The following is a 54997-nucleotide window of genomic DNA, read 5'->3' on the forward strand; positions in this document are numbered from 1 at the left end:
CTATATATGTTTTACTGGTTTTGCTTCTCTAGAGAATGCAGCCTAATCCAGCACTGGACTATCAAGGCCCACAGGCAGACCACTGTGCCCAGTGGCAAGACAAAAACCAAAACCAAACCCACCATCATGCAATCAATTCAAATCCATAGCAACTCCCAAAGAGTTTCCAAGGCTGTAAATCTTTATGGAAGCAGACTGCCTCATCTTTCCTCTGCAGAGTGGCTGGTAGATTCCAAGGACTGACTTTTTGGTTAGCAATCACATAACTTAACCACTACACCACCAGTGGGCAAGGCAATGCTGCTGAAAGACAGCTACAACTCTCACTGCAGGGCGTTTCCTTAGAACTAGACAACAACCCAGGCATTTCATACACATGCTCTTGTGTTACAGGAAACGTAGGCTTAAGGCAGGATGATCAGCTTGGCCTGATTTGCTGAGACTTTCCCAGTTTTAGCATTGAAAACTCCAGGACCTCTTCGTTCCTGGGAAAAGTAGGATGGTTGGTCACCCTCCTTTAGGGGGGTTGATTGACATGTCCTTTCTTAAGTGGGTTAGGAAGGAGCAATGGCTGAGGCCATTCTTTTAAGTTACATGTGTTAAACCAAAAAAAGAAAGAAAAAAATCAAACCCACTGCTGTTAAGTCCATTCTGAGTCATAGTGACCCTATAGGGCAGAGTAGAACTTGCTGTATGCCAGGTAAGGGGCTCTGGTGGTGCAACAAAAAGGCTGCTGGCTCAAACCCACCCAGTTGTTCCACAAGAAAAGATCTGGTGATCTGCTCCCATAAAGATGACAGCCTAGGAAACCCTATGGGGAAGTCCCACTCTGTCACACTGGGGTTACAATGAGTCAGAAGCAACAGCAACAATGCTGCTCTGGGTGTTACTCTACGTAGTACAGGAGTCGTGGTGGCACAGTGGTTAAGCACTCAACGAGAGGTCAGTGGTTGGAACTCATAAGCTGCTCCACAGAAGAAAGATGAGTCAGTCTGTTTCCGTAAAGACTTCAGCCCTGGAAACCCTATGGGGCAGCTCTACTCTGTCTCATAAGCTTGTTATGAGTTGGAATGGACTCAAGAGCAATGGGTGTATTTTAAGTACTGTGGATACAAAAGCAAATAAAACAAAGGCCCTGTCCTCACAGGGCTCTCATTCTTATGCGAAAATGTGACCAGACAACAAACAAATGGGTCATGTATCATGCAGTGAGAAAAAGGAAATTGGAAAAACCACAGCAGGGCAAGGAGGTGAGGGATCGCGGGGGATTGGTGTGGTATTTTAAAGGTGGTTGAGGAAGCCTCTGGGTATGAACAGAGACCTACAGGAAATGAAGGAACAAGCCCTGCATGCATCTTGGGGCTGAGCAGTCAACACCCATGGGGCAAGTGCAAAGGCCTTGCGGTAACATGCTTAGTCCCCGAGGAAGAGCAGCAGCTCAGGCAGGGGCAGGGCAGGGCAGGGGAGGGGATGGAGGGGCTAGAGAAGGAGCTGGCGGCCAGATCAAGGAGGGCTTCTAGGCTCCACAGGACTTTGGCTCTTGTTCTGCGATGAAGAGTCGCTGAGGAATTTGGGTAGAGGAGCGACGTGATCTGACTTACAAGATTCACTGTGGCGTGAGTGGCCACCTAGATGCAATGATGGGTCTCTCCTCATCCGTAGCAGAGAAAAATGAAGAAAACCAAAGACGCATGGAAACAATTAGTCCAAGGGACTGGTACACCATGCGATGCTCATCCTATATGACCATAAGACCAGAAGAACTAGATGGTGCCCAGCTACCACCGTCAACCACTCGGAAAGGGATCAGTGCAGCAGATCCTGGATAGAGTGGGAGGACAATGTGGAACAAAACTCAAAATCATAAAAAGACCAGGTTTACTGGTTTGACACTCCCTTAGTTACCCTTCAGGTCTGGAATTGAGCTCACTCCCATGGCTTCCAGCCAAACAACAGACAGGCATATAAGGTGAACATTTACATCAGGCAGATACACACCTTAGAACGATCAATCGTGGGAGAACAGAAGGGCAGTATTTGCACAGGGAGATAGTTTGGGGGCAGGAATGCACAGGAAAGAAGGACACGGGAGGAGGTAACTACAGGGAGGAAGTGGGAAGTGGGAAGAAATTGAATTGCAGTCAATGTCATGAAACAAAATGTGTATGAACTACCATATGGAAAACGTGCTCTGTAAACTTTCACCCAAATCACAATAAAAACTGGGGAGAAAAAAAGAAGAATCACTGTGGCTTTGCAGGAAAAAGAGACAGCAGAGGGGACAAAATGGGAGCAGGGACAGGAAAAACAAACCTCTGCAAGAGCACAGCCAAGGACGGCACGGAGAAAGTGATGAAGAGGGTCCGATTCCAGCTAAGCTTGCAGGCAGCGCAGCTTACATGCCGGCCTGGACACTGGGGGTGCGGGTGAGGCATCCAGGAGGACACCACTGTCAGCAGATCATACAAAGGGCCCTTGAAGCTACGTGAGGTCCCTGGGTGGCACAGATGGTTTGCGCTCGGCTACTAAACAAAAGTGGGAAACCGGGACCCATCCAGCAGTGCCACGGAAGAAAGGCCTGGTGATGTGATTCCATGAAGATTACGGGCAAGAAACCCTATGGAGCATTCTCCTCTGTGACACACAGGGTCGCTACGAGTCAGAATCAACTCCGTAACGGAACTGGTTTTGTTGTTTTTTGAAGCTACGTTAAGGTGTTAGCATTGAATCTGTAGGCAATGGAGGATCTGCTGCTCACCTGGGTGCTCAGGAAGAACTTTGGCCACGAGGCCGAGAAACATCGAGAGAGCGGAAGTGGCCTTCTCAAAGTCAGATGCTATGAGTGGCCTTCACCCCACTGAGGTCAAGGGCACTGTCTCTCCCCACAGCTCACCAGGGAGAGCTTCGCCCACAATAAGGTAACTCAAGCAACAGGCTTTTCAAACTAAAAAGTGCTGTCTGTCACCGTGGAGTCGATTCTGACTCAGTGATCCTACAGAGAGAGCTCTGATGGTTCAGCGCTTAAGGCATTGGACAGCTCAACAGCAGGGTATGATTCAAACCCACCAGCCGCTCTGCGGAAGACAGGGCAATCTACTTTCCTAAAGATTTGCCGCCTCGGAAACCCAACAGGGGTCACTATGAGTTGGAACCAACTCCATGGCAGAGTTTGGTTCGGGGTTTAGTGACCCCGTTGGGCAGATAACTGCTCCGTAGGGTTTCCAAGGCTATCATCTTGGGGAAGGTGGACTGCCACATACATTGTTTATTCTGATTGTTTAATTTAGGTGGCATGTCCATGGGTGTTCTTGTCACTGTCCTTTACACTTTGTGTTTGAACCTTTTATCATTTAAAACATTTTTTTTTTTTAAATTAGTTTGTTCTACAAATATTTATAAGGACTGCATGTGTGGCTCAAACAGGACATTGTACTGCACTGGGCAAATCTGCTGCAAAAGACCTGTTTAACGTGTTAAGAAGCAAAGATGTCACTTTGAAGACTAAGGTGCGCCTGACCCAAGCCGCGGTATTTTCAAGTACCTCATACGCATGTGGAAGCTGGACAATGAATGAAGAAGACGGACAGAGTTGATGCCTTCGAACCGTGCTGCTGGCGAAGAATACTGAGAGTACCAAGGACTGCCGGAAGAACGAACAAATCTGTCCTGGAAGAAATGCAGCTGAATGGTCCCTGGAAGCGAGACCTGCTTGGTCATGTGGTCAGAGGGGCCTTCCCCTGGAAAAAGATACCAGGCTTAGTCGAGTAGAGGGGCAGTGAAAAAGGGGAAGCCCCTCGGGGAGATGGATTGACAGTGGCTGCACCCACGGCTCACACACAGCGGGGACTGTGAGGCTGCGGCAGGACCCGCGGTGTTTCCTTCTGTTGCGCATGGGGTCGACTCTAGCACCTAACACGTCTGGCTTTGGGCACAGAGGCCTTACAGGTCAGCAAGGGAGACAGGCAAATAACAAAACCCAGCTGTTTCTCTGGGCCTGGGAGCCAACTGCTCACCCTTCCTCAATGAAGGAGCCCTGGTGGCACAGTGGTTAAAGCGCTCGACTGCCATCCAAAAGGTCAGCGGTTGGAACTCGCCAAAGATGTGGCAGTCGGATTACACAGACTGACAGCCTTGGAAACCCTGTGGGCAGTTCTCCTCTGTCCTGCAGGGGCACTGTGAGTCGGAAGGGACTCCACTGCCGTGAGGTGGGGTGGGTTTTGGTTCCCCGCGTGAAGGCGGACAACGTGGGACATGCTAAGTATTTGTCCTGTGAGTTTCGGCTCTGAGAACCTTGTCCTCTGACGCGGTCCTTAACCATCTGCCCGACCCTCCCGGAAGGCGCTAACTCGTGATGGCCCGATGCCTGTTGGTCCCACTCACCATCCTGTATTGAAACTATGTCTGCAAGCCGCACGAGGCAGTGAGACAAAGCTTTCTAACCTAAGACGCAGTACTGCGTGAGTTGGGCGGGTTACGCTCCCGTTTCCTGCCAAATGCGTTGTTCTAAGAATTAAATGACATAACGTGTGCCAAAATACCCAGCACCGTGTGTCCCCAGGGCCTGGCACCGCGCCGGCCACGACGCAGGCAATGTCGGTGGAGGGGACAGGAGCTTGCCGCCCCTCCTCCACCCCAACACAACGTCGCTTCTTGGAACGATCGCCCCCACCCCTCGCCGTCCTCTTGGCAGTTCCCCCGGCCAACTGCCCCGTCTCCCGATCAGCAGCACGTTCCTGGGACAACGGCTCGCGTCGCCTCTGGGTAAAAGGGAAGCGTGAACTCCAACCCCACCACCTCTCCTCGATACCAAGGGGAGCGGGCACCTCCGGGATGCCGCGGAATCTGTTGGAAGGAGCCGAAACCCCGGCGACTGCTGCGGAGAGGCGCCACTCCCACCGCGGCGCATACACAAGCACGGGCGCTTCCCAAACTACACCTCCCAGAAAGCTGCGGGAGTGCGAGGAACCAATCGCAGGGCAGGTGGGCGGGCTCACCGGGACTTACGCATCCCAGAGGGCGCTACGCCACACACTCGCAGCCAAGGGATCCCACAGCTGCTTCTCCCGTAATGGCAGCGTGGCAACCAGGGAGCCACTGCACTCGCTGGTATCCTGGGCACCGTGCCGAGGAAGTGCAATTGGCCCGCCCAGGGATCGAGAGTGGGGGCCCGCTGGAAGTGTACCTAGACGCGTGGTCCCAAAACACCAGCTAAGGAGACATCATTCATTCATGATAACGACAAATATTTATTGCCTACTATGTGCACATGCAAACTGTGCCTTGGACCGATCAGGCAAGATCCCTGCCCCAAAGTGCTCATCTGGGGTGCGGAAAGGCCGCTAGGCCATAAACAAGTAAATGGTTTCCAACTTTGGTTAAGAGCTGTGAAACAGACCGTTCCGCCCAGCACGGAGCACTGCTGTCCCTCATTCATAAATGGCGAAACAAGGGTTTTCAAACCGTGTCTCGGAACCCTACGGATTCTGAAACTTGCTTCTGTCAAGATTCCTTTGGGAAAATCTAGGAAAAGGCCTAGGGATAATGGCTTTGCTCAGAAAAAAGCATGTGCTCTTCCAGTTTCCTACGGCATTTCAGAAGGGCAATGTACTCCCTGACGTCCACCTGGAGGAAGCAGGGTTTTGAGCGCAGACTTCCACTTCAGTCACAGCACACCCCGCTTTTTAACTGTTTTACATATTGGACCCTTAAGAAAAATTTTCTTTGAAAATTTTACTGCAGCCAAAAAAAGAAAGAAAGAAAAAAAAAAAAAGAAAGACCCAGCTAGATGGTCTATGTGCATTCACATGCCAATGTTCTATCTGTCCTACCTATGTTCAGGTAGGGCATGCTGGTGGCACAGTGGTGAAAGCCTTTGACTGCGAAACTAAAGGTCAGCGGTTTAAATCCACCTGCTGCTCTGAGGGAGAAAGATGAGGCAATCTGCTTCCATAAAGATTTACAGCCCTATGGGGCAGTTCTATTATCTTGTAGGGTCACTGAGTCAGAATCAACTTGCGGGCAGTGGGTCTGTTTGTTTTCTTTTTTCTGTTTTAATGTGCAAAGATGGCCAATATATAGTATGTGAAAAAAACAAAGTTGCAGTACAATGTATATAGTGTGATCTCAGGTTGGTAAATAATTGGGAAAATATTTTAAAAATTAAATATCTGGAGAGCTCTTACTGTGGTGCAGTGCTTAAAGCACTTGGCTGCCAACCCAAAGTTGAGCAGCTTGAAACTACCAGTTGCTCCTTGGCAGAAAAATGTGACAGTCTGCCCCAGTGAAGATGAGCCTTGGAAATCCTGTGTGGCAGTTGTACTCTTATCCTGTGGAGTCAGTATGAGTCTGAATTGACTGCATAGGTTACCTTAATAACAGCTAATATTTATTGTGGGAGCTCTGGGAGCGTAGTGCCTAAGGCACTTGACTGCTAACCAGAAGGCTGGTAGTTCAAACCCACCAGCCACTCCTCGGAAGGAAAGTTGGGCAATCTACTTCAGTAGTGATACTGCCTGGGCAACCCAAGGAGGGGTGGCCACAAGTAGGGTCCAACTCGATGGCAGATAACAACAACATTTATTGTGTTCCTGTTACATAAGGGGTACTGATCCAAGCAGCCCCATGTTAGCTCATTATGATGCAGATGAGGAAATATACATGAGGGACCTGAGCCTTGAAGCTTCCAAAAGCAAAAGCCAAACCCACTGCCATCTGTCAGAAAGTTCTGACTCAAGAGCCCCTGGAGAACCGAGTACAAGTGGCCCACAGGGTTTCCAAGGCTGTCATCTTTACAGAAGCTGACTGCCTCATGTATCTCCCGTAGAGCAGCAGTGGGTTCGAACTACCCAGCTTTTGGTTAGCAGCCAAATGCTTCAGCCACTACACTCCCAGAGCTTTCAGGCGTAGCAGGATGAAATAACTTGTCTGGGATCGTATGTATGCCAGAGAGAAGTGGTTATAAGGTTTAAATGCAGACTCCTGAAATTTGAACGTCTAAAAACATCAAAGTGGCCTTAGGGGCCTCTGAAGTCACTGAAGTGGTGCCAAGTCTCACTTTTCCCAAACGGATGGGAAATGGGCTCTATCTGTCCGTTACTATGGGACCTCTGGGGCCCCATTTCCTGCCACGGCTTGTGTTTCTGGAGCGGAACAAGGGAAAATGAAACATTCTGGACTGTTCCCACCCAGTCAACCCAAATCCACTGTCCTCACACCCCCTCGACCATGACGGCAGTGTGCCCTGTGCAACAGACTAAGGGGAGCTGCCCAGGGATCCTGGGCAAGTGACGGAACTGACTCACTGCCGTTATGTGTCACATGAGAACAGTAACAGCATTTATTTTCCACAATCTGTTGTGAAGGTTCGGTTGAATGCGGAGTGATGAGACGCGTGCGTGGCACGCAGCAAACAGTAAACCGTTACTGGTCGGCACCACTCACGACTCTTCTATTTCCCGAGCCACCGGGCCCAGGAGTTGCTGGAGGTATCTCGGACCTGGGCCGACCTTGGCCGTGGATTCCAGCTCATCGGCTCCAGCCTCATAGCTGGGGAGCCCTCCCCTGACAGCCCCAAAGCCCTCAACCGCGAGGACCACGGAATAGGCTCTCCGGGTTTCCTTCCATTCGCCCCTCACGGCGAAAGTTCCCTTCAAAACGGGATAATGACCCGCCGCACAGGGCTGAGCAACAAACCGGCTTCCGAATCCCAAGGCACTCGGAGAACGGCAAGCAAGGCCCGTCCCAGGCAAGCTTAAAATCTCGTTTAAAATCTGGACTGGAAAGGTGGTCGCGGCCGGCCTCACACCCCGCGCCGCGACGGGACTCACCTGTGAGTAGCGCAGCGCTGTGGCGTTCAGGTGAGCTACTCAAGCGGGAGCGCAGGCGCAAAACGACGCCGCGAGTGCATCTCCCGGCAAGCCCCGCGACTGCATCCCCCGGCAAGCCCCGCGACTATCCGGATCCTGTGGGGCGGGGTGGCAAGTTGAGCCTGGGTTCCGGTGCCTCCCGCGCAGAGCGCGGCCCTCCCCTTTCAGCCCAGTTACTAGAGTGTTTGTCAAAACTTCGGATCCCGGACCTCACCGCGACACTAAGGCAGTGGATCTCCCATGCTTGGGCATTTGCATTTTAATACACATTCCTGGGGTCCTGACTCAAGTCTCCCGCGGGTCACACCGGTCTTGGGCGTCTTATTTTCTTTTCTTCAAGAGTGGAGCTTCGACCAATCGATCTTGGCCCCCTACACACATCCCTCCCGCTTTCAAATGCCACCGGAGCCTCCGGAGTTTCAAGACTTGTCCGATGGCCCTACCTCTCGTCTTCCCATTGGCCCCTATCTCATTCCACCCCACAGGCATTCCTTCTCTTTTCATTGGTCGGCGGCGACTGTGGAGTGATCTGACCCAATGGGGGCTGAGTTTCGGAAAACGTCACCCGGAAGTTGGTCCCGAGCAGGCGCTGTTGCCTTATGGACGCCTAACTCGCGCGGTAGGACTTCCGGCGTGGGAGCTGCGCGCCGAGTCCTGCCAGGATTCACGGCTGGGAAAGAGAGTGGCTCCCAGGTTTTGGGTCCTGGAGGCCCTGGCGGAGCCAGGCGAAAATACCGCGTCCGGGACCGACTGAGGCTGAAGGCTGCGCCCGGGGAGGAACATCGCTCCTCCGCTAGGGCTTGCAGTCCCGGGCCCGCCGGCTACTGCAGACGCCACCCATCTTTGCGTGGGGACCCGGGGCCCCTTCCCAGACGGGCACAACTGATTTCGGGGCCCAGGCGATCCGGGACCTGGTAATGGCGTCGGACCCGGGCTCCCAGGAGCGGGAAGGGCTCCTGATCGTGAAACTGGAGGAGGACTGTGCATGGAGCCAGGAGCTTCCTACGCCCGACGCAGGGTCCAGCACACTGTCTGCTCACCTGCGCTTCCGACGGTTCCGCTTCCAGGAGGCCGCTGGCCCCCGAGAAGCCCTCAGCCAGCTCCAGGAGCTGTGCCACGAATGGCTGCGTCCCAAGATGCGCACTAAGGAGCAGATCCTGGAGTTGCTCGTGCTGGAGCAGTTCCTGAGCATCCTGCCCCCGGAGATCCAGAGCAGGGTGCAGGAGCTGCATCCGGAGAGCGGCGAGGAAGCGGTCACCCTTGTGGAGGACATGCAGAGAGAGCTTGGGAGATTGAGGCAACAGGTGAGAGAAAGAGCGAGTTTACTCGGAGTTGGTTGGGCCCCAAGGACTGGGACATCCTGATGGCTTATTTTTCCCCATTCGAATTTGCTGGGTTGCCCTGAATAGACCTTACAGGGGCAAGGGGCTCCTAAATTGACAGAACGTTCAAATTCTGTTCTGACATGGAGGGAGTGTCGTTGCCATTGTTAGCGTGAGCTCTGGAGTTAGATCGCCAAGATTTACACCTGGCTCCGCTAAGTACTAGCGTTGTGATCTCGGGCAATTTGCTTGATGTCTTTGGTAAAATGGGGGTGCTGAACTACCCCTCCTGGGGTGGTTTTGAGGGCTAAAGGGAGAAAGCCAACAGCATATTAAGTTTTGATCAAGTAACGTTAATAACGGTCCACTATTACATTCAGGAGCTCTGGTGGCTTAGTGGGTAAGACAATTGGTTGCTAACCAGGTCAGTGGTTCAAACTCACCAACTGCTCTGGGGGAAGAAGATGAGGCACCTACTTTTGTAAAGATTTACAACCATCGAAACCCAATGGGGGTTGCTATGAGTCGGTATTGACTTGATGGCAGTGGATTGTGAATTAACAGGCCTGGGAGGGAGCTCTCGTAGCATAGTGCCTAAGACACTTGACTGCTAACCAGAAGGCTGGCAGTTCAAACCCACCAGCCACTCCTCAGAAGGAAGATGGGGCAATCTACTTCCGTAGTGATACCACCTCGGAAACCCATAACAACAATAGTCTGAGGTCCTTCGTTGTGCGGTGTCTCAGCTGACTGTGAACTTAGAAAACCAGTTTGGCACTGATGCTCTGAGGTTCCCTGTTCCCAGGGCCACCCAAGTTAGCTCATCTAATTGTGAGAAATGGAAGCATCTAGAAAAGGTTGGCGAGAGGAAGAGGGAACGAGGTGTTTGAGAAGAGCTGTGTGGGGAAGGGTGTGCAGACACACACACACACTCTTAGATTGAGGCACATGGGATCAAAACACCCTCTGGCAGGGTCCGAAGGGATGGCTGTGGTTCTCTGTGGACCCTGTGCTGACGCCCCTACCTAGCGGGCCCTGTTGTGGTGATGAGTGATGTGGGTTGGTCCCCAGGTCACAGTCCGTGGGCGGGGAACGGCAATGCATTGGGAGGAGACTTTGCCTGTGGAAACAGCACGAGAGTCACCGAGCTTCAAGCTGGAGCCCATGGAGACTGAGCGAAGCCCTGGCCCCAGGCTGCAGGAGCTGCTAGGCCCCAGCCCCCAAAGGGACCCCCAAGCTGTAAAGGAGAGGGGTGAGGAGCAGTTGGTGGGGCAGGTGGGAGGGAGGAGGGGCTTCGGGGCTGCCCCAGGCACCAGCAGGCCAAGGACAGGGCGTTTTTGAAGTCCCAAGTTCTCAGGTGGGCAGTGAAAGGCCTAGAACTGGTGGATTGGGTTCTCCTGGGCCGGGGGGAGGAGCTCTGGGGACATAGTGGCTGCAGCATTTGGCTGCTGCTAACCAAAAGGATGGCAGTTCGAACCAACAGAGAAAGATGAGGCAATCGGCTTCCATAAAGATCTATAGCCTTGGAAAACCTATGAGGCAGTTCTATTCTGCCCTGTAGGGTCACCATGAGTCGGAATTGACTCTATGATAGTGGGTTTCGTTTGGGGTTTTGGTGGTGGGGAGGCAGCTCTCTGTTGAGCATTTTATTATGTAAAACAGAGGCCACCTCGTTTTCTCACGGGAGGGAGCCCCGCAGGATGACGGGGAGCCTACTGCTATTTCCTGCCTCTGGCCCCATCATTCCGGGTATCTCTTTATTGCACAGACGGGGTGTTGGGGAATAGACCGATGTAAGACTCCTCCTGGGGAGCCAGGCGTGCAGGCCGTTCTCACAGTGATCTCTGTCACCTGCAGCACTGTCTGCTCCCTGGCTCTCTCTCTTTCCTCCTGAAGGGAACATGGAGGACAAGCAGATGACCAGGCCCCAGGTGATGTGGACATTCCCATTGTCTCCCCCCGCCCTTCCTCCTCCCCTGGGAGTGTGCCTCTCGCGGGGGCGGGGCCTTTCTGCCACCTGCAGAGGCTCTGCCTCCTTCGCCACCTGCTTGGGCCCCTCCACACCTAGCCTGTAGGGCTGGCACCCCCTTCCCCATGAAGCGTGTTCTGGGCACCCCCAGTGTTTGCCCCTTTAACCCGCAACTCTCTTTGAATTGTTCTGGGCGCGTCCGGGGCTAAAGGCGAGCTTGTGCTGTTTCAGTTGCCGGAGAGCTTAGAGGACGTAGCTGCGTACATCTCCCAGGAGGAGTGGGGCCATCAGGAGCCTAGTAAGAGGACCCTCTCCAGGGACACGGTGCAGGAGAGTTACGGGAACATGGACTCACTGGGTAAGGATATTTTCTCTAGGAATGAAGAGTGAGCCTTCCGACCAGGGTCCTATCCCTTAGACACACACCTAGTTTGTTTGTTTTTTTAATTTTTACTGTGGTTTAGGTGAAAGTTTACAGAGCAAAATCTTTCTCCCTACAGCAGTTCATGCACATTTTCATGTCATTGACTGCAATTTCTCACAGTGTAACAGCTCTCTTCCCACTTCCTCCCTATAGTTACCTCTTCCCTGTGTCCTTCCCTCCTATGCATTCCTGCCCCCTGAGCTGTCTCCCTGTGCAAACACTGCCCTTCTGCTCTCTCATGATTGATCACTCCAAGGAGTGTATCTATCTGATGTAAATGTTCACCCTATATGCCTGTCTGTGGTTTGGCTGGAAGCCACGGGAGTGAATTCAGTTCCAGACTTGGTGGGTAACTAAGGCCATAGTCTCACCAGGTTCTATCAGACCAGCAAGCCTGGTCTTTTTTATGATTTTGAGTTTTGTTCCACATTGTTCTCCCACTCTATAGTTGACAGTGGTAGCTGGGGACCATCTAGTTCTGGCCTCTTGGTCATATTGGCTGAGGCTTCCATGGTCCACTAGTCCCTTGGACTAACTGTTTCCATGCATCTTTGGTTTTCTTCATTATTGTTTGCTGTGGACGAGGGGAGACCCACTGTTTCATCTACATGACCATCTGCAAGCTTTGAAGACCCCAGTTGCTACTTGGCAAAGTAGGTTGTAGAACAATGTTTTTTGTGTAGTATGTTATACCAGCTGACCCTGATGTCCCCTGCCACCATGCCCTGAGCCCTGGGGTCAAACAACTCACTCCATTTGGGTGGTTGACTGTGCCTGAGAAGTTATCAAAGCTTTGCCTACTTATGTGGACATTCTCTCCGCACATACAAATGCGTATGTAGAAATATCATCTGGCAACCGTATATATGATCATGGGTATATTCCCTTTTGCCTACACATACTTGATCATTCGTTGCAGACACGTACCTTTGGGTGTAAACTCTGAGTTTTGTCAAGAAGCCTCCACAGGAGATGTCCTTTACCTGCAGTCCCCTTGACTAGATCAGCTAAAACACACACCAAGTGGCCCAGCCAGCACACTTGCAGGCAGCCCTGGACACCAGCTGTCAGAGCCTAAGGCTCTGGACCATAATGGGCTTCAGAGTACAAATAAATCAGATCCAGTGACCCCACCCCCTCTACATACACACACACACACACACACACACACACACACGCAAGCGTCCAAGGACGCTGTGGTACTGAGTGTTTTCTTCCTTGTGGTTTTGAAAAGCTTGTTCTTCTGTGCTGTCTTACACTTATTATGCTCCACTTATATCTAGGCCTTTCCACAAAGACAGAGTTTCAGGCACCAGCATCAACGCTCCAGGCTCCAGCGTGTCAGCTGTCAGTCAGTAAAACCTCAGGCAGGGTTCTCTAACTGCTCAGAGACATGGTGGAGACCTGGGAACAGTGTGTGTATCCAGATAGGAGCTGAGTAAATTGAACAGTCATGAAAGGGCACTCTGGTCGGACTGTTGTGTAGAGATGAACAATGATGCCTGTGAAATACAGGAGTTCTGGTCACTGGACTGAGCGGGAATGTATACAAGGATTCGTCGTGTCTCTTAAAAAACAACATGAAACAAGATGTGTGTACGTTACTCCTAAAGTTCTGTTGACACCTGCATACTCCAGGAGAAGGGAACGCCCTGTCCTTCAGGTCCACACGTCAGACTTAAACAGGGAGGGTCACAGCTGCAGAGTCATCCACAATAGTTCTGCACGGGTTACCACAGGCGTGTGACTGTTCATTGGGACTGTCTCCAGTCCTCCGCAGCTTTGCCCCGTGCTAGGATATCCAACAGTGAACAGAAGAGCTCTATCAGTGGGGACTGTGCACAGGGAGACCTTCAAATCACACTTTCTTGAATTAGACGTCAGTTTACCTCCACGTTTGCTGGAGGTGGCATGAGGTTTTTGTTCTTTCTAGTACAGCATGACAGTGGTGTTTTTGATCTTGAACCTCATGGCCCTGTTGGAGGCCCAGGTCTTTTCTTATTACCCATCACATTAATGTGACACTTCCTGGAGTTGCCTTGCCAAACTGAGTTCTATTTCAGATTCATATCTAAGAGTGGAGGCTCTTCTACCATACTAAGCTGATCCTGCAAGGAACTGGCCATGTCAATGAAGTTCTTTTTATTGTTTCAGTTAAAAAAGCTTTCATTCTCATTGCACAAAATCTAAGTACTATAAAAGTAGTTGGGTTTTTTTTTTTCTTTAAAGAAAGAAACACAACCTAGCCTCCCTGCCCTGATTTTTCTAGAGAGAACTGCTGAGAACAGTGGAGTGTGTGTTCCAAGTAATTGCCGGCAGACTTAATGAGCAGAGAATTCTCTGTCCATTTTCTGAGTGCAGGGATCAAGACTGTCTTTATTTCCCAGCCTGGCAGAGAAAAGTACTGATGCAGAAATCTGTTCCTTTCACTGTGAACAGAGTCTCCGACTCCAGGTCAGGAGGCCCTGAGTGCCCAGGCAGAGCAAGGAGGGAAACCGTGGGATCCCAGGCTCCAGAGCTGCAAGGAGGGCCCGAGTCCCGGAAGCCCAGCTGCAGGTAAGACAAGGAGCTGCCTGCCTAGCAAGGCGCCCAGCTGTGAAGAGTGAAGCGTTTGTGTGTTGGGTGCTGGCCGGGGGGGGTCCATTGCTTCCTCTGTCCCTACTTGCCTGTTCCATCCCAGGGCTGGGACTAGGGTAAGGAAAGTGAGGGCCCAGGGGGCAAAGATAAGAAGCCTTCACTCTTTGGCTAGTTCACCCCTCCAGAGTCAAAGCCCTGCTCCGTCTTCCCCCTTCCTGAAGGGTGGAAGCCTGGGGCTCCGTTGGAGAGGTGCGTGGACCCCCCAGGTGGGGACGCCAAGATGGGGCTAAACTCTGATTGGTGGAGTAGTTGCCTCACCCCTTTTCCCGAAGCTTCTCTGGAGAAGACGGGAAACAGGCCAAATCAGCCCTCCAGACTCCTCACCCACAGACAGCAGCAGATGTGTGGGATTTCCTTTCTGTCAGCATGCAAGTAACAAAAGGGTTTGCTTTCTCTCACTCTACCAGGGGAAGAGAAATTTGAGATCCAGGAGGAAACTGCTCAGACTGTTACCCCTGAGAACACCCACCCTCAGGAGCTGCCTGGCCAGGCCAGAGGGGAGGTGCCCTGGAGTCCTGAGCAGGGAAGACCTCATGACAGGTCAGACAGGCATTGGGACCCTCCCCCAGACGATCGAACGGAGCAGTCCTTAATTGGGGCCACAGGCTGCAGAGAACTGGGGCGACCAAAGGAACTGCAGCCAAAGAAACTCCATCTCTGTCCCTTGTGTGGCAAAAACTTCTCTAACAACTCGAATCTGATAAGGCACCAGAGGATTCATGCAGCAGAAAGACTTTGCATGGGTGTGGAGTGTGGGGACGTCTTTGGTGGGAACCCCCATTATCTGTCACTACACAGAGCGCACCTGGGAGAGGAGGCCCATAAGTGCCTCGAATGTGGGAAAAGCTTCAGTCAGAACACCCATCTGACCCGCCATCAGCGCACTCACACAGGCGAGAAGCCCTATCAATGCAACGTGTGTGGAAAAAGCTTCTCTTGCAACTCCAACCTCCACCGGCACCAGAGAACACACACAGGCGAAAAGCCCTACAAGTGTCCCGAGTGTGGGGAGATCTTTGCTCATAGTTCCAATCTTCTCAGGCACCAGAGAATACACACAGGAGAGAGACCCTACAAGTGTCCCGAGTGTGGGAAAAGTTTCTCTCGTAGTTCACACCTCGTCATCCATGAACGAACTCACGAGAGAGAGAGGCTTTACCCCTTCTCCGAGTGTGGGGAAGCAGTGAGCGAGTGTACCCCCTTCCTGACCAATCACAGAGCTCCCAAGTCAGAAAAAAAGCTCTTTGAATGTTTGACTTGTGGGAAAAGCTTTGGGCAGGGCATGCACCTCACCAGACATCAGCGAACACACACAGGAGAGAAACCCTATAAATGTACCCTCTGTGGGGAAAACTTCTCCCACAGATCCAATTTAATCAGGCATCAGAGGATCCACACGGGAGAGAAACCATACACATGTCACGAGTGTGGAGACAGCTTCTCTCACAGCTCCAACCGGATCCGCCACCTGAGAACCCACACAGGAGAGAGACCATACAAATGTTCTGAGTGTGGGGAAAGCTTTTCTCGAAGTTCTCGCCTTGTGAGTCATCAGAGAACTCACACAGGGTAAAAACAAGGGGATTTCTCTGACCCAGATAAAGTGACGTGGGAGAGAGTCCTGTTCTATGAACAGACTTTCATAGTTTTCTTTGCCCAACTGACCAAACGGCCTCTACGTCTTTAAGGTAATTACTATAAAGAAGAACGGGGTGGTCATGGTGAGAAGCAGCACATAAAACTAAAAATTCTGTCTGAACTAGCAAGGACGGCGAGTCTCGGGGTGACTTGCTCAGAGTGGACTTCTCCAGTAAGTCCATCCTATCCCATGGTGCACCCACATTCAGTGTATTTCTCCCATTTGTGATTTTGGTGCCTTACTGTGTCTCATGTCTGTCCCAAGCACGTTGGGAATCCATGTGATCTTTCTGTTATTATTCCCCACTTGGGACAGTCAGCAGGAGTATTCAGGCTCCAAGGCCCTTGAGACCAAACAGGAGAGGTTGAGTCTCTTGAGAAACTGGCCAGAGGCCAACAAAGATTAGCTGTGCGTTACAGCTCTCCTAAGGGCCCTGGCTGGGAAGTCCTGGGCAGTGCAGGTCAGCTACCCCAGCGCCCCTCCATGGCCTGACTGGAAGACTCATTGGCAGGCCACCCATGTCAGTGTGCCCTCAGGCAAGGAACCAGACCTGAGGAAACGGTAAGGTGGTCAGCCCAGGAGTTGGCCAAGAAGTAAGAGTGTGAATTAGTTTACCCTTTGCAGAGCTCTGGGGTACCCTACTGTGTCCGAAAAAGGCAAATAGAACTCCAGAGCCTTGTTCCTGGAGAGAGGGTTCTGTGAAAGACAGGAAGTCCCTGGAAAGTGAAAACTTGGGTCCCAGGGAAATGTGGATTATGCTCTTCCCTGTTGAAAGTATGGATGGTAATAAATATCCTACAGAAACATGAACACATGTGAGTCTTTGATGAAGGCCTTGGCCTTGCCTCTCAGTGTTGATTTGGCTCCACTCTGCCTTAGGCAGAGCACCTGCTCTGTCTTTGTGGTCTTACTGGGTTGGTCAGGAAAGTTCTGATACATATGGCAGCCGACAGGCAGCAGTATTACAGAGTACTGCCTAGTGAGCTCCAGGGCTGGGACTGGTATGTGATTAACAGGTTTAAATCCACTGGCTGCTCACGGTGATGTTCTCATAAGGTTTTCTGAGAAGTATGCTTTTCTATCATTAATGGTTGATGTGCAAAAAAAAAAAAAAAAAACTGCCATCAACTCAATTCCAACTCACAGCGATCCTATAGGGTAGAGTACAACTGCACAAATAGGATTTCCAAGGCTGAAATCATTATGGAAGCAGACTGCCCCATCTTTCTCTCATGGGTGCAGCTGGTAGGTTTGAACCGCTGACCTTCCAGTTAGGGGCTGAGTGCTTTAACTACTGTGGTAGAATCCTATGGAAGATATTTAAAAACAAAACAAAAAAAAAAACACTGCCATCAAGTTGACTCCAATTCCTAAAAAACAGAGAACTGCTGCCCCATAGAGCTTCCAAGATTGTAAATCTTTACAGAAGGAGACTGCCTCATCTTTTCTCCTGTGCAGTGGCTGGTGGGTTCAAACCATGATGTTTTGACCTTTTGGTTAGCAGCCAAATGCTTTAACCACTGAACCACCAGATCTCTTTATGGACAATACAGAGAAAAGCAAACCAGAAAATTATGTCGTGTATGAGTTGGAATCAACTCAATGGCGGTGAGTTTGGTTGGGAGCTCTGGTGGCATGGTGCCTTAGGCATCTGACTGTTTACCAGAAGGCTGACACTTCAATGCCACCAGCCACTCCTCAGAAGGAAGGGTAGGCAATCTTTCCATAGAGATACCCCCTAGAGAACCCAAGGAGGGGTCACTATGAGTTGAATCAGCTCAACAGCAGTGAGTTTGTTTTTCGTTTATCTTAATAGAAGGAGCTCTGGTGAGATAGTGGGTAAGGCATTTGGCTGCTAACCAGGTCGTCAGTGGTTCAAACCCACCAGCTGCTCCAGGGGAGGAAGATGAGTCAACTACTTCTGTAAAAATTTACAGCCTTGGAAACCCAATGGGTGTCGCTATGAGAATTGACTTGATGGCAGTGGTTTTTGTTTTTTTTAAAATCCTATTAGAGGAAAGCATTGCATTTTAGAATGAGGAATGGGTATTCTAAGAGTGTATCTATGGAAGAGGTAGAATACCAGGGACGATTCTAGGAGTAGGAAATTCTGTTGTGCTGCTGTTGTTATGTGCCGCTGAGTCGGACCCGACTCATAGCGACCCCTCCTTGGGTTTCCGAGGCAGTATCACTATGGAAGTAGATTGTCCAACCTTCCTTCCAAGGAGTGGCTGGTGGCTGGTGGATTTGAACCACCAACCTTCTGGTTAGCAGTCAAGTGCCTTAGTCACCCAGAGCTAGTGCCTGGAAAATACGGCCCTGGAGGAAAGTATCTGACTAGTTCTTTGGGAGAAAAACGTGACAAAACATTCCATCGTTGCCAGGCTATGAAATACAGTGATACATGATGGAAACAACCCATGCCTCACCTTCCTGTTCCTTGTCAGTCTTGTCTCAACCCTGCCCCAGCTGAGTGGGAGTTTTTCCTGAGCCACCCTTAAAAATGTCACAGTTCCTCATTTCTTTCCCTTCCTCTTACCACCTTGTTCCCAGGAGGAGGGCAGTGGTTATGTATGGGTGAGGGGCAGTAAAGATTACTGTTGAGGAGGTAAAGATTAGAGAGATTAATAGTAGGCTCACCAGTGGTAGGAGCAGGCCTGAGGTCCCGCAGGGCATGGCTGATGTGGCTGCTGCTGCCCTGAGACATGTGGAGCACTTGTTAATGGCAGAGAGACATCTGACCTCAGCTAACTTCACAAGGTGGGGAAGCGCCAGCGTCAGCCCAAGGCTGATTCCTGACGTCAGCCCAAGGCTGATTCCTGACCAGTGGATGTAAGACATAGCTCCACCCTCCAACCTTTTTGCCAATTCTTATATCAGCCATTCCTCTTACAACACTCCCTACTTCTCTGCTGGGTTTGTAATTCATTGCAGTGGCCACACAAACTCACAGACCATGCTTAAAGTTAAGTGGTTTATTAGGGAAGCAACAGGCTGCAACTCAGAACCAGGACACAAAGCGTGCTGGCCCTCCTTTCTTCAGTGCGGGACATCTCTCTCAACTTGTCTCTACTGGACGGGCTCATCTCTCAGCCCTTGTCCCCACTTGGACCTGGCCTTTACCCTGGTCAGGGAAGTGTTACTAGGCTCTTGAGCTCTGCCAGTCAGTTGCCAGAGGCGCCACAACTTGGCACGAAGGCTCCTGCCTGAAGACACTCATCTCCCTGGCTCCATTGATCGACAAGCCTAGCTCTACCAAGAACTGCCCAGAAGCACCCCACCCGGCCAGTAAGCTACCTGCCCAAAGGTGCTAAGCTGTGGCTCCACGGGTTGACAAGCCTGGCTCTGCTGACAGCTGCCCAGAGGCACCCCAGTCCACCAGCAAGCCACCTACCTGAAGATACTCAGCTCTCTTGCTGTGAGGGGTCAGCATGCCCACCACTGCATTGTTCTGTGGGCCAGGAAGCCCCCTCTGCTGCCTTGTGCCAGTCTCCTGGTTCTGCTGCCACCGTTTTGCTGCCGCTGCTTCTCACTGTCTTGTGCTGTCTGTAGTGTTACAGCTCTCGCCCCTGGGTCTAGGAAGTTCTCAGCACAGTGACCCCAGAGCCAAAGGACATGCCCCGTTCCTGGCTTTTCTTTCTTGCTGGGATTGAGATCCCCACTCTCCTCTGGGTTAGGGTCCCTTTTAAGCCTAGTGGGATGGCAAAACTGACCAATCCCCTTGTCGGGGCACCATACAGCTTATCTGCATGGCTCCATCCCCTTGGTGGGCTATAAACACTTTATTTTCAGAGTCTCACCCAATCATTGTGTGGCATTTACAAGGCCATGCATGGCTTAAAAGCACCATATAAAGTAAGTGCACCAAAGTGGTGTAGAATTAATGTTTTTACTATGCATTCTCTCTGGTTAAAATGATATCTTATGTGGGTGCTGGAAGGCTGGCGGTTCAAATCCACCAGCCACTCCTTGGAAGATGGGCCAATCTACTTCCGTAGTGATACTGCCTTGGAAACCCAAAGAGGGGTCGCCGCTATGAGTCAGGTCCGACTCCACGGCATACAACAACAACAACAACATGTGGGTGCTAAGTCTTATAGGAATGGAAGCCATCCCCATTGTTCCCCCACAACCCAACAGTCAGCCATTCTGGTCTTATGATGTGGCCAGGCTGATGTTGCTGCTACTGAGTATTGCTAGTTAAAGCTAGAGCCCCTGGGAGCTACTAGAAAGGCTTTCCAGTAGGAGCCTTCATCCAGGTCCCCTTTGGCCAACTTTGCATTCACAGCTGTCCTCTGCCTTGCTTTAATGAGATGATGTTACACACAATATCACGTGTAACACACTTAGCACAGTCCCTGCCACGCAGAAGGCACTCATCTCTCCGTCCCACTGGGGACAGAGAGTAAAAGCTTTGCTTCCTTCTAAGCACCTGGCACTGGGGTCAGTGGAAGGCCACGCTGGCAGGTATTTCTGGAAGCAATCCCCCATCAAGAGGTAGTAGTGATGACTTCCTGTGAAGTCATGTGCCAAGGAGCAGGTGGGAGCCCCCTTACTGCAGGCTCCCATGAGACCACTGCAAAGGATACTTTCTTACATTAACACACTGACTGTTGAGTCCTTCTGTAAAAGAAGCCATAACAGATTTCAACTGAAAGGAAGCCCGATTCTGGGGAGCCTGATGGTGGTTCCTAAACTCATGGGTACAACGGAGACCTGGGAGAGGAGCACTGACCCTGAGCAACAGCCATGTGGCCTTGAGGCAAAGGCTTCACCTGAGACCAGCAGATAGGTTCCTAGGTGGAGAATCGGTCTGCTTAACCCTTTTGTGACCTGTAGGACACACAGTGCCCATGTACATTTTTAATCTCTGGATTTAGTAGGAACTATCCCACTCGATACCCCTGCTGCCTCCACGGAAGACGGCACTGCAGCGCCAAGGCCCGGCCCCCGGGGGAAAGGAAGGCTGGCGGGGCGCTCGCGGCCACGTCTAGCCAGATCCCTCCCATCTCCGCCCAGGGTCTCGGGGCTGCTTCGGCCCCCTCAGCGGTGACTATCCCCCGGCGGCGAGACCTCTCTTCCCACGCCGGGCTGCGCACCCCTCTGAGCCCTGCGCGCCCATCCCCGGGACAGGAGCGCGCGCGAGCGCCCTGCCCCGCCCGCAGGCGCCGAACACCCCGCCCGCAGGGCCTAGCGCCCCGCCCGCAGGGGCCTAGCACACCGCCCCTCAGGCTCCAAATGCCCCGCCCCGCCCGCGGGCGCCGAGCGCCCGCCCGCAAGCACCCACCGGCCGCTCTGGCCCGCTGTCTGTGCTCCATGGTCGTTCCCTGCCGCGTGCTCCCGGCTGGCCACCGGCTCCTTCAATCTGAGGCAGGTGAGGAGAACAGCACTGCTCAAAATTCCCCGGCCCCTCAACCACGCGTGCGCTAACCCGCTGCCGGGAGCCAGGAGGCAGTCCGGCCCCGCCCCCAGCGGCCCTCAGGAGGCGGGGCCCAGCGCGGCGATTGGTGCGCTCCGGAGGCTGGGAAAGGCAGGGTGCGCTCAGGGAAAGCACAGGCCGCTTCCGGGCCGGAGTCTTTGTCCGAATGCAACAGGAAGTCCACGCAGCAGGGGAGACATAATTCACGTTTGAATACGGTCGCCCTGGCGACTGCGTAGGGAAAAGATGGAGAAGCGACAGGCCCAGGAGGGCTGGTAGATCTGAGGCGGCTGCCGTCGTCGAGGGGCTAATGGGGGCAGTGAGGAGGGGCGGGGGAGGCAGAGCCGTCAGGGCGCGGGCCGGTGCTCCAAGGCTAAAACTGTGGGGTGACCACCTCCCACCGAGGTCACTGAAAATCTGGCTCTGCCCTCTTCCCTGCTCCTCTGCCGGCAGCCCCCTATCGCGACCATCCAGGGCTCCTGCCACTTCCCGGGACGAAGACTCCCACGCTGCGCGGGCTGTGCTCATCCCCCCTGGGCCTGGCCTGCCTTTGTAATTAAACTTTAAAGCCCAACTGACGAGTCACACAGACCCTGTGATTCTCCCCCTGCCGGCCAGCCAGATGCTCCCAAATCCCTCTCCACACGCAGCTCCGACCCTTCGCACATCCAACGGCGGCTTGTTTTTTTTGTGTTATTCAGGTATGAATCCCCAACACCAAGCTCGCGTACATGGAAGTACACCGGAGGCCCAGGGGATACTTTCATTATCAGTGTTCTTGAAAACGAGCGCCACTCATTCTGAGAAGTCGTTACCACTGACAAGGAATAAAAACGTTTTGAAGCAACAACCCAAATGAAAGGACCCAAAGCGCTCTCCACCGACCAATCCCTTCAACTTTTCCTGCACTCCTTCCTATTCTAGGCTCGAAAGGCGTCTCAGAGGCGGCAAAACACCACACTGGGGAGAAACACTGCCCTCCCCTTAAACCCATCCGCAGTTTGATGTTAAAGGTCTCCCTTCCACCTTGCATTAGGCTGCGGACTTAATTAAGCAAGGAAAAAAGCCAAAAGGATGCCCAATGGTAATTTCCATTATAAATTCCGGGTAATGAAAGCGAGAAGAAAGGAAAGGAACGTTAAAACCAAACTACTGAGTTAACTTAAAACCACCAAACAAACCCTCTGCGGTCGAGTCGATTCCTACTCACAGCCCCCCTAGAGGACAGAGTAGAACTGCTTCACGGGGTTTCGAAGGCTGTAAAACTCCAACTGCCTCATCTTTCTCCCGCGGAGTGGCTGGTAGGGTAGAACCACTGGCCTTTTGGTTAGCAGTTTAAAGCCTTAACCACTAAGCCACTAGAGCCCCCTTTCTGAGTTGATTTACAAGGTAAAAATATCAACAATAACTAATCATAATAACAATTTAATCATAATAACAATTAAAAAGTATCCCACTCAGAACGTATTTAGGAATAACCTTAAAATATGAGTACTCTATTAAAAGAAAACTGTATTTACAATAACAGAGTCCTGGTGGCACAGTGGTTAAAGCACTTGGCTGCAAACCAAAAAGTCAATGGTTCAAACCAACCAGCTGCTCTGCAGAAGAAAGGTGGCAGTCAGCTTCCATACAGCCCTCCTTGGAAACCCTATGGGGCAGTTCTACTGTCTTATAGGGTCACTATAAGTCGGAATCCACTCAATGACAGAGGGTTATATTTACAACTTGAGTGGAGAGAAATATAACATGAGTATCAATTCCTCCGAGGTTTACTGGTCTAATAGAGCCTGGTGAGACCCCCAAGACTATGGCCCCTAGACCCTTCAGGTCTAGAATTGATCTCACTCATCCTCATGGCTTCCAGCCAAACAGACAAGCACATAGGGTGAACATGTACATCAAGAAGATGTTGTTGTTGTTATGTGCCGTCAAGTCGGACCCGACTCATAGCGACCCCTCCTTGGGTTTCCGAGGCAGTATCACTACAGAAGTAGATTGCTCTAACTTCCTTCCGAGGAGTGGCTGGTGGGTTTGAACCGCCAGACCTCTGGTTAGCAGTCAAGTGCTTTAGGCACTATGCTACCAGAGCTCCTACATCAAGAAGATACACTCCTTAAAATGATCAATCATGAGAGAACAGAGAGGCAGTATTTTCACAGGGAGATAGCTCTCAGGGGGGCAGGAATGAATAGGAAAGGAGGGCACAGGAAAGAGGTTAACTACAGGGAGGAAGTCCGGAGAGAGCTGTTACACTGTGGGGATTGCAGTCAATGTCATGAAACACGTCTATGAACTGCTGTATGGAAAATGAACTTGCTCTGTAAATGTTTACCCAAATCACAATAAAAATTAAAAATAAATAAAACAAAAAATCTGAATTATGGAATATATTTATACATTTAAAGAAACAAATTTCTGGTTTTCAAACTGTATATATTTTATAACTTATCTAGAAGTGGACACTGATACACAAAATAAAGTTAGTTGATAAAAACAATGACAATTTACAATAAGCCTACATACATTGTTAGATAATTGCACAAATCTTTAAACACAGAATCTAACGCTTAGAAGCAGAAGTTGAAGGCATGTTGAAGAAATCCTTAGTATTATGAGGCCTAGGCTTCAAAAAGCGACCAATCCTAGAATGGATTCTACTCTGTAACTGTTTGTTGATTATTTCTTGTTGCATCTCTTTGAGTGTGAAATGGAACCTTTGAAACTCGGGTGTGGCATCAACAAAATCAAGAAGGTAGTCTATACTCTCTCTTACAGCAGATAACCTAAATTCAGCAGGCTGTGAATGTTCTTCATCAGTTCCTCCTTTCAGAACAGTTCTGTTTGTAACCCCACATTTCGTTTTTTTGGGGCAACTTTTTTCTTCATCATCCCCATTCAACCACACCCTATCATCATCTAACTTTGTTTGCAACTCTCCACATTTTTCAAGAATTTCTCTATAATCCCCGTCGTCTAAACCTTGAAGATCGTATTCAGGTTCCTTCTTGTAAAGAAGATTTCCCCAGGCATTTGCTATGGTTGTTTGTTTTACTTCATCCCAACTCTTTGCCCAGTTAAAAATTGCACTTTTTATACCATAGGTTTTCGTCTTGGAAACTCCTTTTTCTCCTTTGTCATACTCATCATCACTTTCTTCAAAGATTACATGATTCTCTTCAAGTTGCTTCCACCTATAAAGTCGTTTGCAGCTTAAGATTACACCTTGATTCATTGGCTGAATCAAGGCTGAAGTGTGATGGGGAAAGAACATACATCTTATTCTACCGTCCTCACTGGTTAGGGCTTCAGAAGAAAGGTGAGCTGGGGAATTATCCAACAGTAACAACGCCCGGACTTCCTCTTCGTGGAATCGTAAACTGTTAAGTTGAAAATGCCTAACCTCTGGAACAAAGTTTTGAAAGAACCATTCCGAAAACAATTCTCTGGTGAACCAAACATCTTTACTAGCTTTATATATCACAGGTAATGCACTTGTGTCCTCTGTCACACTTTGGGGTTGTTTTGATTTTCCAACTATGACCGACTTCAGCTTATGTGTCCCATCTGCATTTGCACACAAAAGGGCAGACAATCGCTCCTTGTTTATTTTCTTCCCTGGCATGCAGGTATCTTTTTTGCTTGCCTGAGTGGTTTCTGGCACTGATTTCCAAAAGAGGTCCGTTTCATTCCCACTGTATAACTGAGCTAGATGCAGTTTCTCCTCACTGATTATCATGGATAGTTTTTGTCGAAATGGCTCAACACTTTCTGAAGCTGAACTTAAGACTTGTTCCTCACATACTTTTCGGTTCCCAATTGCATGCCTATTTTGGAATCTAAAAAGCCAACCGGTACTAGCTTTGAAGTCTGTCCGTCCAAAACACTGTGCAAATCTCTCGGCAGCAGCCTGAAGTTCCACGCCTCTAACAGGGACACCAGCTGAGCGTTTCTGTTGGTACCACATGTAGACTGCGTTGTCCACATCGCCATATTTGGCTCCGGTTGTCCTCTTTCTCTTCTCAGCCCCTACTAATGGCATGTCCTGTTTTAGTATAAAGTCTAAAATCAATTTCTTATTCTTTTTAATGTCATAAAATGTTGATTTACTGATTCCAAATTCATCCATTACACTTTTAAGAGATCGTCCGGCTTCAATCCTACCTAGAACTTTCATTTTCTCTTCCAAATTTAGTGTTGTGTATTTTCCTCTCTTACTCATACTGAATTTGATTCAACCAACCAACACGAGAAAATAAAGGAAAAAGCCCTACTGAATTGGAAATTAAAAAAAAAAAAAACTAGCTCAAAGTCCCAGAAGGCACTGGTATTTGCATTGGAGAGTAATTAAGAGATGAAGGCTCATGATTGAAGTGCTAATCTCAAGTCTTATGAACTGAGAAAAACACCACTGCTAGGTCCTGGATGGCTGTTGTTCCCACAAGACATGGGTGGTCAGTTGGAAATCCCCCTGATCCTTCTCGCCTGACAAATATAGCAGCACCAATCAAGAACCGGAATAGCAGCTTATTCTCCCTAACTCAACATAGGAAAAGGGACAAAAGGAGGACAGGAGGCATTGAGCAAGGGGTATCCCCAAGAGCAGACCCAGGTGGGAAAGTCTCAATAAAAAATGGTGCTTAAGAAGGGGGTGTGAAAGATTCAAAATCAAAAACAATCTTGTGTAGCAGAGATGACAGTATGGCTTTTCCCCTTCCAAAATGACCTGGTTTTACCTCACTGGCAGAAAAAGAAAATGATGCTCATATGGGCAACAGTCCATCTACCTGGATAAAGGCTCCCAGGCTGTAAGAACCCTGACACTGGGATGTCTGGAAAGCTGGAATTTGGAAATACTTGTATTGAATCTTGAGGTAAAGAAGAAAGTTAGTAGGTTCTGCTGAACAACTTGTATTCCATTCACTGTAGCATTCTCAATGTCTGAGCTTTAACTTGAGCATCTGTTACGCTTACTAAGGTGTTCTGTAAGTATTTAAATAATTTATTTGTTAGTGGCAGTTTTCTACTCTCAGATCTATCTTGTGGACATATGGTATATTTTGAAGTGTTATTCTTCACTGCAACTGCTCTCCTTATCTGGGATATTATCAAGTTTCAGAATCATGGCAGCTCTTAGCGAGGAGTGTAAAAGTTCTACCAGTATTTTCTCATAGCTAAAAAATTAAGATCTTGCCTTTTACATGTTTTCCTAAATTTACTTAGCATTTTAAGTAACATATTTTTCATATTTGAGACTTCATTTGATTTCTTTTTAATGTAGATTTTGCTCACTTTGAACTAAGATTCAACTTTTCCACTGCCTGAAGAAATTTAAAATGTTTCCTTACTGGTGTTTCTGATCAATTGTTTCCCATAAATCCTTCTTTTGGCAAACTTTTCCATAGCTCTGTGTCCTCAAATAGTCCTTTCAGGTCCTGATGCTGCCCAATGCCATTCCAAGTCATTAGAAATCTCCTACTCTAGGTTATTTCATAGTTCTCATTCCAGATACCCAACCTCGTGGGAAGAAACAAAAACTGCCACTTTTTTCCATTCCAGGTGCTATGAAGAAAAAAAAGTATGTCAGAAAAATGAGGAAAACAATTGGTGTCTTAGTTATTTTTCTTCAAGGGCAAACCCTTTGCTTTCTTTCATTCATTCCCCAACTACACAGAACTCTCTCAAGTCTCTTGTCTATTCAAACCTTTGGCTTTCGTCTAACATTTGCACAAGAAATACCAACTTGGGGTTATGAAGCGCTAAAAGGATAGTAAAAGAATATGACCGTAACTAAACGGTAAAGGAAATGACAGAGTACCATCAAGTAACTTTCTAAAAAAGGCAATTATAACTAAGGCAATCAATAAATGATCACTTTATAAATTGTGGGAGGTGGGATATTTTTTAGTCAGTAGTAGTCCCACTAACTCCAGCCCGTCACCTACCAAAAATACTCAGTCTGGTATGGCAGTTGGGTTGTCTCAGAATAAACTCAACACACTCACTTCCACTGCTTCCCAGCTGCCCAGTCATCGTTTCCACAACAATGCCCAGACAAGGGAAAGTCAAATCTAAAGGAAACACTCAGGGAACTTTTGTGGGCTATACAGCAAGAGTAGGCACTATGGCACCAAACTGCAAACCACGAAAATCAATAGCAGCCTCACTCACCATTCCCAATTTGTGCGTTGCTTCCTCTGCTTCCTTCCAGAGTCTGTCTCCATATGCCTTCAGTCATCTCCCTGCCTATGATCTAGCCTGCCAATGACATTCTGTTTAGCACTGCTGGCAGAACTTCATTTACTCAATTTGATACATTTAATTATATGCTCAGTGTTGGGTCAGGTGATAAGGATCTTGATGCTAAGGACATTACCTGTCCATTGGTTCTGATAGACTGAGAATAATAATTGAAGAAATTCAGTCTCAATCTGACTAGCTATGAGGAAATGAACCTGCTCTGTCTCACATTCAAGTAACTTTGGCAGATGGTCATTATTATTGACTCTCTTTAATTCTTTCCTTCATTCAAAAAGAACGAAGAGTTCTCATCATTTTGTTGTTGTTATGTGCCGTGGAGGACCCGACTCATAGAGAGCCCTCCTTGGGTTTCCTAGGCAGTATCCCTACGGAAATAGATTGCCCAACCTTCTTTCCGAGGAGTGGCTGGTGGGTTTGAACTGCCAGCCTTCTGATTAGCAGTCAAGTGCCTTAGCCACTATGCTACCAGAGCTCCCATACCATCCAAAAACAAAAACAGCATAATGGACTAGAATGGTCTTGTAATAACCTATCTTCATTCTTACTTTAAACTTACCGAAAGCAGTATACTAGACACTGTAAGAGGTACAAGATAAACACAAGGTCCTCATCCTCCTGGGAAGCCGACTGTGGTGGAAAAAGCGCAAGATATGACCACAGGGGACTTAACTTCCATTCTGAGATCTGCCACTGGTAATCGAAGTGACCCTGGGCAAGTCATTTTCTAGGTCTGAACTTCTCTGTCAAGAGAACCTATAAACGGAATATCTCACAACTTAAAATAAAACTTACCTCACAAAAAAAATAGCATAATCGTTGTGATGGACTCGCTACGCGAACCAAAAAAACGTAACGAAACTGTAAGGGGCCACTGCTCCTGCTGTAGCGAGGGGCCTGGCCGGCACAAAACTACTTCTTAATCGGGACCCCCGGCTACCAAACGCCTCAAGGCCGCCCGAAAACGACGCAGGAACATTCTGAACGCGCCACACCTCGTAGAACCGGGACACGAAACAGGTGCATCCAAGCGATGAGGCACTTCCACGGTTTCTCTGGGCTTTGGCGGGGCCGGAGACGCGGTGATACAAATTCTTTCTTGCAGATAACTAGTTTTTCCAGTGAGAGAAGAAGCCTCTACAAACGTTCACCAACGGGCTGAGACTCACCTACGACTGGGCGAGAATGGGCGGGGCAGAGCTGCGCCGAGCCACCGAAGACGCGTCACTTCCGCTTCCGACTGCGCACGCGGGCCTCAGCAACAGCGGTTCAGCGCGCAGCCCTGAGGAGAGCAAGTGGGTCCGTTTTGCGCGTAGTGGTGTAAGGCAGTTCTCCTGAACCCACAGGGTTCGTTCACCGGAGTCAGCACGCCTCGCCGACCTTGACACCGAGTGGCTCGGGGCGGAGAACTTCATTCTCCAGAGCCCGGCGGGCGACTGCCTTGCAGTTGAACCAGAGAAAAAAAAGGCTGCCACCGAAGCCGAGCTGTCCGAAGGTAACCAGTAATCTGCTTTCCCCTTAGTTTCGGCCCCGGCGCCCCTGAGATGCGAGCCGCGCTTGGGCGCCGCTGCCTGGCGGGGGGCGGGGCGGGAGGAAGCAGCCATTTTTAGTAGGTGCAGAGACGTGTCTGGGCCGGGGCCGGCAGGGGTGTCTTGAGCGAGGCCTGGCGTCCGACTGTGGAACTGTTTCCTGTTTTTACTCGTGGCGCAGATGTCAGCCGGGCGGCGGGGGAAGCTCCCTCGGCGACCTCCGCGTTCATATTGCCTCCGCGTTCCTATGGTCGATTGAGGGGATGTGGCTAATCGGAGATGAGGTCCAACACTACATCAGAGTGTGCAGCTTTAGAAATACCAGCTTCTGCTGATGCCAAAACAGGAATTGTCCCCGTGACTCCTGAGTTGAGATGGGCAGCAAGGAACTGACCATTTTGAATACCTGTGGCTTCCTGGACAGAATTCCGGTGCTGTTTCCACTAGATAACCTCAGAGCAAACGGTTCCACGAGCCTCTTCTCATTCTGCTTTACAAAATTGAAAAACAAACTCACTGCCCTCGAGTCAGATCTGACTCATAGAGACCCCTCCTTGGGTTTCTGAGGCAGTGTCACCAGGGAAGTATATTGCCCAACCTTCCTTCCAAGGAGTGGCAGGTGGGTTTGAACTGCCAGCCTTCTGGTTAGCAGTCAAATGCCTTATCAGAGCTCCTCATCGTACCTTTTTTTTTGTTGTTGTTGTTATGTGCCGTCGAGTCAGCCCTGACTCATAGCGACCCCTCCTTGGGTTTCCGAGGCAGTATCACTACGGAAGTTGAATTGCCCAACCTTCCTTCCGAGGAGTGGCTGGTGGGTTTGAACCGCCAGCCATCTGGTTAGCAGGCAAGTGCCTTAGCCACTATGCTACCAGAGCTCCCATCGTACCTTAGAAGTCTAAATACCTTAAGAAAATGTATAGTCAGCATAAAGTTACTTCTGAAGAACCTTAATCACCACTCCTTCACCCTTCACCCTCTTTTTTTTTTTTTTTTACTGGCCACACCTTTCTCCCCAGGAGGTGCCAGTGAGTTCAAACTGCCAACCTTTCAGTTTGCAGGCCAGCGCTTAACAACTAGTGTCAGTGGGACATTTGTTCAGATAACTTGTAAACAAAAGCCAACTAATTTTCTTCTAGTCAAGTAAACAAAAATTTTTAAAGGCAAGTGTAAATCATCTGCACAATACCAGATTTTTCTCTTAACAATGATTAGCATCTAGTTGCATAGCTGAGGGACACTTTTTGAAAAGAATAAGATTAATTACATTTCTTCTACTGAATTCTCACTGTCTCAGCTCTCTTGGAGATATCTTTACAGTAAAAAAAAGAGAATATCAAATGTTTTATAAAGTCTTCACAAGGGAATGAAGGGGGTGCTAGAAGTTGTGACACACACACACACACTAAAGTCCCAGACTGGAATAATTGTTGGGGTTTAGAGAAACTAAATTTCCTTTTATTAGTTCCTACTAATTTTCCTTTGACTTGGGAAAATGGGATAGGAAGTACACCCATGACATCTTGGGATAATTCTCAGTTCCTTTCACCAACCAAGTTTTTTTTTTTTTTCTTTTTAAAGCCAGGTTATCAGTTGGCATTTGCCTTCTCTGAACTGTGCTGTTTCAAAGTTAAATAACTAAGAAAAGTAGAGAAAGGCCTGAATTTGTCATTATGAATTACTTAATTTTGGCAATTGATTGTAAAAGGAAGGCATTGACAGTCTTTGCTGTTCATTTTTCCCTGATATTAAGTAGCAAGTAATAAGGTTCAAGGAAGGAGCACTGGTGGCGCAGTGGTGATGTGCTTGATTGCTAATGGAGAGGTCAAAGGTTCTAACCCACCAGTTGCTCCACAAGATTTTTTTTTTAATGTTTGTTTTAGAGTTTTTTGGAGACTTGGGGAGAGGATAAGATTCATGGGACTTTGTTATGAACATGTGTTTTTTTTTTTTTTTCCCCCTACCCTCTACTCTATATCCTTAGGAAGAAGACATTCTTACTGGTTTTGAACCAGACCACATGTGTCTTCAGTTGTCCAGGGTGACAGTATGAGTGCAGAAGAGCATAACTGTTCCCAGAACAGAATGATGACTATAGATGTGAAGGTGGCTGCACACTTGAACCCTGAGATCAGGGCTCTGTGGGAGACCAAGGGATCTGTGACAGATAGTTCCAGTCATAGTAAGAAATCTACCCCCCAAATGGACAGACTCGGTCCTGAGGGATCTCGCCGGGATTTCAGGAACTTACACTATAATGAAGCAGCTGGACCCCTCAAGGTTGTGAGCCAACTTCAGGAATTATGCCGTCGGTGGCTGAGACCAGAGATCCACTCAAAAGAGCAAATCTTGGAACTGCTGGTGCTGGAGCAGTTCCTGACCATTCTGCCCAGGGAGACCCAGAGCCAGATGCAGAAGCACCATCCGCAGAGCATAAAGGAGGCTGTGACCCTAATAGAATACTTGCAGAGGCAATCTGGTCAAATGAAGAATGGGGTGAGAACATTCTGGGCGTTTACACTTACAGGACAAAGGTGGCTGTACTCAGAGGGGTTAATTGAGAAATGAGATTAATTACATCATTCTTCTATTGTTCCTTTAGGACAGTTAAGGTGGGACCCGAAACTACTGGTTGCAGCAATTGTCAGTCCACAAGTTTTGGAGCTCCTGGCAGAGTTTTCCCTGGCTTTAAAGAAAAAGTAATTTTTTGCACTCTTTAGAGCCAGGTTCAGTTGAGACTAAAGAACTTAGTCTGGCTTAACCAAGGAGACAGGACTTGAGTTCTGAGAAACAAATGAAATGGATGGGGTGTAGATGCTAAAAAGGGAAAAAAAACTGAAGAGGCCAAAGGAGAGCAAGGATAACTAAGAGAAGGATAAATCAGACAGCCAGGGGAAGACTACAAAAAAGTAGGGGGAAAATGTAGAAAGAAAAGGGGAAACATCTGGAAAGAAGAAAAATCCCAACAGAATACCAGAGAGAAGATGCTGAGGGGTAGTGTCCTCCACACCATAGACAGAAGTCTCCACTGCCCGCCCTCAGTTGTTGTTCCTTGGTCCTGCTAGTGAGTGGAGATCCAAGGTATACCTTGGGTAGGGGCAGGGCAGCACACCTGTGGTGGTAAAGAGCATACAGCAGGGCATATGTATGGTGTCATTCCACCAAATCATGGAGGTGGTTTAGAACCAGACTCTTCCCCCTTTTCCTTCCATTCTAATCCCCATTTCCCTATAGGGAAATCTTACTGAAAAAAAAACTTTTTCATTCCATTCCTTACTTTTTTTTTTTAATAGAAAATATTTGGAGAGGGGAAATCACCAAGGCAGGGATCCAAGTCTTGGGAAGCCTGTAAAAGCAGCATGAACCACCTGAACTTGCTAATGGCATGAGCTGGGATATGTGTGGAGGGGCTATGTTGTGGGCTGGCAGAAGTGACCTCTTTTCATTGTATCTTAATTTTCCCAAGTTTTGTGAGTAGTTCTTTGTGAAAAAGAGGTGGTCAGTTACCTCTTTAAGTCTTTGAACTAATTTATTTAGTGTCTGACACCTAGGAACAGGACTCTCTGCTTGTTTTTCCCTCCACCACCACCCTCAAACCAAAAGTAAGTTGTGTGATAACAAGGGTGGGGATTATTTCTAGGTTGCGTCCCATGAGCTGGGGAAAGAAGCAGTGCTCTCGGGAAACACAGCAGCGGTCCCAGGCTTCATGCTGAATCCAGCAGAACCCCAACCAGTTGGCAAGTCGAAGGATAAGGAATTTTGGAATACATACCAGAGTTTGCAAGAACAGCTGCACAGGAACACTCACAGAGAAACTGAGACAGGTATGGAGCATCACGATAGTTTCCTTTTCCTGGGAGCTGAGATAGTAATTTTTTTAACTAGAATGTTATGTCCAATCTGGTGTAACTGCAAAAGAAGTTATGTTAGTGATTATAATGCCCCCCACCCCAGGTACCAGTAGATTAGGTCAACTCTGGGTAAACGTGGGGTTCAGTCTAGGATTCAGAAATAATCCAAACCACAGAATCCTGGTTATTAAACTGTGAACTCTTTCCTCAGAAAAGTAGAGAAGGGGAGAAGATGAAACTGGTGGGGTCAGGACCACCTCATCCTCATAAAATACAGGAAGAGTTAAGATCAGAAATGGGTTGTCAGGGGCAGAATGTGAGCAGATTTGTTGTTGTTGTTGTTGTTATTGTTATGTGCTGTGGCGTTGGACCTGACTCATAGCAACCCCTCCTTAGGTTTCTAAGGCAGTATCACTAAGGAAGTTGATTGCCCAACCTTCCTTCTGAGGAGTGGCTGGTGGGTTTGAACTGCCAGCCTTCTGGTTAGCAGTCAAATGCCTTAAGCACTGCGCTACCAGAGCTCCCGAGCAGATTTGTATATCAGGAAAAAAACTAAAAGACAAAAATGCTGTTATCTCTTACTGTACACTGGAGTTTTTAAGTACTTCATATTCTAACATATCTAACTCTTAACCCGCCCAGAGAATAATTATATTTCATAAAAGGAAAATGAAAACCTATTTCCTTTTACTTCTCATGAACTCTGAGGAAGTAGTCAACTAAGGAAACAGTTCTGTGGGCTGGTAGATTCTTGGTTCTTATTCATAACAAGACTGCAACTTCTGGGCACTTCATATTTGAATCAGGATTGACTATGTTTTAGAAATGACATCAGGATATTTATAAACAGAAGGAAGAAAACTGTCCTGTGGTTCTTTTCTACCCACAGCTCTGCCTGCCCCACAGACCCTAGCCCTTTCTGAGCAGACAGACACCAAAGACTACATGATGGCACCTAAGCTCATCTTCCCTGAGTCCGAGGTGAGCTATATCCCCTGAGCAAGACCCCTCACTGCCTTGCAAGTGGTCAGAGGCATGTTTGCCCCACATGTTCTCCCTTGACCAACCTGACGTGGCCAGTGGTAACCGGACACCTACCAGGCTGTTTGCTGATCCCTTCCATTTTGCTTTCTTTTTGTAAAGAAAGTCATGTACTATTAATTATTTTAGTGCCTGCCCTACTGTGCACTTGAAAGGCCAGATGGTAGGGCGGCTTCTGTAGTGCCAAGTACTGAGCTGAAGCCTTCTCTTCATTAGAGCTCCTTGACATTTGAAGAGGTGGCCATGTATTTTTCCCAGGAAGAATGGGAGTTGTTGGAGCCCACTCAGAAGGCCCTCTACCATGATGTAATGCAGGAAAACTATGAGACTGTCATCTCTCTAGGTAAAGATTCTTCTCCCTTCTCTTCGTATAGAAGTTCAGTGATCTCTCATGACCTCAGCTTTCTGAGAATGCACCCCCATGAGAGAGTCCCCCTGCTCCAATTGCTGGTTGGTTCTCAACCAGATGGTATGGAGGAGAAAAAAGGATTATCCAGATCCCTTGGAGAGCTTTTCCCAAATATGTTCATTCCTTATCCTACAGAGAAGTTCTGATTCGCTCCACCTTCTCGAACCAACTCTTCCCACATCATTCCCATCTCAGGAAAGGGCATCCTATTCACTCAATTGCTCAGCCAGAAAGCTTGCCATCATCCTTTAGGATTTTCTCATCATACCATGTAAACAATCCATTAGCAAGTCCTCTGGGCTCTGCCTTCAAAATATATTCTGGGTCCAATCATATGTCACCCTCCTCCACTGTTAGCATCCTCTGACCACGTCTACTTTGACGGCTGTCTGAATGGTGGCCTCTGCCTCCATTACTGGCCTCTCCAGTCTGTTTTCACACAAGTGGCTAGAATGATCTTTCAGAAACCTCATCAGATCGACATTTTCTGCTTTAAATCCTAGCAGAGACTGTTCATCACATTCAGAAGAAAATCCAAATTCCTTACTAAAGTACCCAGGACCCTCCTTTATCTGGCTGTTCCTCACATCTGCCCTCATCTGCTACTTTCACATTTACTCTGTCTTCTGTAGACACACTGACCTTTTTGCTGTTTCTTGAGCTTGTGGAACACATTTGTACCATCTTGTTTCCTCTACTAGCACACTTTCCACCACTTGTAGAATCCATTCCTTTCAGATTTCCACTCAGATACCACTCAGAGACCTACTGCAACCTTATCTGGAGAAACTTAATAGAAAAAGAATCTTAAAATCTTTACTTATTTTAATTTTCTTCTAACCATTGATCACTTTTCCCACTAGAATGTAAGTGCCATGAAAACAGGACTTTGGCATATTCACTTATATCCCTAGCCCATAAGTAATGTCTCATACACAGTTGCCACTCAACACATATTAATTGGATGACTTAATAACAATATTCCTACCATCTGGCAATCAGAAAAAATGTCCATTGATTCTGATCATCTCCCTCATCTGAATGTGAACCAGTGAGCTGTATGATGGTAGAAATCACTCCTAGTCATCCAGTGCCTGAAGTATAAGCACTAAATAAAAAGTGATTATTACAGGACATACTTGTGCATGGGATATCCCACCTACTGACCTCCCGATTGGTGCCACTGCATCTGGTCTTACCCAGGAGAAGTCCTCCTAAAGAGTTAATAAGACCAACCTATATTCCCTGCAACTTCTGGAGCTTTGGACCGACCCCCAGTATTTTTGGTGGCAGAAGGAGAAATGTGCCCTGAATTGTCATTCCTGTTTTTCATCAGTCCACGTTAGGTTTCTTTCTTAGTCCTTACTTTGGATGTTGTTGTTATTTGCCATCAAGTCGGACCCGACTCATAGCGACCCCTCCTTGGGTTTCCGAGGCAGTATCACTACAGAAGTAGATTGTCTCATCTTCCTTCCAAGGAGTGGCAATATAAACCAGATAATAGATCTGAGATTCTGTCCATTTAACCATTTGGAATACCAATTGCTTTTTATTAAATAGTATGGAATTAGGCCAATTCATTGTTGCCTGTCCTTGACCTTAGTTTTTCCTTCTACCAGCATTATTTGTGCTTCCCAAACCTAAAGTGATCTCCTGTCTAGAGCAAGGGGAAGAGCCATGGATCCAAGGACCTGAGGCATTCAAGGGCAGGCATGTAGAGCCTCCTACAGGTAAGTGTACACCATGGGAAGAGGGAAAGTGTACCTTAATAGGAACCTTTACAGGGCCTTAGCATTTTAAGATTCTATTTTTTTAAAACTCAGTCTTTATCATTGAGGTTATTTATTTAATTATTTTACTTGCTGTAATTTTCTTGCCCTGGATATAGATGGCTGATTCTTAGGTTTATTTGAACAGGGTTAAAGTGCAAAAATGTCACTGGAAATCATCAGCCTATATCACTTCCTGCCCTAGAAGCACCAGGAGATGTAGAATCAAAAAAGTCCAGAAGGAAAGTTCCCCAGAAAACAACAGGCAAAGAAAATCAAGGTGATATTCACAGGGTGGGGAAACAGCATCAAGATTTACCAGTGAAGAGAAGAAAAAAACTTGCAAGCTGGAAACAAGAATTGCTGAAACTTATGGATCGTCACAAAAAAGAACATGGAGGAGAAAAGCCTTTTAAATGTCAAGAATGTGGGAAAAGCTTCAGAGTTAGCTCTGACCTTATCAAGCACCAGCGAATTCACACTGAAGAGAAGCCCTTTAAATGTCAACAGTGTGGTAAAAGGTTTAGATGGAGTTCAGATCTTAATAAGCACTTAACAACGCACCAAGGCATAAAGCCATACAAATGCTCGTGGTGTGGGAAAAGCTTCAGTCAAAACACAAATCTGCACACACATCAAAGAACTCACACAGGAGAGAAGCCCTTTACCTGTCATGAATGTGGGAAAAAATTCAGTCAGAACTCCCACCTTATTAAACACCGGAGAACCCACACAGGTGAGCAGCCTTTCTCCTGTAGCATATGCAGGAGAAACTTCAGCAGGCGGTCAAGCCTTCTTAGGCACCAGAAACTCCACAGGTGAATGGAAGCTTGTCCAGTGTTGAGTTCAAGTTGGTAAGAAAATACAAAATCATGAAACGGCCAATGATAAGAATTTGTCATCAGTTGAAAATTTGGAGTTATAAATATTCTGACAAAGGAATCTAAGCTGAGAGGGATAAATCAACGGTTTATGCCTTTTACTTTTAATGGGGAATTCTTTGTACAGGAAGTATTTGTAATAACATTCTGATTGGGGTTGTATCTGGCAAAGTAACAAATTCAACTTCAAATAATAGATGAACCAACCAACAGTCTTCTGTAGACACAAGTAAATAGCAATTTTGCATTAATCTCCCCAACTTCTCTTGAACATAAATGATAGAAACATTTGTAGCATGGTCTTGCAAAGCAAAAAGCAATAATATGTGAACTTAACTGCATACTGTTATCTTCAGGTAGCAGCCTTAACACTTAGAATTGTCTCATGACAGAAATACACTGTAAAGTTTTCCAAGAACCAAATTGGATTTTCTTTTATCATTGGATACTGTTCCAAAGTTGGACATTCTTCAGTTTCTACTTGAACTTTTTAGTACCTTTATCTCTTTATATGTACCATCAGGGAATCTGCAGGTGAACTAATAATGCACTAGCTTATGTCTCATTGGTGGTGGTTGAAAATGGGAAGCATCGTCAATGAGATCTTAGGGAAACGGGTTGAATTTGTAGCCATGGACTATGTATTAGAAGTAAAGAAGGGTTTTTAGCCCCCAAAAATTAAGCTACACTTATTTCCTTACCTCATAATGTCAATAGGATGAAACAGCCATAAAATTAGTCCAGGGCTTGAAAGAAACTTAATAGCATTTCAAGATCATATTCTTGTCTGATTTCTTTCTGTGGTTTGCATTTAATTTGTTTCTTACTAAGATTAGGGAAAGAATTGTGTTCATTTGGGAACTAGGATATGTGTGCTACATACCCCTGTAGCTCACACCACTTGCTGTGGTGACCTGGGAATCCAGTCAGCAGAACATAAAACAGTTCCCAAAAGGGAAAGTTTAGGAATTGTTGAGTGTTGGGCAAGGATGGGTGGATCCTTACCCGTGGGATTTGTCTTACACTGTGTTATAGATTGGTTTGTGTCCCCAGAAAATACACGTTGTAAATTCTAACCTCAATACTCTGGGGGTGTAGTGCCTAAGGCATGTCACTTTAACCAGAAGGCTGGCAGTTCAAACCTACCAGCCAGTCCTTGGAAGGAAGGTTGGGCATCTACTTCTGTAGTGATACTGCCCTCAGAAACCTAAGGAGGGGTTGCTGTGAGTCACATCTGACTCCACAGCAGTGGGTTTAATACCTGTGGTAGGAGCCCTGGTGGCACAGTGGACAGAGAGAGGGCTTTTCACTAGAGCCAATGCTGTGAATTCACTCTTTTAGCCTCCTAAATCATGAGAACATAAATTTCTGTTCATTAAAGCCAGCTGTTGTGGTCTTTTATCATAGTACCAGATAACCAAAACACTCTGTAAATTCCTTATTGGGCAGGGTGTACCTTTCCTCTCGTCTATCCAACACAGCATTTAAAAGCAATCTTAGGTGATAAATATGATAGATGGATGAAAGTCTTTATGTTGCGTGTCACTGACTCAATTTCAACTATAGCAACCCTACAGGACAGAATAGAATTGCCCCCTAGCGTTTCCTAGGTCATAATCTTTCCAAAAAAAGATTCCCAGGATTTTTCTCCATGGAGCTGCTGGGGGGTTCAATCTGCCAACCTTTCGGTTAGCAGCCAAACACTTAAAGTCTTTCTAAACATCCCATTACCGTCAAATTATTCTGACTCATAGTGACCCTATAGGGCAGTAGAACTGCCCCTCAGGGTTTCCAAGGCTGTAAATCTTTAAGGAAGCAGACTGCCAGATCGCCCTTTCGTGGAGCAGCTGGTAGGTTTGAACATCACCAAACTTTTGGTTAGCAGCCAAATGCTTTAACCACTGCACCACCAGAGTTCCTTAAAGTCTCCAAAGGGCTGTAGATTTTCTTAAGTATTTATTTGCAAGTTTGGCAGATGATATTTCTATGTATGTATTTGTATGTGCTGTAAGAATGTCCATATAACTAGAACTACAGAGAGCAAAGTTACGGTAACTTAGCCACAACCATACCCTGAGGGAATGAGTTGTTGGACCTGTGGGCTCAGGACTTTGGTCATAGGGGACATAAAGCTCAATTGGCATAACGTACTACACAGAAACATTCTATATCCTACTTTGGTGAGTAGCGCCGCGGGTCTTAAAATTTGATTACGAGCAGCCATCTAGATTCAACAATGGGTCTTTGCCCACTCGGAGCAAAGAAGTGTAAAGAAAACCAAACACGCATGAAAACAATTAGTCCAAAGGACTAGTGGCCCATGTGGACCTCAGTGTACCTGACCGTGAGACCAGAAGTAGATGGTGTCCTTGGTACCACAGTGAGCCACTTGGAAAGGGATCAGTGCAGGAGATCCTGAATAGTGTGAAAGAAAAAAATGTGGAACAAAACTCAAAATCATTAACAACAACAAAAAAAAGACCAGGTGTACTGGTCTGATAGATGTTGGTGAAACCTCTGGGACCATGACCCCTAGTCTCCCTTTGGTCTTGGAATTGAACTTACTCCCATGGCTTCCAGCCAAACAACAGATATATAAGGTGAATATTTAACACCAGGTAGGTACACTCCATAGAGCAATCAATCATGAGAGATGAGAAGGGTATTATTTACACAGGGAGATGGCTCAATGGGCAGGAATGCATAGAAAAGGGAACCACAGTGAGGAAGTGGAAAGACAGCTGTTAACTTTATGGGGGTTGCAATCAGTGTCATGAAACAAAACGTGTATGAATGCTGTATGGAAAACGAATCTGCTCTGTAAGCTTTTACTCATATCACAATTTAAAAAATCATCCCTTCCAAGTCTTACTTTGTACATGAAGGTAGTTAAGGCTCAAAATTGGTTACAAGGACTTGCACAAGACCCCAAACCTGAAAGTCTTTCCTTCTGGAGGCTGTCATGTCATCAGTCAGGACTGGAGGCAGGATTAACAGGACAAACTTGTATGCCATCCCTGCATAGCCAGCCTAGATGGCTTAAGAAACATACCTGTTTCTTGATTAGCCACTCCTTTGGTATATAAAGTAGAGCTAACACTTATCTCAGGGTTCTGGAAATTAGAACAATCAATGAAAATAAAGTGCCTAACAGAGCCTGGCCTGTAGTCAGTGATCTGTTTAAGTATGTTTTCTGTTTCCCCTAGTCCTTGGTGATACATGGGGCTGACTACCTTAAAGAAGCTAATGAGTTGGTGTGGTAGAGCTGTGGTGGTGGCAGTTAGGCTTACTCGGTTTGATTATGGTACAAGTCACTTGAGCCATTTTTTATGGATTGTTCTAATTCCCTTTACTCTGTTACATGCTGAACCTTCAAGCTCCTTTTCAGTGGAACCTTTAACTGTTTTATTTTGCTCAAGATAAATGTGACTTATTTCATAAGCCTTTCTGGTCCTCAAGCTCTGGTTCACATAGCTCTTATCCAATACCTTCTCAGCCTTAGACTCTTGGGATGCTGTCTCTTCTGCCAGGATGTATGTGGATTTCTTCCTGGCACTACCTCCATTTGTTCAATTCAGTTGAGGACCGTTGATGTGCCAGACACTGTCTTGGGATCTCAGGGCTGTGATTAAGAAAAACAAAAATGCTTGTGGCACTTGCATTCTTACAAACACTGGAAGGACATGGTTATGCTGCCTGATCCTGGCAGGTAGGGTCATGGAAAATTTTGGGTCATGGGTTGTGAGCAGAAGTGTCAGCTTCTGACCTGATGCATTTATTTGCTGGTGCGAGACTCTACTGCTACTTTTGGCTTCATTGTGGAAACATGTTTAGAGAGGAGCCATGAGTTCACAGCAGTCTGGGTACTGAGCCCCTGCATGGGGAAGGCAGCGTTCTGGAGGAACCCCCACACCTGAAATAGTCTTTGCAGGAACTAGAAATAAACTACTGTTTGAAGCCACTGAGATGGTGGTGATGTTTGTTTCTGCTACACATTCTGATGGATCCTAGGAGATGCACAGCCCAGACCAGGGCAGCTGGGGAGAGGAACCTTAGAGTTTTCATCCTACCTGGACTTTGGGAGAGAAGACGGTTTCCTCTTGGTGCTCAACTGAACTGATGAAGACTGAAGGGACAGTTCAGGAACTCACACAGCTATAGATGATAAGAAAGGTAAACCAAGATCTTTAATCAAAAGTGCTCAGTGATGGTAGCCAGGCACCATCCAGTTCTGGTCTCATGGCAAGGGAAGCAGTTTGCCAGACATTCCAGGTCTTCCTAGTCCTGCTCTCCTTCTTTTGCTCCAAATGGTGGTACCTGAATTTTGATGCTTTAGGTTCCTACTTCCCCATTCACACACCCGGTTTCAGTCTTCCAGACAGCCAGCTTGTGTGGCTCTGGACCTATGGGGCAGAAAGCCTGGGACACCAAAAATGACTTCTCCCATATCTCTCCCATCAGCCACTGGCCCTCTGGCCACAACACCAACGATGCATCTCAAACTAATTTCCCTGCTTAGGTTCTGTAGAGGGCCCTTTCTGGTTCTATGTCCTTGTCACTGCCCAACCTGCATGCCTGGCATGCTGTCCTTCCAGGACTAACCAAGATCTATTGAGGTTTGAATTTAAAATGTGAGGCACATACAACCCTAGGTTCAGCCTTAAACATTAGTACTAAAACGGGCTCCATTATCTCTTCACTCCTCATAATTCTAATTTTAGGATGAGCCAGGTGGGTGCTGGACATGAGATAACTTGAGAGAGTCAGACTCTTCTTAAAACACCTTCCTGATTTCTGTGGTGGTGGAAGTTCCCATCGAGTCAACTCAGACCCATGGTGACCCAGTGTACAACAATGAAACATTGCCGTCCTATAGTCATTGGTATGCTGGGGTCCTATTGTAGCCACAGTGTGTTCTGACTGCCTTGCAACCCAGCGGGCTCCTCTTCCAGCACTGTATCTGTATCCCATAATATTCTGCTATGACCCATAGAGTGTTCATTCGCTAATTTTCAGAAATTGGTTGCCAGGCCTTTTTTCTTCATTTTGACCTGGAACCACTGCTGAAACCTGTCCACCATGGCTGACCCTGTTGGTGTTTGAACTAGCAGTGCACAGCTTCCAGCCTCACAGCCACGTGCAGGCTAGCACATCAGGCTGACAGGTGGGGATGTCCGTGTTACAGAGAAATGTCATATCCTATCTCCACCTGGTAACTCCCAAAATGCAAGCCAGTCTGGCCTATTTCAGAACTGTGGTTAAAGCAGTTTTTCTTAAATTGCTGGGTCCTACCCTTAAGGATTCTGACAGAGTCAGTGAAGGCTGAGGCCCCAGGATCTGTACTCTAACAGGTTCCCAGGTGTGGCCAAAGCTGCTGGTCCAGGAATCCCACTTTGACAACCACTGACTTGGAGCTTTCTCCTGATGGCAGAGTTCTGAGAAGCCCAGTCATTCGGAAAGTTGGCCTGTGGCTGCCTTTCAGCATAACAGTTGTTGAGTGAGCCTGAACACATGGCTTAAATGCAGTCAGTCTGCCCCTTAGTCTCACCCAATTGGCAAACCAGTAAGTATGGGTATCACATCTCCATGGGATCCCTGGATTTTTTTTCTAAAATTTATATTTAGAATATACACAGGCAAACACCAACTCAGTAGTTCCTACATGTACAACATGGCGACACTGATGACATTCTAAATGTACAGCCATCCCACCCTCCTTTTCTGATTTGCTCCTCGTTCGTTAGCATCAACTCACTGCCCCCTACGGTTCCCCTCTCATCTTTGAGTTCCCAGACACAGCAAAATGCTCCAGGCAGACTTTTTTTTTTTTTTTTTTTTACTAGTTAGGCTAAACAACTAACTCAGTTTTAAGATGACTTCAAAGGATATTTTTGGTTTTAAGATTTACACATTATTTCAGGGCAGTAGTTTTAGGAGTTCACTCCCCTTCCGTGGTTCCAGATAGTCTAGAATCCATGAGAATGTGAAATTCTTTTCTGCATTTCCCCCTTTTGATCAGGATTCATTTATAGAATCTTTAATCAAAGTGCTCAGTGATGGTAGCCAGGCACCATCCAGTTCCGGTCTCATGGCAAAGGAGGCAGTTTGCCACACATTCCAGGTCTTCCTAGTCCTGCTCTCCTTCCTCTCTCGCTCCAAGTGATGGTACCTGAATTGTGATGCTTTAGGTTCCTACTTCCCCATTCTCACACCCGGTTTCAGTCTTCCAGACAGCCAGCTTGTGTGGCTCTGGACCTATGGGGCAGAAAGCCTGGGACACAACAAATGACTTCTCCCATGTCTCTCCCATCAGCCACTGGAGCTCTGAAGACCTCTTGGAACCTTGCCCTCTGGCCACAACACCAACAATGCATCTCAAACTGATTTCCCTGCTTAGGTTCTGTAGAGGGCCCTTGCTGGTTCTTTGTCCTTGCCACTCACTGCCCCACCCTCATGCCTGGCATGCTGTCCTTTGCAGGACTAACCCTGGCAGAGGTGACACCTGACCTGCCTCTGCTGCAGATGGGCAGGGCTGGTTCCATCAAGTGGTCCAGAGGTCTCGACTATGGTGGACCAGGGAGTCCCTGCAACTTCACCCAGACCCATCCAGGGTCCTCAGGTGGGTTAAGACACCCACCAGCAGGATAGGGGCATCATCTCTGAGCCTTGCACCTTCCCAATGCTGCAGGAGCAGCAGCTGTGGGACACTTGAGGCCCCCAGTTGGGACATGCTGTCTAAGCGGCTTCTATACATCCGGGTACCTCCAGTCCAGCAGTCTTAAGCATTCACTTCGTCCCAGGATGGTTCACAGAGTCGGTCAAGGGTTACCTCATAGGCATGGGCAGTTTGAAGGGATTTGTTCCCAAATGCTCAGCTTCGATACACGTTTCTTTCTAAAACTGATCTGAGATAACCTTGGGGGACATTCCCCTTCCCTGCCTGCACTTCAAGGAGCCCTGGTTGCACAGTGGTTAAGGGCTTGGCTGCTAACCAAAAGGTTGTTGGTTCAAACCCACTAGCAGCTCCAGGAGAGAAAAGACCTGGCAGCCTGCTCCTATAAAGATTCCCATTGCCATTGAGTTGATTGGGACTAATGGTGACCCTTATTATAGCCTTGGAAACCCTGTATGGTTGATATGCATTGGAATGGGCTCCATGACAACAGGTTTCTCTGCACTTCACCACCTTCCACCACTCCTACCTGCCCTGCCCTTACCAGGGTGCATTGCTAGAGAGGGAGAACAATGTGGAACAAAACTCAAAGTCATTCAAGAGAAAATGGGGGCGGGGGCAGGTTTGCTGGTCTGATAGAGCCTGGTGGAACCCCTGAGACTGTGGCCCCTAGCTGCCATTCAGGTCTGGAATTGAACCCACACCTATGGCTTCCAGCCAAACAAAAGACAGGCATATGAGCTGAACATTGACCTCAGGTAGATATACTCCTTGGAGAGAACAGTTATGGGAGAAAGAAGGGCTGCTTATGCACAGGGAGACAGCTCGGGGGCAGGAGTGAATGGACGGATAGACACAGGGAAGAGGTAACTATGGGGAGGAAGTGGGAGGGGAGCTGTTGCATTGGGGTAAATTGTAGTCAATGTCATGAGAAAGTGTATGTGCACTGTTGTATGGAAAGTGAATTTGCTCTAAATTTTCACCCAAATCATAATAAAAAAAAATAGTGCATCTCCCAATCATTTAAGGATTCCCAGAACCCAAAGGATATCATGCTTGGTAGAGGCTCAGCCAAAAAGGGGGAAACCCTCAAAGAGGTGGATCGGTGCAGTGGCCGCAATGATGGGCTCAGCACAGTGATGACGGTGAGGACGGCAGGACCAGACAGTTTCTGTTGTACTTGGGGTTGCACTGAGTCACAATGGTCTCAATGTACCTAGAACAACTGAAAGTTAAAATATCAGTGGTCTGGCCCGGAAAGTGGAAGACTAAGGACTGGGTAGGGAATCCTGCAAGTTGAGTGCTTTCCAGAATTCTATCAACAGAATTGAAGGAGGACTAAATCAAGTTGTCAGTTGACAAATTATTGGGAAAAAAGTGCTGATAGTTCACTGTATACCAAAAAAAAAAACAAACCAAACTCACTGTTGTTGAGTCGGATCTGACTCCTAGCAAGCTCTCCTTGGGTTTCTGAGGCAGTATCACTACGGAAGTAGACTGCCCAATCTTCCTTCTGAGGAGTGGTTGATGGGCTTAAACAACCAGCCTTCTGGTTAGCAGTCAAATAAATGCCTTAGGCACTACACCACCAGAGCTCCTGATTCACTGTATAATTTATGGCATATAACTGAAAGAGATTGAGAAAAGGATTCTACTATAACAAAATTCCTTCCATTCCTATCTACATATCCTCTCTGAAAGGGAAAAAAAGGGGGGAGGATGTAATTTGTGCTGGGCCTGGACTCGTTCTGGCAACTAATATTCATGATATATTAACTAATTTAAAAATAATCCATCCATATCACTACAAAGATAAGATTTCAATAAATCTTATGTAACTATCCATATATGTTTATGGTGTTTAATAATTATAACTCAGAAGGAAAAGATTTTAACATTTCAGCCTTATGTTCACAGGAAAGTAATTTTTTTTCAATTTATATACATTTTTAAATAATATGAAAGAATTGAAGAATGACACAAACACAAATGTTCAAATCTTAAGTATATAGCTAAGTAAATTATCACAAAGTGAACATCCTTGTTCTTGTCTATTCCTAGTTTCCTAGAGTTATGTGATACATGTACACATATAATTTCTTCTAGAAGGATCAACACAACACTGGTCCCTATGAGGCAGAGGTGAAAGATACCTCTGTATTCTCTCTCAGAACTCACGAATCACCAAGGAAATTGCTCATGTGGTTGTCGATGCTGGCAAGTACCCACTCCATGTGTCAGGCATCATTCTACATCATTCTCAATGTGGTTTCAGGGACTGATGAACCCAAGTTGGCAGGTCAGACGACAGGCTGCTGACTCAGGCTATGAAATTGGTGACTCAGGTCAGACCATAGGCCGCTGGCTCAAGTCCCAAGAACCACAGGTCAGATGATGATAAGCCAGACGCAGGATCCAGAGCGAGAGAGAGAACTTCCCCAGAGCATTCATACATATTGGATGCAGTCCATACCCTCAAGGAAACTAAGGGTGGTGACTTGAGTCCCAACTTCTAGTAAGGTGGTGACTCAAGATACATCCCACCCTCATCCTGCCTCATTAACATAACAGATAACTCACTCCAAAATGAGACCATGACCACAGGAATAGAGGCTAGGGTTTACAACACATCGCAAAATGGCAGACTATGGCTAGAAGGACCATATTAAGTAATCATTGCTCCACAATACATATACACATATTTATACATTCATGCACAAAATAAACACATCTGTGGGAATCTATGTTCAAGGGCAGATTACCCAAGAACCAAGGTAAGCACCGGCTTACTTGTGCTTTTACTAATCTGTAGTGAGCAGTTTCACAGATTAGTAAATGCACAAGTAATCCCATGCTTTCCTTGGTTCCTGGTTTCTCCGATCCTGTCAAGGATTGTAAATTTAAAGAGGTTTTGACTCTGTAGGAAGGTGCAGTGGTGTTGGAAGAGAGAAGGCAGCCATATCTAGAAACAGAATCTTTAGTGTGATAAAAATGAGAAATTGTTCACTACAGATTAGTAAGTAAACACAAGTAAGCTTGTACTTTACTTGCTTATTGATTGGGTAAGCCAACACTGTCTACCAAAAAACTAAATTCACTGCCGTTGAGTTGGATCTGACTCATAGCGACCCCTCCTTGGGTTTCCGAAGTGGTATCACTATGGAAGTAGATTGCCCAACCTTCCTTCTGAGGAGTGGCTGGTGGATTTGAACTGCCAGCCTTCTGGTTAGCAGTCACATGCCTAAGGCACTATGCCACCAGAGCTCCCAAAACTGTCTATATTTCATATAATTATTTAGACGGGTAATTTAAGTAAATATATTCCTAAGCAGTGAAATGTCTGAGACAGCAGCCATGCTAAATGAGACGTTCATGTACCTAGTTGTGGGTATTGGCCATCAAGTCTATTTGCAAGGCATGGAGGAAGTATAGGCAGTCCCCAATTTATGATGTAATCCTGCTATGACAGACAAGACTTATGACTATCTATTATTTTTTTTAATGATTTGTGTATTTTTTATGTATTAAAATATATGTGAGTTTATATGTAATGTTTTCAACCCCCAAAGACAAAGATTGGATTTGTAAAGACTCGGATGATAAAAGGCAATGATAAAGGCACTAGGGAAATATATATATATATAGGTATTCTAGCGTAGTGCCTGGGAGCTCTGCTAGTATAGTACCTAAGGCACTTGACTGCTAATCAAAAGACTGGCGGTTCAAACCCACCAGCCACTCCTCAGAAGGAAGATGGGGCAATCTACTTCTGTAGCGACACTGCCTCAGAAGCCCAAGGAGGGGTCGCTGTGAGTCGGTTCCGACTCGACGGCACGTAACATAACAGCACAGCAACAGTGTAGTGCCTAAGGCCCTTGACTGCTAACCAGAAGGCTGGTGGTTCAAACCCACCAGCTACTCCTCAGAAGGAAGGTTGAGCAATCTACTTCCGTAGTGACACTGACTCGGAAATCCATGGAGAGGTTGCTATGAGTCCGGTCTGACTCGACTGCAAATAACAACAACTGAGGTCAGAACTGACTTAGGATGCCACTCTTCGAAATGGAACTATTGTAAGTCAGAGACTACCTGTCTACCATGAGAGTATCAGAGCCTTCTGATGACCAAAGCCTGGGGCTGCTGTGACACACTGAGACATGTCACAACACATCACAAAATGGAAGATTATGGCTAGAAGGGCCATATTAAGTAATCACTGCTCTGTGATACATACACACATATTTATACATCCATGCACAACATAAATACATCTGTGGGGGTCTACGATCAAGGGCAGATTACTCAAGAACTGGTACCTGTACCTGGCAAGACAGTGCCTTTCATGTGGTGGTAAATACCATCTCCAAAATGAAGCCCCTTATGCCCTCCCTCCTATACCCATCCAGCATCAGACACTGCCCATCCATCCGTTAAGGCAATCTCCCTTCCACCTCTGTGGACCATTCTGGTCACCAGTCTCTGCCCACAGCTTCACAACTGTAATACAGTTTTGGAATGAATGACTCAGTGCCCTCTACTGCACTGGGCTTGACATACGGGGTGCAAATCAGACCTTTGTTGATTGCCTCCTAGCATCTAGGGCTCTTCCTGTCCTTCCCAACAACCCTGATTGAATCTATGATCTGTGAGGTTCCTCACCCTGATATCCAGGAACACAGCGTGTGAACTAAGCTAAGCTAATAAGGAGTCTATCTCCTTAACTAGAAGATGGCTTAGGGTTAGGATGGACTTTAGGCTGGTACCATCACAACTCTGGGAAATGCTAGAATAAACACTCCCTCTTACTGGATGATACGTCTACCCCAGTGGCTGTCAAGCTTAACAATCGGAAATGTGTTAGGATGAAACCAACACCATAGAAGATGGAGCAGAGTGATTGAAGTTCAGTCCTTGGGGACATCACTGCACTGCAGGACCAAGCATCACCTGATGCAATCATCCCTGGGTGTCTGTAGGCAATTGGTTCAAAGACCTCCTGGTGATACCCGAATCCATGGATGCATAAGTCCTTTATACAGGCATACCTTGGAGATCCTGCAGGTTCAATTCCATACCACTGCAATGAAGTGAGTCACGTGAATTTTTGTGTTTCCTAGTGCATATAAAAGTTATGTTTATACTATAGTATAGTCAATTATTAAGTGTGCATTATTAAAACGTTTGAAATACCATGAAAATGATCAAAATGGGACACACGGGCCAAGAAGTGAGCACAGGCTGTTGGAAAAATGGTGCTGACAGACTCGCTACACAGGGTTGCCACAAACCTTCAGTGGTTTGTTTTTTTTTTAAGGAATAAATGTATGTCTATGAAGTGCAATAAAGCAAAGCACAATAAAACAAGGTCTGCTTGGATAAAATGGCACAATATTTGTATATCACCTATGCACATCCTCCCATATGTTTTAAATCATGTCCACATTACTTCTAATACCTAATATGTAAACAGCATTTCATGCTCCCTCTTAGCCTTTGAGGGACTGTTCTGACTACTTAATTGCTTTTTATCCCGGCGAGTATTTTTGATCAGCTGTGTGGAACCCCGGGATATGGAGGGCCAACTGTACTTAGAACTACCCTGAACTTTTCAGAAACACCAGCCTGTATGTTCCCTTTGTTGTTTAAGTTTGAGTGGGGGGTTTCTGTTCAGTCACTTGAAAGTCAAGTCATAGAGTCATAACTGATTTAAGATGATTGACATAGTGTGTATGCTAACCATTCTTTCACGTACACCTATGTAAAACTTGCTATTATGGAAAGTATCAAGTATACCTCACAGTAATGAGAACAGTATAATGATCTCCTGTGCAAGCTTCAACAGTTATCGGCGGCTGCTAACCTTGGCCAGTACATCCCCCTCTTTTGTTTTTGTCTTGAGCAGGTAGTTGTTTGCTTTTGTGGCTGGTGTATTTTAAGGCAAATCTCAGGCATTATAGTATTTCACTTACAAATACTTCAGTTTGTAAGAGCGAAACAATTTGTGGCAATCTCCACCCTGAACTTTCTTTGTGGAAGAGCTCCCATGCAGTAGAGGCCCTCTCCCCTACAGGAGGGACGATTAATTGAGGACATGGGAGGCAATCAAAACTTAGTGGACAACTTCTTCAAATAGCTTTGTAAGAGGACCCCTTTGGCTTCCTCCCTGGGGTGCTGATTGATGAGAACACCAGGCACCCCATATGCCTCATAACAAAGAGGTCCTCAAGGGCTGTGCCAGGCCTTTAATAATCACTTATTAATAACTTGAAACTACACAATCCATGGCTGAACTTTTAATGAGCCCCAGAGTGGTGCACTCATTAAAAGTCTGGTGGCAACAGTTAATTGTAGGTTTCCTGGAAGTCACTAAAGAACAACCCAAATAATTACCATCCAGTGGATTTATACAGGACATTCCCCTGAGGAGCTCAGAGTGCCCCCAGGAATAGTTCCCCATTTACTCACTCAGATGGGCTTTGGAAAAAATTTTATGGAAATAATGTGCAGATTCATATTCAAAAGATTAAAAACTCATGATACTTCACCCTCCCTTTTAGCATCTGCTTGATTGTGTTTATTTTAATTAGCATCCAACTGGCACAATTTATTAAATAACAAGGTGAAAAAGGACCTGGAAGCTAAATATTTGTATTCTACTTTCTTCCCCATTTGTCATCATGCTTCTTAACGAGGGCATTTTCTCTCCTCAGTTTTAGTTGGTATCTAGTATTCCCTTAGAAGCTCTGGTAGTGTAGTGCCTAAGGCATTTGACCGCTAACCAGAAGGCTGGCAGTTCATACCCACCAGCCACTCCTCAGAAGGAAGCTTGGGCAATCTACTTCCATAGTGATACCACCTTGGAAACCCAAGGAGGGGTCGCTGTGAGTCGGGTCCAACTCGATGGCAAACAACAACAGTATTCCCTTGACCCACTTAACAGTTCTTTGTGGAATTATTCTAAAGCAGTCACTCTCTCACCCAGTGCACTTACAGTCCAGGCATGGTACAAACTAGTTCAGATCTTTTCATGGCATGAAGGAGGCATGTTCAGAAGGAGGGAGTGAATATCGAGCACCCCTGGGTTTGGGCTGCCCTTGGAACTGAACTCTCTCACCCAGGTCCTTTGGTAATAAATGGATTCTACTTGAATTTAAAAAAATATATATATATATATATATATATATATATATATATATATATATGTACTTGGCAAACCAAGTGTTCTTTGCAACCAAAGTTCCTGCTGCCATAAGCTATGGTGTATCATCCTCTGCAACTGATGAATTGACGTGCATTCCAACCTTCTGCCAAAAACTGGTCCTATCTCTGTCCCTGCCTAAGGATGTTTACTCCTTATAACTTTTTGAAAGGTAAGTACTCTGTATGTTCACTCATTCATTCAACATTGGGCAATATTCACGGAGCATTTTCTATGGACTAGGCATGGTTTTAGGTACTGGAATTTTATGTTCACAAACATGATTTTGTTTTTTGCTCCTAAAGAATGCTGGATTTACTGCAAAACACCGCCTAACATGGATGAACATGGAGGACATTATGCTGAATGAAATAAGTCAATCACAGAAGGACAAGTATAATAATTAGTTCATTGTTGTAAAAAGTCAAAGAAAGGTTTTATATATGGAAGGAAAATTTCCTTGTTACCAGGGGTTGGAGGGTAGGGGAAGGAACACTGCAGGGAAAACAAAACAAAACAAAACATGGACCCATGTCACTTTAGTTTTGTGTATTTCACTGTACATTAATTATACTTCAATAAAATGAATTTTTTTAAATGCTGAATTTAGGATAAATTATTTTCTAGGTTTACCACCACCACCACCACCACCACCACCTGTTTTGTGGTAGTTAAGGTTACGTGTCAAGTTGGCTGGGCCTGAGTGAGTGGCTGGGCAGCTGGATGTAGTTGTTCCTCATGATGAGACTAGTAATCACCTCCATGGTGGAATCTACTGTGAGCAGCTGAGTAGCTGCCTTAGGGATGTGGTCTGCTCCCAGTACATAAGGAGAAGCTTTAGGACTGGTCACCAGCTTAGAGCACGCTTGAATCCTGCATGTACTTGAGTTGTTCAGCAGCCTGCCATATTGTCTGCTGATCTTGGGACTCTTAATGGACTTGAATCAATGGCCGTGTGCAATGTAGTAAATTACTTAGTGTGGCTTTTCTACCCATAAGTCTTTGTAAACTCCAAGGTGAAATTTGCCATGAGCAACTGAGGAGCTCCTGGTTGCTAAAGTTGTCCACCTGAGGTATTTCTGTTAGGAGTGGCACTAAACAATGTTCTGGGAGGTTCCCACTCTCAGGTGTTTAGAATTTTGATGTTATGATTGGTTGGTTTGGCCACTCTGCTAGGCTCAAAAGGAGGCCTCCTAGAGGCAGAAGTGTCTCTCTGACTGCTGGCTGAGGAAGGACGTGCCTCTGAGAGACATGCGCTGCTCAGAAAGAGACGCAAGAGACATGCATTGCTGAGAGAGACACCAAGGGCACGCACTGCTGGGAGAGAGACTGTGAGAGACGGCAGGCTGGGAGAGAGACTGAGCATTTTTCCTGAACTTGAATTGTAGCCTGGTGCTTCCCTAATAAACCCCATAATCTGTGAGTTCTGTGTGGCCACTGAAGTGAATTATCAAACCCAGGAGAGAAGTGGTGGGTGCTTTGGAAGCAACAGTTGGTGAAAGGGCTGGAGGGAGGCAGCATGTCTGGCCTCGCAGGAATAGGCCTTGGGCTATTGATGGTGATTCTGTTTTCCTCTTGAGGGGTTAGAGGAGGTCAGAATATGTGGTCTCCTTGCCCTTTTTGCACCGTGTGATTTGGTAATATCGAGACTGTGCCTTTTTACTTGTCAACCTTGGGTCTGTCAGCCTCAGCAGCCAGCAGCTGCCTGAGTAAAGAGACCCCTCCAGCTTCAGTGGGCCAGGAACAAGTGGCAGAGCTGAAGCCTAAGGTTGAGGGGCTTTCACCCAGCCCCTAAAGCCTGGCACTTTGAAATGAGACTTCTAGTCTCCAAAACTGTAAGAGAATAAACTCCTGTCTGTTAAAGTCACCCATTTATGGTATCTTCTATTAGAGCAGCACCAGAAGTCACCAAAACGTATTTTCACTGTATTTGTATTGTATAATACAATACTTGTATTTTATCTGACTGGCTTTCAGTCGTCAGTTTTCCACTCTGCCTTATCTTCAGCTCCAACTTTGGCTACTCAGAAACAGAATAGGAAAACACACCTCTCCTACTTTACACATTCAGAAAAAAAAAAAAAAAAAACAGATGTGATTGATTTGGTGCAAAAAGGGCATGGTATCAGGAATATACCCATGACCATGTGTAAGGCTGGCAGATGATATTTCTACATACATTATCTGTATGTGCTATAAGAATGTCCATATAAATAGAGCTAACAAGGGTAAAGTTGTAACTTCTTAGCCACAGCCAACCACACTGAGGGAGCGAGTTGTTGGGCCTATGGGCTCAGGACTGTGGTTGTGGGGGACGTCAAACTTAACTGGCATAACATACTACACAGCACAAAAGAATTGTTCTACATCCGACTTTGATGAGCAACAACTGGGGTCTTAAAAGCTTGCAAGAGGCCATCTAGATGCAACAATGGGTCTCTCCTTGTCCACAGCAAAAAAGAATGAAGAAAACCAATGATATATGGAAACATATGTCCAAGGGAATAGTGGACCATGGGAACTTCAGCCTACTTGACCCTGTGACCAGAAGAACTAGATGGTGCCCAGCTACCACTATCAACCACTCAGAAAGGGATCAATGCAGGAGATCGTGGACAGAGTGGGGGAAAAATGTGGAAGAAAACTCAAAATCATATAAAATAACAGACTTACTAGTCTGCTAGAGACCTTAAGACCATGCCCCCTAGTCACCCTTTGGGTCTGGAATTAAACTCACTCCTATGGCTTCCAGCCAAACAATAGACAGGTATATAAGGTGAACATTTACACCAGGTACACTCCTTAAAACAATTAGTCATGGGAGATCAGTATCTGCACAAGGAGATAGCTCACAGGGCAGGAATGCACAGGAAAGAAGGACACAGGAAAAAGGTAACTACAGGGAAGAAGTGGAACGAGAGCTGTTACATTACTGGGATGACAATCAAGGTCATGAAACAGTATGTGTAAAGAACTGCTATATGGAAAATTAATTTGCTTTGTAAATCTACACCCAAATCTCAATTTAAATAAAAGGGGGATTGGTATCTTCATTATCTGACTACCTCTAACTTCACAACGGAGAAGAAAGATCCAGAACATCAACAGCCCAAGATTTATTCCCATGGGGTGGAGGTCAGACATGCCACCACCCTCCAACCTTTTTAGCAATCCTGACACCAATTGTCCCTCCTACAGCACTCTTTACTTCTCTGCTAGGTTTGCTAATTCATTGCAATGGCCACACAGAACTCACAGATAATACTCGTGATGATAGGATTTATTAGGGAAGTAACAGGTTATAATTCAGGGTAAGAAATGATTCAGGATACAGTTCTTCAATCAGAACAGCTTCTTCTCAGCTGTGCTGCAGGCACACTTCTCTCTGGCCTTGGCCTCTGCCCTGCTCAGGCAAGGTTTACAAAGCTCTTTTAGCTCTGCCTGTAGGTCCCCAAGGAGACACTCCACTCCACCAGCAAGCCTCCTACCCAGAGGCACCCAGCTTTCTCACTCTCTTGGCAGGGAAGCCCACCATTCTATCTCATGCTCGTCTCTTGGTTCTTTTGCCTCTGCTGGTGCCACTTCTCTGCCAAGGATTTCTAGCTCAGGGACCTTGGGTCAAGGATCCACTCCATTCTTGGTTAGTGATAGTGAGATTCCCCCTTTCTGTCTCTGGGATGGCTCATTAAAGCCTAAAACCCAAACCAAACTCACCGCCATTGAGTCGATTCCACCTCATAGCAACAACCTTTGGGTTTCTGAGGAAGTCAATCTTTATGGAAGTAGATTGCCCAGTCTTCCTTCTATGGAGTAGCTGGTGGGTGTGAACTGCCAAACTTCTGGTAAGCAGTCAAATGCCTTAGGTACTACACCACCACCAGGGCTCCTTCATTTAAGCCTAGTAGCAAAACTGACCAATCCCCAGGTTTGTGTTCCATACCCTTATTTCCATGATTTAACCCCTACAAGGGTACATACACCTTATTTACATTAGTAGCAAGCTATCCAATCCCCTTGGTGGGCCACAAGCAATTTACATTTAAAAGTTTTACCCAGTCACTTAGTGGGAGTTACAAAGACTGGCTAGAAGGGCTACATTAAGTAATTGAGTACACC

At 46.9% G+C, this 54997-nt stretch overlaps 3 protein-coding genes across 3 annotated transcripts; 2 read left to right on the forward strand and 1 right to left on the reverse strand.

The window, feature by feature from the left end:
• The first annotated feature begins 8782 nt into the window (after positions 1-8782).
• On the forward strand, positions 8783-15790 carry ZNF263 (zinc finger protein 263). Its single transcript, XM_007939566.1, has 6 exons — positions 8783-9169; positions 10259-10439; positions 11045-11118; positions 11388-11514; positions 14020-14136; positions 14625-15790. The coding sequence occupies exons 1-6, from the start codon at positions 8783-8785 to the stop codon at positions 15788-15790; spliced, it is 2052 nt and encodes a 683-aa protein (XP_007937757.1).
• An 8048-nt stretch (positions 15791-23838) lies between these two features.
• On the reverse strand, positions 23839-25497 carry TIGD7 (tigger transposable element derived 7). Its single transcript, XM_042780792.1, has one exon. The coding sequence runs from the start codon at positions 25495-25497 to the stop codon at positions 23839-23841; it is 1659 nt and encodes a 552-aa protein (XP_042636726.1).
• Positions 25498-31144: 5647 nt separating this feature from the next.
• On the forward strand, positions 31145-36951 carry ZNF75A (zinc finger protein 75a). The gene is made up of 6 exons (XM_007939567.2): positions 31145-31555; positions 32700-32883; positions 33800-33891; positions 34168-34294; positions 35980-36090; positions 36278-36951. The coding sequence occupies exons 1-6, from the start codon at positions 31145-31147 to the stop codon at positions 36949-36951; spliced, it is 1599 nt and encodes a 532-aa protein (XP_007937758.2).
• The last annotated feature ends 18046 nt before the right edge of the window (positions 36952-54997 follow it).

This window comes from Orycteropus afer, unplaced genomic scaffold (genome assembly GCF_000298275.1).
Source record: "Orycteropus afer afer isolate SDZICR_OR568_19922 unplaced genomic scaffold, OryAfe1.0 scaffold00061, whole genome shotgun sequence".
Taxonomy (NCBI): Eukaryota; Metazoa; Chordata; class Mammalia; order Tubulidentata; family Orycteropodidae; genus Orycteropus; species Orycteropus afer.

Excerpts from the sequence above, each read along its gene's own strand:
- ZNF263 (XM_007939566.1), top strand. The coding sequence starts at position 8,783 with ATGGCGTCGGACCCGGGCTCCCAGGAGCGGGAAGGGCTCCTGATCGTG. Across the intron at positions 10,440-11,044 it reads CCAAGCTGTAAAGGAGAGGG|CACTGTCTGCTCCCTGGCTC; the intron begins GTGAGGAGCAGT and ends TGTCACCTGCAG. Across the intron at positions 14,137-14,624 it reads TCCCGGAAGCCCAGCTGCAG|GGGAAGAGAAATTTGAGATC; the intron begins GTAAGACAAGGA and ends TCACTCTACCAG.
- TIGD7 (XM_042780792.1), bottom strand. The coding sequence starts at position 25,497 with ATGAGTAAGAGAGGAAAATACACAACACTAAATTTGGAAGAGAAAATG.
- ZNF75A (XM_007939567.2), top strand. The coding sequence starts at position 31,145 with ATGATGACTATAGATGTGAAGGTGGCTGCACACTTGAACCCTGAGATC. Across the intron at positions 32,884-33,799 it reads TCACAGAGAAACTGAGACAG|CTCTGCCTGCCCCACAGACC; the intron begins GTATGGAGCATC and ends TTCTACCCACAG. Across the intron at positions 36,091-36,277 it reads GCATGTAGAGCCTCCTACAG|GGTTAAAGTGCAAAAATGTC; the intron begins GTAAGTGTACAC and ends TTATTTGAACAG.